This window comes from Triticum aestivum, chromosome 5D (genome assembly GCF_018294505.1).
Source record: "Triticum aestivum cultivar Chinese Spring chromosome 5D, IWGSC CS RefSeq v2.1, whole genome shotgun sequence".
Classification (NCBI taxonomy): domain Eukaryota; kingdom Viridiplantae; phylum Streptophyta; class Magnoliopsida; order Poales; family Poaceae; genus Triticum; species Triticum aestivum.
This window is the reverse complement of record NC_057808.1, coordinates 540,447,482-540,519,570: the sequence shown is the minus strand read 5'-3', so window position 1 is coordinate 540,519,570 and position 72,089 is coordinate 540,447,482. Positions and strand designations below refer to the sequence as shown.

Below are 72,089 nucleotides of genomic sequence, written 5' to 3'. Positions count from 1 at the left end.
CGCCTTCATCATATCAAGTTTCAATGCACAATGAGCATTCTTCTTACTTCTTGACCTCTTCATAAAATGCAGGCACTCATAAGCAGCAATGATGTTATCCGTGATCATCCTTCCAGGTACGAAAGCGGATTGTTCCTGAGAAATAATGTCCGGTAGAACTCGTTTCAGCCGGTTAGAATGCACCTTGAATATGATCTTGTAGATCACATTGCACAGACTAATAGGCCGAAATTGTGAAAGAGAGGTTGGATCCACTACCTTAGGAATCAAAACGATGAAAGTCCTGTTGATAACCTCCGGAGACTCTTCCCCATTCAAAACACACAACACCACCTTAGAAACATCCTCACCGCAAAGACCCCAGTTCCGCTGAAAAAAATGTGCAGGGAACCCATCCGGACCTGGAGACTTAGTTGGATACATCTGAAAGAGCGCCTCTTTAATTTCAGTTTCTGTATACACAGCATTAAGGATTCGGTTCATTTCATCATCAACTTTCCTCGGGATGTGAGAGAGCACTTCCTCCATTCCCATGGTTGGTTCTGAGTCATACAGATTTATGTAAAAATCCGTGGCCATTGTGCCAATCTCCTCTGCATCAGTACATAGTGTACCATCTTCTGTTAGCAGTTGCGAGATGCGGTTCTTCCTTCTCCTATTTGTGGCCTTCTGATGAAATTTTTTTGTGTTGCCATCACCTTCAGCAAGCCACTGGATTCGTGATCTTTGGCGCCACATGATTTCTGCTCTCAAATTAAGTTCCACTATTTGCTCCTCAATCCACCTCTCTTGATCAGATGGGCCAACCCGCCCCTGCACTGATCTCAATGCCTGAAGTTCTGCTTTTAAGCATCTTAGTTTTTTCCGTACATGTCCAAACTCACGCGTTCCCCAGTCAGCAAGCACACGTGACATATTACCGAGCTTGTCGTTGAGGCCTTCCACTGTTCCACATGCTCCACTTGCCTTCCATGCCTCCTCAAGCATTGGGAAAAATTTAGCATGTTGTTCCCACATTTTCTCATATCGGAATAACTTTCCCACACTGATCCTTCGATTCTCGGGTGCTTGCTCATTCATCAAAACGATTGGAGAGTGCTCAGACTTAGCAGCAACTAAGTGTCGAAGGGATGCAAAAGGGAATCTAGCGCTCCACTCTGCCGTGGCCAACGCCCTGCCCAAGCGCACTCTACAAAAATTTCCTCCAACAATCTCCTTTCAAAGGTCCAGTCCAAGCCAATATACCCCAGATCATTCAGACAGCATAGATCAACCGCCTCCCTGAACCCCGTCATTTGTGACACCTCTCTCTCATTGGGCCCCATCTGCTCCTCCCTCCTTAGGACTTCGTTAAAGTCACCAATGCATACCCATTGTAGCGTTGATTCGCTCCTTAGTCGAGTCATGGTGTCCCATGTGTTCTGCCTAAGACTTCGGTTGGCCTCCCCATAAAAACATGTGAGCCTCCAATCCTCCTTCCCTTCCTTCGCCACCCAAGCATCAATATGGTATCGTGAAAAATTCTTCACCTCTCAAATTCAGACCGTGCCTCCAGAACAAACCAATACCACCACTCCTTCCGCTACTTGCAACAGCAAAACCACCTTCAAAACCTAACGTCCCCATCAGGCCTTCCACCCTTTGTTTCGACAAGTGTGTCTCTGCAATACATACTGTTGGAAATATGCCCTAGAGGCAATAATAAATGGTTATTATTATATTTCTTTGTTCATGATAATTGTCTATTGTTCATGCTATAATTGTGCTATCCGGAAATCGTAATACATGTGTGAATACATAGACCACAACGTGTCCCTAGTAAGCCTCTAGTTGACTAGCTCGTTGATCAACAGATAGTCATGGTTTCCTGACTATGGACATTGGATGTCATTGATAACGGGATCACATCATTAGGAGAATGATGTGATGGACAAGACCCAATCCTAAGCATAGCATAAAAGATCGTGTAGTTTCGTTTGCTAGAGCTTTTCCAATGTCAAGTATCTTTTCCTTAGACCATGAGATCGTGCAACTCCCGGATACCGTAGGAGTGCTTTGGGTGCACCAAATGTCACAACGTAACTGGGTGACTATAAAGGTACACTACGGGTATATCTGAAAGTGTCTGTTGGGTTGGCACGGATCGAGACTGGGATTTGTCACTCCGTGTGACGGAGAGGTATCTCTGGGCCCACTCGGTAATGCATCATCATAATGAGCTCAATATGACTAAGGCGTTAGTCACGGGATCATGCATTGCGGTACGAGTAAAGAGACTTGCCGGTAACGAGATTGAACAAGGTATTGGGATACCGACGATCGAATCTCGGGCAAGTAACATACCGATTGACAAAGGGAATTGTATACGGGATTGATTGAATCCTCGACATCGTGGTTCATCCGATGAGATCATCGTGGAACATGTGGGAGCCAACATGGGTATCCAGATCCCGCTGTTGGTTATTGACCGGAGAGGCGTCTCGGTCATGTCTGCATGTCTCCCGAACCCGTAGGGTCTACACACTTAAGGTTCGGTGACGCTAGGGTTGTAGAGATATGAGTATGCGGAAAACCGAAAGTTGTTCGGAGTCCCGGATGAGATCGCGGACGTCACGAGGAGGTCCGGAATGGTCCGGAGGTGAAGAATTATATATAGGAAGTCAAGTTTCGGCCACCGGGAAAGTTTCGGGGGTTATCGGTATTGTACCGGGACCACCGGAAGGGTCCCGAGGGTCCACCGGGTGGGGCCACCTATCCCGGAGGGCCCCATGGGCTGAAGTGGGAGGGCAACCAGCCCTTAGTGGGCTGGGGCGCCCCCATGGGCCTCCCCCCTGCGCCTAGGGTTAGAAACCCTAGGGTGGGGGGGCGCCCCACTTGCCTTGGGGGGCAAGTATCCCCCTTGGCCGCCGCCCCCTCCCTTGATGGGATCTTGGCCGGCGCCCCCCCTCCCAGGGGGCCTATATAAAGGGGGGAGGGAGGGCAGTAGTACAACAAGCCTTGGGCGCCTCCCTCCTCCCCTGCTACACCTCTCTCTCTCGCAGAAGCTCGGCGAAGCCCTGCCGACATCCCGCTACATCCACCACCACGCCGTCGTGCTGCTGGATCTCCATCAACCTCTCCTTCCCCCTTGCTGGACCAAGAAGGAGGAGACGTCGCTGCACCGTACGTGTGTTGAACGCAGAGGTGCCGTCCGTTCGGCACTCGGTCATCGGTGATTTGAATCACGGCGAGTACGACTCCATCAACAACGTTCATTGGAACGCTTCCGCTCACGATCTACAAGGGTATGTAGATGCACTCCTTTCCCCTCGTTGCTATTATACTCCATAGATGGATCTTGGTGAGCGTAGGAAAATTTTAAAATTATGCTACGATTCCCAACAGTGGCATCATGAGCCAGGCCTATGCGTAGTTACTATGCACGAGTAGAACACAAAGCAGTTGTGGGCGTTGATGTTGCCAATTGTTCTTGCCGCTACTAGTCGTATCTTGTTTCGGCGGTATTGTGGGATGAAGTGGCCCGGACCAGCCTTACACGTACGCTTACGTGAGACAGGTTCCAACGACTGACATGCACTAGTTGCATAAGGTGGCTAGCGGGTGTCTGTCTCTCCTACTTTAGTCGGAACGGATTCGATGAAAAGGGTCCTTATGAAGGGTAAATAGAAATTGGCAAATCACGTTGTGGTCATACGTAGGTAAGAAACGTTCTTGCTAGAAACCTACAAGCCACGTAAAAACTTGCAACAACAATTAGAGGACGTCTAACTTGTTTTTGCAGCATGTGCTATGTGATGTGATATGGCCAGAAGATGTGATGAATGATATATGTGATGTATGAGATTGATCATATTCTTGTAATAGGAATCACGACTTGCATGTCGATGAGTATGACAACCGGCAGGAGCCATAGGAGTTGTCTTTATTATTTTGTATGACCTGCGTGTCATTGAATAACGCCATGTAAATTACTTTACTTTGGTGCTAAACGCGTTAGCCATAGAAGTAGAAGTAATCGTTGGTCTGACGACTTCATGAAGACACAATGATGGAGATCATGATGATGGAGATCATGGTGTCATGCCGGTGACGAAGATGATCATGGTGCCCCGAAGATGGAGATCAAAGGAGCAAAATGATACTGGCCATATCATGTCACTATTTGATTGCATGTGATGTTTATCATGTTTTGCATCTTATTTGCTTAGAACGACGGTAGTAAGTAAGATGATCCCTTATGATAATTTCAAGAAAAGTGTTCCCCCTAACTGTGCACCGTTGCGAAGGTTCGTTGTTTCGAAGCACCACGTGATGATCGGGTGTGATAGATTCTAACGTCCGAATACAACGGGTGTTGACGAGCCTAGCATGTACAGACATGGCCTCGGAACACACGCAATACACTTAGGTTGACTTGACGAGCCTAGCATGTACATACATGGCCTCGGAACACGGAGGACCGAAAGGTCGAGCATGAGTCGTATAGAAGATACGATCAACATGGAGATGTTCACCGATCTTGACTAGTCCGTCTCACGTGATGATCGGACACAGCCTAGTTAACTCGAATCATGTTTCACTTAGATGACTAGAGGGATGTCTATCTGAGTGGGAGTTCATTAAATAATTTGATTATATGAACTTAATTATCATGAACTTAGTCTAAAATCTTTACACTATGTCTTGTAGATCAAATGGCCCACGTTGTCCTCAATTTCAACGCGTTCCTAGAGAAAACCAAGCTGAAAGATGATGGCAGCAACTATACGGACTGGGTCCAGAACCTGAGGATCATCCTCATAGCAGCCAAGAAAGATTATGTCTTAGAAGCACCGCTAGGTGAAGCACCAATCCCAGAGAACCAAGATGTTATGAACGCTTGGCAGCAGTGTGCTGATGATTACTCCCTCGTTCAGTGCGGCATGCTTTACAGCCTAGAACCGGGTCTCCAAAAGCGTTTTGAGAAACATGGAGCATATGAGATGTTCGAGGAGCTGAAAATGGTTTTCCAAGCTCATGCCCGGGTCGAGAGATATGAAGTCTCCGACAAGTTCTTCAGCTGTAAAATGGAGGAGAATAGTTCTGTTAGTGAGCACATACTCAGAATGTCTGGGTTGCACAACCTCTTGTCTCAGCTGGGAGTTAATCTCCCGGATGACGCGGTCATTGACAGAATCCTTCAGTCGCTTCCACCAAGCTACAAGAGCTTTGTGATGAACTTCAATATGCAAGGGATGGAAAAGACCATTCCTGAGGTATATTCAATGCTGAAATCAGCGGAGGTGGAGATCAGAAAAGAACATCAAGTGTTGATGGTGAATAAAACCACTAAGTTCAAGAAGGGCAAGGGTAAGAAGAACTTCAAGAAGGACGGCAAGGGAGTTGCCGCGCCCGGTAAGCCAGTTGCCGGGAAGAAGTCGAAGAATGGACCCAAGCCTGAAACTGAGTGCTTTTATTGCAAGGGAAGTGGTCACTGGAAGCGGAACTGCCCCAAATACTTAGCGGACAAGAAGGCCGGCAACACCAAAGGTATATGTGATATACATGTAATTGATGTGTACCTTACCAGTACTCGTAGTAGCTCCTGGGTATTTGATACCGGTGCGGTTGCTCATATTTGTAACTCAAAATAGGAACTACGAAATAAACGGAGACTGGCGAAGGACGAGGTGACGATGCACGTCGGGAATGGTTCCAAGGTCGATGTGATCGCCGTCGGCATGCTACCTCTGCATCTACCAACGGGATTAGTTTTAAACCTCAATAATTGTTATTTAGTGCCAGCTTTGAGCATGGACATTGTATCTGGATCTCGTTTAATTCAAGATGGCTACTCATTTAAATCTGAGAATAATGGTTGTTCTATTTATATGAGAGATATGTTTTATGGTCATGCCCCGCTGGTTAATGGTTTATTCTTGATGAATCTCGAACGTGATGTTACACATATTCATAGTGTGAATACCAAAAGATGTAAAGTTGATAACGATAGTCCCACATACTTGTGGCACTGCCGCCTTGGTCACATTGGTGTCAAGCGCATGAAGAAGCTCCATGCAGATGGACTTTTGGAGTCTCTTGATTACGAATCATTTGACACGTGCGAACCATGCCTCATGGGTAAGATGACCAAGACTCCGTTCTCCGGAACAATGGAGTGAGCAACAACTTATTGGAAATCACACATACCGATGTGTGCGGTCCAATGAGTGTTGAGGCTCGCGGAGGATATCGTTATGTTCTCACTCTCACTGATGACTTAAGTAGATATGGGTATGTCTACCTAATGAAACACAAGTCTGAAACCTTTGAAAAGTTCAAGGAATTTCAGAGTGAGGTTGAGAATCAACGTGACAGGAAAATAAAATTCTTACGATCAGATCGTGGTGGAGAATATTGAAGTCACGAGTTTGGTACACACTTAAGGAAATGTGGAATAGTTTCACAACTCACGCCGCCTGGAACACCTCAGAGAAATGGTGTGTCCGAACGTCGTAATCGCACTCTATTGGATATGGTGCGATCTATGATGTCTCTTACCGATTTACCGCTCTCATTTTGGGGCTATGCTTTAGAAACTGCCGCATTCACTTTAAATAGGGATCCATCAAAATCCGTTGAGACGACACCGTATGAATTATGGTTTGGGAAGAAACCTAAGCTGTCGTTTCTAAAAGTTTGGGGATGCGATGCTTATGTCAAGAAACTTCAACCTGAAAAGCTCGAACCCAAGTCGGAGAAATGCGTCTTCATAGGATACCCTAAGGAAACTATTGGGTATACCTTCTACCTCAGATCCGAAGGCAAGATCTTCGTTGCCAAGAATGGGTCCTTTCTGGAGAAGGAGTTTCTCTCGAAAGAATTGAGTGGGAGGAAAGTGGAACTTGATGAGGTGATAGTCACCCCTTCCGTACTGGAAAGTAGCGCAGCGCGGGAAGATGTTCCTGTGGTGCCCACACCGACTGGGGAGGAAGTTAATGATGATGATCATGAAGCTTCGGATCAAGTTACTACTGAACTTCGTAGGTCCACAAGGACACGTTCCGCACCAAAGTGGTACGGCAACCCTGTCCTGGAAATCATGTTGTTAGACAACGGTGAACCTTCGAACTATGAGGAAGCGATGGCGGGCCCGGATTCCGACAAATGGCTAAAAGCCATGAAATCCGAGATAGGATCCATGTATGAAAACGAAGTATGGACTTTGACTGACTTGCCCGATGATCGGCGAGCCATAGAAAACAAATGGATCTTTAAGAAGAAGACAGACGCAGATGATAATGTGACCATCTATAAGGCTCGACTTGTCGCTAAGGGTTATCGACAAGTTCAAGGGGTTGACTACGATGAGACTTTCTCACCCGTAGCGAAGCTGAAGTCCGTCCGAATCATGTTAGCAATTGCCGCATACTATGATTATGAGATATGGCAGATGGACATCAAAACGGCATTCCTTAACGGCTTCCTTAAGGAAGAGTTGTATATGATGCAGCCGGAAGGTTTTGTCGATCTAAGAATGCTAACAAAGTATGCAAGCTCCAGCGCTCAATCTATGGGCTGGTGCAAGCATCTCGGAGTTGGAACATTCGCTTTGATGAGATGATCAAAGCGTTTGGGTTTACACAGACTTATGGAGAAGCCTGTGTTTACAAGAAAGTGAGTGGGAGCTCTGTAGCATTTCTCATATTATATGTGGATGACATACTATTGATGGGAAATGATATAGAATTCTTGGAAAGTATAAAGGCCTATTTGAATAAGTGTTTTTCAATGAAGGACCTTGGAGAAGCTGCTTATATATTAGGCATCAAGATCTATAGAGATAGATCAAGACGCCTCATTGGTCTTTCACAGAGTACATACCTTGACAAGATATTGAAGAAGTTCAATATGGATCAGTCCAAGAAGGGGTTCTTGCCTGTATTGCAAGGTGTGCAATTGAGCACGGCTCAATGCCCGACCACGGCAGAAGATAGAGAAAAGATGAGTGTCATCCCCTATGCCTCGGCCATAGGGTCTATTATGTATGCCATGCTGTGTACCAGACCTGATGTAAACCTTGCCGTGAGTTTGGTAGGAAGGTACCAAAGTAATCCCGGCATGGAACACTGGACAGCGGTCAAGAATATCCTGAAGTACCTGAAGAGGACTAAGGACATGTTTCTCCTTTATGGAGGTGACGAAGAGCTCGTCGTAAAGGGTTACGTCGACGCTAGCTTCGACACAGATCTGGATGACTCGAAGTCACAAACCGGATACGTGTATATTTTGAATGGAGGAGCAGTAAGCTGGTGCAGTTGCAAGCAAAGCGTCGTGGCGGGATCTACATGTGAAGCGGAGTACATGGCAGCCTCGGAGGTAGCACAGGAAGCAGTCTGGATGAAGGAGTTCATTACCGACCTAGGGGTGATTCCCAATGCGTCGGGCCCGATGACTCTCTTCTGTGACAACACTGGAGCTATTGCCCTTGCGAAGGAGCCCAGGTTTCACAGGAAGACCAGGCATATCAAGCGTCGCTTCAACTCCATTCGTGAAAGTGTTCAAAATGGAGACATAGATATTTGTAAAGTACATACGGACCTGAATGTAGCAGATCCGTTGACTAAACCTTTCCCTGGGGCAAAACATGATCAACACCAGGACGCAATGGGTGTTCGATTCATCACAATGTAACTAGATTATTGACTCTAGTGCAAGTGGGAGACTGTTGGAAATATTCCCTAGAGGCAATAATAAATAGTTATTATTATATTTCTTTGTTCATGATAATTGTCTATTGTTCATGCTATAATTGTGTTATCCGGAAATTGTAATACATGTGTGAATACATAGACCACAACGTGTCCCTAGTAAGCCTCTAGTTGACTAGCTCGTTGATCAACAGATAGTCATGGTTTCCTGACTATGGACATTGGATGTCATTGATAATGGGATCACATCATTAGGAGAATGATGTGATGGACAAGACCCAATCCTAAGCATAGCATAAAAGATCGTGTAGTTTCGTTTGCTAGAGCTTTTCCAATGTCAAGTATCTTTTCCTTAGACCATGAGATCGTGCAACTCCCGGATACCGTAGGAGTGCTTTGGGTGCACCAAACGTCACAACGTAACTGGGTGACTATAAAGGTACACTACGGGTATCTCTGAAAGTGTCTGTTGGGTTGGCACGGATCGAGACTGGGATTTGTCACTCCGTGTGACGGAGAGGTATCTCTAGGCCCACTCGGTAATGCATCATCATAATGATCTCAATATGACTAAGTCGTTAGTCACGGGATCATGCATTGCGGTACGAGTAAAGAGACTTGCCGGTAACGAGATTGAACAAGGTATTGGGATACCGACGATCGAATCTCGGACAAGTAACATACCGTTTGACAAAGGGAATTGTATACGGGATTGATTGAATCCTCGACATCGTGGTTCATCCGATGAGATCATCGTGGAACATGTGGGAGCCAACATGGGTATCCAGATCCCGCTGTTGGTTATTGACCGGAGAGGCGTCTCGGTCATGTCTGCATGTCTCCAGAACCCGTAGGGTCTACACACTTAAGGTTCGGTGACGCTAGGGTTGTAGAGATATGAGTATGCGGAAACCCGAAAGTTGTTCGGAGTCCCGGATGAGATCCCGGACGTCACGAGGAGTTCCGGAATGGTCCGGAGGTGAAGAATTATATATAGGAAGTAAAGTTTCGGCCACCGGGAAAGTTTCGGGGGTTATCGGTATTGTACCGGGACCACCGGAAGGGTCCCGGGGGTCCACCGGGTGGGGCCACCTATCTCGGAGGGCCCCATGGGCTGAAGTGGGAGGGCAACCAGCCCTTAGTGGGCTGGGGCGCCCCCCATGGGCCTCCCCCCTGCGCCTAGGGTTAGAAACCCTAGGGTGGGGGGCCGCCCCACTTGCCTTGGGGGGCAAGTATCCCCCTTGGCCGCCGCCCCCTCCCTTGATGGGATCTTGGCCGGCGCCCCCCCCCCCCAGGGGGCCTATATAAGGGGGGGAGGGAGGGCAGTAGTACAACAGCCTTGGGCGCCTCCCTCCTCCCCTGCTACACCTCTCTCTCTCGCAGAAGCTCGGCGAAGCCCTGCCGACATCCCGCTACATCCACCACCACGCCGTCGTGCTGCTGGATCTCCATCAACCTCTCCTTCCCCCTTGCTGGATCAAGAAGGAGGAGACGTTGCTGCACCGTACGTGTGTTGAACGCGGAGGTGCTGTCCGTTCGGCACTCGGTCATCGGTGATTTGAATCACGGCGAGTACGACTCCGTCAACAACGTTCATTGGAACGCTTCCGCTCGCGATCTACAAGGGTATGTAGATGCACTCCTTTCCCCTCGTTGCTAGTATACTCCATAGATGGATCTTGGTGAGCGTAGGAAAATTTTAAAATTATGCTACGATTCCCAACACATACCACCGCCAGCGCACATTCCAAGATGAGCTCTCGGAGCTCACGAACTGTCGCGGGATCGCCAATCCCCCGACAGTTCCAAAATAAGGTTCTCATTGGATATGGAGGTCCTCCCTGTGGGAGGCCGCCTCGTCTGAGTATTCCATGTCTACCAATTCCTCACCATCCCCTTGCCTTCTCCGCTTCACGATTGGGACTTTACCCGGCGTTCCTGCTGTTGCTCCCTCTTGAGAACTCGTTGTACCCCCATTCTCGATCATTAAAACTGTCCCGGCTACCTTCCCCGCGAGATCCGGAATAACCTGCCCCCTTACATTGATCTGGCCATGGGGGCTAACTAGCCTCTTCTGAGCCCTATTTTTGTCCCTGTCCTCACTGCCAGCACCGGGTTCTACACTTATCCCATCATCACGAGGCATCGACGTGCCCGTTCTTGAAACCTCTCCACTACGAAACCTACATCGTCTACTTCCTCGCCCCCAACCTCCTCTACCCCTATCTCCCCTACCTCCTGAGCTGCCTTTACCACCGTTCCCCATACCTCCTTGACTACCATAGGATTTACCCCCTACATCATAGCCCGCTGCTTCTGCACTCCAAAGTAGCCACTCTCCCCACTCGCACTCACTTGGGTTATGCATACCGTCTCCACATTCTTCCATGGCGTGGCCAAGTCAGCCACAGAAAAAGCATAAATCCGGTAGCTTTTCATAGTAGACTAGATACATTTTCCTCTCCTTTAGTGTTATTGGAACAAACCGAACTACGGGCTTATGCACATCAATATAAACTCTGGATCTCAAAGTGTTTGTTGGGTTAATCTTCCCCTCATTTACAATCACCTTAGATGGTGGCTCACCAACCTTTCCTGCAACTTTCCCCGCTAGCTCCTTCTTCCTTGTGAGCCCATCTAGGATACCCTTTACCTAGCCCATACCGGAATCATGTTGAGTGCATAGTCTGTGACATTAGTGAACCCATCATATTCTTGTATAACAATTGGAGCTCCCTTGAATACCCAAGGCCCACCCTCCATTACACGTTTCCAATCTCCCAGACAATGGCATTGAACCAAGAAAAGATTCGGCCCCTTGATATTAAATGTAACCCCTTGTGCTGACGACCAAGCATTTCTCATCTGGTTAAGCAACGCGGCATGACCGAAAGGCTTCGGAGTATGAACTCGAAACAATCCTAGCCATCTGACATCCTTGATCAAATCATCTACCTCCGCTGATAGGTCCAGATCTTCCTCTTCCTCCCCATGTAAATTCAGACCTTCAAAGTAATCTTCCAAACTCGGTTCTGTGCCAGCAAACTCCCACTCCGGTTCCTCCCTTCTGTCATGGTCGCCCCCTCTCCTTCCCCCCTTCTGTTGGAAATATGCCCTAGAGGCAATAATAAATTGGTTATTATTATATTTCCTTGTTCATGATAATCGTTTATTATCCATGCTAGAATTGTATTGATAGGAAACTCAGATACATGTGTGGATACATAGACAACACCATGTCCCTAGTAAGCCTCTAGTTGACTAGCTCGTTGATCAATATATGGTTACGGTTTCCTGACCATGGACATTGGATGACGTTGATAACGGGATCACATCATTAGGAGAATGATGTGATGGACAAGACCCAATCCTAAGCCTAGCAAAAGATCGTGTAGTTCGTTTGCTAAGAGCTTTTCTAATGTCAAGTATCATTTCCTTAGACCATGAGATTGTGCAACTCCCGGATACCGTAGGAATGCTTTGGGTGTACCAAACGTCACAACGTAACTGGGTGGCTATAAAGGTGCACTACAGGTATCTCCGAAAGTGTCTGTTGGGTTGGCACGAATCGAGACTGGGATTTGTCACTCCGTGTAAACGGAGAGGTATCTCTGGGCCCACTCGGTAGGACATCATCATAATGTGCACAATGTGACCAAGGAGTTGATCACGGGATGATGTGTTACGGAACGAGTAAAGAGACTTGCCGGTAACGAGATTGAACAAGGTATCGGGATACCGACGATCGAATCTCGGGCAAGTAACATACCGATAGACAAAGGGAATTGAATACGGGATTGATTGAATCCCCGACATCGTGGTTCATCCGATGAGATCATCGTGGAACATGTGGGAGCCAACATGGGTATCCAGATCCCGCTGTTGGTTATTGGCCGGAGAACGTCTCGGTCATGTCTGCATGGTTCCCGAACCCGTAGGGTCTACACACTTAAGGTTCGATGACGCTAGGGTTATAGGGAATAGATATACGTGGTTACCGAATGTTGTTCAGAGTCCCGGATGAGATCCCGGACGTCACGAGGAGTTCCGAATGGTCCGGAGGTAAAGATTTATATATGGGAAGTCCTGTTTTGGTCACCGAAAAGTTTCGGGTGCTATCGGTAATGTACCGGGACCACCGGGAGGGTCCCGGGGGTCCACCAGGTGGGGCCACCAGCCCCAGAGGGGTGCGTGGGCCAAGTGTGGGAGGGGACCAGCTCCAGGTGGGCTGGTGCGCCCCCCCACCAAGGCCCAAGGCGCAGGGAGAGTGGGAGGGGGCAAACCCTAGGTCCAGATGGGCCTTAAGGCCCACCCTAGTGGCGCCCCCCCTCTCTTTTCCCCTTGGCCGCACCCTAGATGGGTTTTGGGGGCTGCCGCCACCCCTGGGGAGGGAACCCTAGATGGGGGCGCAGCCCCTCCCCTTCCCCTATATATACTTGAGGTATTTGGGGCTGCAAACACACGAGAACGTCTCTCTCTTGGCGTAGCCCTACCTCTCTCCCTCTTCCTCTCCCGCGGTGCTTGGTGAAGCCCTGCAGGATTGCCACGCTCCTCCATCACCACTACGCCGTCGTGCTGCTGCTGGACGGAGTCTTCCCCAACCTCTCCCTCTCCCCTTGCTGGATCAAGGCGTGGGAGACGTCACCGGGCTGCACGTGTGTTGAACGCGGAGGCACCGTTCTTCGGTGCTTAGATCGGAATCAACCGCGATCTGAATCGCTACGAGTACGACTCCTTCATCCGCGTTCTTGCAACGCTTCCGCATCGCGATCTACAAGGGTATGTAGATGCACTCCCCTTCCCCTCGTTGCTAGATTACTCCATGGATTGATCTTGGTGATGCGTATAAATTTTTTGAATTTCTGCTACGTTCCCCAACAGTGGTATCAGAGCTAGGTCTATGCGTAGTTTCTATGCACGAGTAGAACACAAAGTAGTTGTGGGCGTTGATGTTGTCAATTTACTTGTCGTTACTAGTCTTATCTTGATTCGGCGGCATCGTGGGATGAAGCGGCCCGGACCGGCCTTACACGTACTCTTACGTGAGACAGGTTCCACCGACTGACATGCACTAGTTGCATAAGGTGGCTAGTGGGTGTCTGTCTCTCCCACTTTAGTCGGATCAGATTCGATGAAAAGGGTCCTTATGAAGGGTAAATAGAAATTGGCATATCACGTTGTGGCTTTTGCATAGGTAAGAAACGTTCTTGCTAGAATCCCATAGCAGCCACGTAAAACATGCAACAACCATTAGAGGACGTCTAACTTGTTTTTGCAGGGTATGCTATGTGATGTGATATGGCCAAAAGGATGTGATGAATGATATATGTGATGTATGAGATTGATCATGTTCTTGTAATAGGAATCACGACTTGCATGTCGATGAGTATGACAACCGGCAGGAGCCATAGGAGTTGTCTTAATTTATTGTATGACCTGCGTGTCAATGAATCATGCCATGTAATTACTTTACTTTACTGCTAACCGTTAGCCATAGTAGTAGAAGTAATAGTTGGCGAGACAACTTCATGAAGACACGATGATGGAGATCATGGTGTCATGCCGGTGACGAAGGTGATCATGCCGCGCCTCAAAGATGGAGATCAAAGGCGCAAGATGATATTGGCCATATCACGTCACTTTATGATTTGCATGTGATGTTTGTCATGTTTACATCTTATTTGCTTAGAACGACGGTAGCATAAATAAGATGATCCCTCACTAAAATTTCAAGAGACATGTTCCCCCTAACTGTGCACCGTTGCGAAGGTTCGTTGTTTCGAAGCACCACGTGATGATCGGGTGTGATATATTCTAACGTTCGAATACAACGGGTGTTGACGAGCCTAGCATGTACAGACATGGCCTCGGAACACATGCGAAACACTTAGGTTGACTTGACGAGCCTAGCATGTACAGACATGGCCTCGGAACACAAGAGACCGAAAGGTCGAACATGAGTCGTATAGTAGATACGATCAACATGGAGATGTTCACCGATGATGACTAGTCCGTCTCACGTGATGATCGGACACGGCCTAGTTTGACTCGGATCATGTATCACTTAGATGACTAGAGGGATGTCTATCTGAGTGGGAGTTCATTAATAATCAGATGAACTTCATTATCATGAACATAGTCAAAAGGTCTTTGCAAATTATGTCATACGCTTTAGTTCTACTGTTTAAGATATGTTCCTAGAGAAAATTTAGTTGAAAGTTGGTAGTAGCAATTATGCGGACTGGGTCCGTAAACTGAGGATTGTCCTCATTGCTGCACAGAAGGCTTATGTCCTTAATGCACCGCTCGGTGTGCTGAACCTCAGCGTCGTCTGTAGATGTTGCGAAACATCTGACATACACGTTTTGATGACTACGTGATAGTTCAGTGCGTAATGCTAACGGTTTAGAATTGTGGCACCAAAGACGTTTTTGAAACGTCGCAGAACATATGAGATGTTCCGAAGACTGAAATTGGGATTTCAGACTAGTGCCCACGTCAAGAGGTATGAGACCTCTGACAAGTTTCTTAAGCCTGCAGACTAAGGGAGAAAAGCTCAATCGTTGAGCATGTGCTCAGATTGTCTGAGTGCCACAATCGCTTGAATCGAGTGGGAGTTAATCTTCCAGATGAGATAGTGATGGTTCTCCATAGTCACTGCCACCAAGCTATTAGAGCTTCGTGATGAACTATAACATATCAAGGATAGATGATGATCCTTGAGCAACTCGTGACACCGTGAAAGTAGAAATCAAGAAGGAGCATCAATTGTTGATGGTTAGTAAAACCACTAGTTTCTAGAAGGGTAAGGGCAAAAGGGATACTTCATGAAACAGCAAATCATTTGCTGCTCTAGTGAAGAATCCCAAGGTTGAACCCAAACCCGAGACTAAGTGCTTCTGTAATGAGGGGAACGGTCACTGAAGCAGTACTACCCTAGATACTTGGTAGATGAGAAGGCAGGCAAGGTCGACAGAAGTATATTGGATATACGTTATATGAATGTGTACTTTACTAGTACTCCTAGCAGCACCAGGGTATTAGATACCGGTTCGGTTGCTAAGTGTTAGTAACACGAAATAAAAGCTGCGGAATAAATGGAGACTAGCTAAAGGTGAGATGACGATGTGTGTTGAAAGTGTTTCCAAGGTTGATGTGATCAAGCATCGCATGCTCCCTCTACCATCGAGATTTGGTGTTTGCGTTGAGCATGATTGGATTATGTTTATCACAATACGGTTATTCATTTAAGGAGAATAATGGTTACTCTGTTTATTTGAATAATACCTTCAATGGTCTTGCACCTAAAATGAATCTCGATCGCAGTGATACACATGTTCGTGCCAAAAGATATAAAATAGTAATGACAGTACCACATACTTGTGGCACTGCCATTTGAGTCATATTGGTATAGAACGCATGAAGAAGCTCCATGTAGATGGATCTTTGGACTCACTCGTTTTTGAAAAGATTGAGACATGCGAACCATGTCTATTGGTATATATGCATGAAGAAACTCCATGCAGATGGATCGTTTGGACTCACTTGATTTTGAATCACTTGAGACATGCAAATCATACCACATGGGCAAGATGACTGAAAGGCCTCGTTTTCAGTAAGATGGAACAAGAGAGCAACTTGTTGGAAGTAATACATTTGATGTGTGCAGTCCAATGAGTGCTGAGGCACGCAGTGGATATCGAAATGTTCTTACTTCACAGATGATTTGAGTAGATGCTGAGAATATTTACTTGATGAAACACAAGTCTGAATTATTGAAAGGTTCAAGTAATTTCAGAGTGAAGTTGAAGATCGTCGTGACAAGAGGATAAAATGTCTATGATATGATCATAGAGATATCTGAGTTACGAGTTTGGCACACAATTAAGACATTGTGGAAAGTGTTTCACAATTAATACCGCCTGGAACACCACAGTGGGATGGTGTGTCCGAACATCATAACTGCACCCTATTGGATATGGTGCATACCATGATGTCTCTTATCGAATTACCACTATCATTTACGGGTTAGGCATTAGAGACAACCGTATTTACTTTAAAAGGGGCAGCACGCAATTCCGTTGAGACGACACCGTTTAGAGAAACCTAAGTTGTCGTTTCTTAAAAGTTTGGGGCTGCGATGCTTATGTGAAAAAGTTTCAGGCTGATAAGCTCGAACCCAAAGCGGATAAATGCATCTTCATAGAATACCCAAAACAGTTGGGTATACCTCCTATTTCAGATCTGGAAGCAAAAGTAATTGCTTCTAGAAATGGGTCCTTTCTCGAGGAAAAGTTTCTCTCGAAAGAATTGAGTGGGAGGATGGTGGAGACTTGATGAGGTTATTGAACCACAACTTCAACTAGTGTGAAGCAGGGCATAGGAAGTTGTTCCTGTGGCACCTACACCAATTGAAGTGGAAGCTTATGATAGTGATCATGAAACTTCGGATCAAGTCACTACCAAACCTCGTAGGTCGACAAGGATATGTACTACTCCTGAGTGGTACGGTAATCCTGTCTTAGATATCATGTTGTTAGACAATACTGAACCTACGAGCTATGGAGAAGCGATGGTGGGCCCATATTCCGACAAATGGTTAGAAGCCAGGAAATCCGAGATAGGATCCATGTGTCAGAACAAAGCATGGGCTTTGGTGAACTTGCCCGATGATCGGCAAGCCATTGAGATAAATGGATCTTTAAGAAGAAGACGGACGTGGACGGTGAGGTTACCGTCTATGAAGCTCGACTTGTGGCAAAGAGTGTTTTCACAAGTTCATGGAGTTGACTACGATGAGATTTTCTCATCCGTAGCGATGCTTAAGTCCGTCGGAATCATGTTAGCATTAGCTGCATTTATGAAATCTGGCAGATGGATGTCAAAACAAGTTTCCTTACCAGTTTTCGTAAGGAAAGGTTGTATGTGATACAATCAGAAAGGTTTTGTCGATCCTAAGGATGCTAAAAGGTATGCTAGCTCCAGCGATCCTTCCATGGATTAGAGCAAGCATCTCGGAGTCAGAATATACGCTTTGATGGAGTGATCAAAGTTTTTGGGTTTATACAAAGTTTGTTAGAAACTTGTATTTACAATAAAGTGAGTGGGAGCGCTACAACATTTCTGATAAGTATATGTGAATGACATATTGTTGATCCGAAATGATGTAAAATTTCTGGAAAGCATAAAGGGTTGTTTGAAAGGAGTTTTTCAAAGGAAGACCTGGATAAAGCTGCTTACATATTGGGCATCAAGATCTATAGAGATAGATCAAGACGCCTGATGATACTTTCAAAGAACGCACACCTTGACATGATTTTGAAAGAGTTCAAAATAGATCAGCAAAGAAGGAGTTCTTGGCTGTGTTACAAGGTGTGAGTATTGAGTAAGACTCAAGACCTGACCACAGCAGAAGAGAGAGAAACGACGAAGGTCGTCCCCTATGCTTTAGACGTAGGCTCTACAGTATGCTAGGCTGTATAGCGCACATGAAGTGTGCCTTGCCATGAGTTGTTCAAGGGGTACAATAGTGATCCGGGAATGGATCACATGACAGCGGTCGAACTTGTCCTTAGTATCTAGTGGACTAAGGAATTTTCTCGATTATGGAGGTGAAAAGGAGTTCGTCGTAAAGGGTTACGTCGATGCGAACTTTGACACTAATCTGGATGACTCTGAGTAGTAAACCGGATTCGTATAGTAGAGCAGTTATTTGAAATGGCTCCAAGTAGCGTGGTAGCATCCACAAGATGACATAGATATTCGTAAAGCACACACGGATCTGAAAGGTTCAGACCCGTTGACTAATAACCTCTCTCACAAGCATAACATGATCAAACCAGAACTCATTGAGTGTTAATCACATAGTGATGTGAACTAGATTGTTGACTCTAGTAAACTCTTTGGATATTGGTCACATGGTGATGTGACCTGTGAGTGTTAATCACATGGTGATGTGAATTAGCTTATTGACTCTAGTGCAAGTGGGAGACTGTTGGAAATATGCCCTAGAGGCAATAATAAATTGGTTATTATTATATTTCCTTGTTCATGATAATCGTTTATTATCCATGCTAGAATTGTATTGATAGGAAACTCAGATACATGTGTGGATACATAGACAACACCATGTCCCTAGTAAGCCTCTAGTTGACTAGCTTGTTGATCAATATATGGTTACGGTTTCCTGACCATGGACATTGGATGTCGTTGATAACGGGATCACATCATTAGGAGAATGATGTGATGGACAAGACCCAATCCTAAGCCTAGCACAAGATCGTGTAGTTCGTTTGCTAAGAGCTTTTCTAATGTCTAGTATCATTTCCTTATACCATGAGATTGTGCAACTCCCGGATACCGTAGGAATGCTTTGGGTGTACCAAACGTCACAACGTAACTGGGTGGCTATAAAGGTGCTCTACAGGTATCTCCGAAAGTGTCTGTTGGGTTGGCACGAATCGAGACTGGGATTTGTCACTCCGTGTAAACGGAGAGGTATCTCTGGGCCCACTCGGTAGGACATCATCATAATGTGCACAATGTGACCAAGGAGTTGATCACGGGATGATGTGTTACGGAACGAGTAAAGAGACTTGCCGGTAACGAGATTGAACAAGGTATCTGGATACCGACGATCGAATCTCGGGCAAGTAACATACCGATAGACAAAGGGAATTGAATACGGGATTGATTGAATCCCCGACATCGTGGTTCATCCGATGAGATCATCGTGGAACATGTGGGAGCCAACATGGGTATCCAGATCCCGCTGTTGGTTATTGGCCGGAGAACGTCTCGGTCATGTCTTCATGGTTCCCGAACCCGTAGGGTCTACACACTTAAGGTTCGATGACGCTAGGGTTGTAGGGAATAGATATACGTGGTTACCGAATGTTGTTCGGAGTCCCGGATGAGATCCCGGACATCACGAGGAGTTCCGGAATGGTCCGGAGGTAAAGATTTATATATGGGAAGTCCTGTTTTGGTCACCGGAAAAGTTTCGGGTGCTATCGGTAATGTACCGGGACCACCGGGAGGGTCCCGGGGGTCCACCAGGTGGGGCCACCAGCCCCAGAGGGGTGCGTGGGCCAAGTGTGGGAGGGGACCAGCTCCAGGTGGGCTGGTGCGGCCCCCACCAAGGCCCAAGGCGCAGGGAGAGTGGGAGGGGGCAAACCCTAGGTCCAGATGGGCCTTAAGGCCCACCCTAGTGGCGCCCCCCTCTCTTTTCCCCTTGGCCGCACCCTAGATGGGTTTTGGGGGCTGCCGCCACCCCTGGGGAGGGAACCCTAGATGGGGGCGCAGCCCCTCCCCTTCCCCTATATATACTTGAGGTATTTGGGGCTGCAAACACACGAGAACGTCTCTCTCTTGGCGCAGCCCTACCTCTCTCCCTCTTCCTCTCCCGCGGTGCTTGGCGAAGCCCTGCAGGATTGCCACGCTCCTCCATCACCACTACGCCGTCGTGCTGCTGCTGGACGGAGTCTTCCCCAACCTTTCCCTCTCCCCTTGTTGGATCAAGGCGTGGGAGACGTCACCGGGCTGCACGTGTGTTGAACGCGGAGGCAACGTTCTTCGGTGCTTAGATCGGAATCAACCGCGATCTGAATCGCTATGAGTACGACTCCTTCATCCGCTTGCAACGCGTCCGCATCGCGATCTACAAGGGTATGTAGATGCACTCCCCTTCCCCTCGTTGCTAGATTACTCCATGGATTGATCTTGGTGATGCGTAGAAATTTTTTGAATTTCTGCTACGTTCCCCAACACCTTCCCCCCCCCTCCCTGCTGTCATCCAGGTCGGGCGGGTCACCCATGTCAGCACTTTTTCCTTCCACCCCCGCAGGGCTCTGTAACGCCGATGGGATTGCCTCAGAAAAACTTCCATCCTGCCCCTCTCCCCCCTTCCCTAACCCTAGAGCTCCCTTCTTTCCCCCTCCCCCATCAGCTGGCTTCAGATCCTCCATGCGTCATTGCTAACTACTGGAATCTCGGTAGGACTACCGTTGGCAAGGAAAGGATCCCTGCCAGCGGTAGGATTTAGTGGACTCCGGCGGCGAATCGCCGGAGGAAAGGTGGACTCTGGAGACGCGGCGGCGGCGTACCAGAGGAAAACTCGTTGTGGAGCTAGCTAGGTGGATTAGTGTGAGAAATGAGTAAGGGAGATGGGCCGGTTGTGGCCGGGTAGACTACTGTATACATGTAACTGTGTGTAACACTACTTGTGGAGGGTTTCTTTTACCCCTTCCCCTTCTTTAATAGATGATACGCACACTCGTGCGTATTTTAGAAAAAAATCCGTGGCAGGTGCGGTGCCTGGGGCGTGCCAAGGCTACGTGTCGCTCATACCGAGATATAGTACGTCTCGTCTACAGTGGCAAGGCTACTCGACCAGCACAAGCACTGTAGATGCACGCAACTTTCTTTCTGTGATTTTCCTATTAGGTTTTAACTATTTTGCATCGGTTTTTATTGTTTTTGTTTTTTTCTTTTCTGCGTTTTTCTTCAGGTTTTCATTTCATTTTTTATTTTTCTTTCTTTGGTTTTATTTTGTTTCTTGATTTTCATTTTTTTGCTGTTTATTTTCATTTTCTTTTGTGTTTTTTAAACATCTTTAATATTTTTATACACATTGTACATTTTTAATATATCAAGAACATTTCTTGTAGATGTTCATAATTTCTAATACATCATTAAACTTTTTTCAAATATATTTTTGATGCATGTTGTTTTTAATACACATTGTACATTTATGGTATACACATAAAACAGTTTTTATACACATTTATCATTTTCTGATACAGGTTTTTAAATATTTATTAGTACCTGTTAAAAATTCAAATACACGTTCAAACATTATTTGACTATATATTTTCGAAAAACAATTTGAACAATTTTTTAAATTGTATAAAAAATTAAAATCATATTTTTGAAGTGTGTGAACATTTTTTTAAATGTAGCATACATTTGTGTGACTGGCCCGAAACATTTTTATGAATCACATGAAGATTATTTTACATTGTATAACATTTTTCAAAAATTCTCATGTACAATTTTTTAACCGCGTGAACAATTTTTAACACCATCAATATATTTTCAAAATTAGACTAATCCTAGTTTTGCAAATTAATTGGTCATTGATGTAGTTCAACTTTTATACTAAACTAGCTTAATGCACGTGTGTCTCTATGGTGTCAAAAAAAAGAAGTTAGGCCAAAGACTTAAAAGATGATCTAAATACGTCAGTGCTCTGCCGTGCACGCACAATTCATGACTAAAACGAGAGCAAAGTTATGATTAGATGGCTTGTCGGGGGATGGCCTCCGGGCATGCAACGGAATCCGGTTCCTTTTTAATAACATCGGGGCTGGCGACGCCCCTCAATCCGGCTTGCCCTGGCCGGCTCCCTAGCTCAATCCGCCCAGGTACCGCGACCCGGCCAGCCGGTTGGCACATGCCAGCCGGTCCCAAGAAGTCAACCTCCAGCGACAAGTAAGCGTGGCTATAGTGCGCCCTCCCTTTGCGCCGGCCCCGGTGGGCGCGGCAGTCGTGCCGACCAAGCCACTTCCTGGGGCAGGCGGCGTCCCGGAGGCGCGACTCTGTAGCAAGGCGGCGCTACCCATCCCATGATGCCTGGCGAGGTGTGCCACAGTGCCCAACAGTCGTCTGTACCCGCGTCCGGCGGCCCCGGTACGGCCCGCACCCGGCGGACCCGGCAAGACCCGCACCCGATGGACCCGGCGGACCCGGCGGCCCCCACTGCCGGCTCCTAGGCACTGACATCAAGACCCCGCGCCCATGTAACATTACCTTTGTAACCCCGGGGGGCCAGCCTATAAGACCCCCCGGTGCTCCTCCATGCAAAAGGTCAACCATTAGTAGAACACACCCACACCCACGGAGAAGGAGCAGTCTACGCACTGGCCTGTCTTCCTTCCTCCCTAGAACAGCTCAAGGAGCAAGCCTATATCCACCTCATATAAACTACACTTGATAGGATTAGGGGTATTATCTCCCCCGAGAGCCCCGAACCTGGGTACGTCTTGTGTCTCACGCTCGCTCGTACCGACCTCGCCTCTGGAGCCCACCGGTGCCCTCGTGCCTGTTCCTCTCTTTAGCCATCCCACTGCATCTGCCGTGAGCTCACCACGACACGGCTGTGGCAGGTGTAAGGAAATTTTAATTGACCGTAGTCAGTCCTCTGCAAGACTTAAAGTGAGATAACATTACGAATTTAAAACATTGGGAAGGGGGTAAGGTCTATCACCATGTTAGATTTACAATTTTGTTTGCTCTCTTATGATAGAGTATATAACTTGAAGGATTGATTTAGAAGAGAAAATTAAACTATTATCGCAATTTTGAGTTGAGTCGCATTTTTTCATTTATTATTTGTCTTCTACAAAAATGTTGGTCTTGCGTTAAAGTAGTATAGTGTATTTGTCTGGTTATATTAGGTCTCACATGTGAATAAAATACCATTCTTTATGTGTCTCCTGGAAGGTTGTAGGGAGGAGTGAATTTATTTAGTTTGAAGGTTCTAGGTCTACATGTGAATTCACCATCAACTCCAACCTTTGTAAGTGGAAAAGATCAGCTACAATTAATATGGATCGAGGGGATACCAAGTTGTACACTATGTTAACATTTTTTAAATTTGAGTTTAATTTTTCTTTTAAGTGAACATAAGTTTTGGATTTGGCATGCTTTCTTTGACATGTCTGGGTCTCACAATGACATCAATGTGCTGCAACGATCGCCGTTGTTTGCGAGGCTGACTGAAGGAAAAGCTCCTCCTTGCCACTATACTGTCAATGGATATGAGTACAACATGGGCTACTATCTGGTTGACGGATCTATCCTCCATGAACTAACTTTGTCGGCACCATCTCAAACCCAGTTGGACAGAAAAAGGCTCACTTTGCCCAAAGACAAGAAGCAGCTAGAAAGGATGCCAAGAGGGCATTTGCAATTCTGCAGGCCCGTTTGAAGTTGTTCGTGGACCTGCTAAACAATGGGATCCGAAAATCTTGTGGGAGATGATGACATGTTGTGTGAATGCACAACATGATCGTCGATGATGAGGGTGACGATGCTACCGCTACTCTGGAGTTCAAGAACATGGGTGATCCTATCCAACTTTCGGACCAGAATCCGACCACATTCTGACGCCCCCGATTCAATCGTACACTAATAATGCACGCAAACGTGTACGATCAAGATCAGGGACTCACGGGAAGATATCACAACACAACTCTAAAACATAAATAAGTCATAGAAGCATCATAATACAAGCCAGGGGCCTCGAGGGCTCGAATACAAGTGCTCGATCATAGACGAGTCAGCGGAAGCAACAAAATCTGAGTACAGACATAAGTTAAACAAGTTTGCCTTAAGAAGGCTAGCACAAACTGGGATACAGATCGAAAGAGGCACATGCCTCCTGCCTGGGATCCTCCTAACTACTCCTGGTCGTCGTCAGCAGGCTGCACGTAGTAGTAGGCACCTCCGGTGTAGTAGGATTCGTCGTCGACGGTGGTGTCTGGCTCCTGGGCTCCGGCATCTGGTTGCGACAACCAGGTAGAAGGGAAAGGGGGAAAAGAGGGAGAAAAGCAACCGTGAGTACTCATCCAAAGTACTCGCAAGCAAGGAGCTACGCTACATATGCATGGGTATATGTGTAAAGGGCCATATCGGTGGACTGAACTGCAGAATGCCAGAATAAGAGGGGGATAGCTAATCCTGTCGAAGACTACGCTTCTGGCCACCTCCATCTTGCAGCATGTAGGAGAGAGTAGATGGTAAGTTCACCAAGTAGCATCGTATAGCATAATCCTACCCGGCGATCCCCTCCTCGTCGCCCTGTTAGAGAGCGATCACCGGGTTATATCTGGCAGTTGGAAGGGTGTGTTTTATTAAGTATCCAGTTCTAGTTGTCATAAGGTCAAGGTACAACTCCGGGTCGTCCTTTTACCGAGGGACACGGCTATTCGAATAGATAAACTTCCCTGCAGGGGTGCACCACCTAACCCAACACGCTCGATCCCCTTTGGCCGGACAAACTTTCCTGGGTCATGCCCGGCCTCGGAAGATTAACACGTCGCAGCCCCACCTAGGCTCAATAAAGAGGTCAGCACGCCGGTCTAAATCCTATGCGCGCAGGGGTCTGGGCCCATCGCCCATTGCACACCTGCACGTTGCGTACGCGGCCGGAAGAATACCTAGCCTAGCAGGCGTTCCAGTCCAATCCGGCGCGCGCCGCTCCGTCGCTGACGTCACGAAGGCTTTGGCTGATACCACGACGTCGAGTGCCCATAACTGTTCCCGCGTAGTTGGTTAGTGCGTATAGACCAAATGGCCAGACTCAGATCAAATACCAAGATCTCGTTAAGCGTGTTAAGTATCCGCGAATGCCGACCAGGGCCAGGCCCACCTCTCTCCTAGGTGGTCTCAACCTGCCCTGTCGCTCCGCCACAAAGTAACAGTCGGGGGCCGTCAGGAACCCAGGCCCACCTCTACCGGGATGGAGCCACCTGTCCTTTCAGCCCCCTCATCAGAATCACTTGCGGGTACTCGAAGAGCCGACCCGACTTCAGTCACCACATGTGTCATGTATATAAAGTATATAGTATATACCCGTGATCACCTCACGAAGTGATCACGGCCCAGTAGTATAGCATGGCAGACGGACAAGAGTGTAGGGCCACTGATGGAACACTAGCATCCTATACTAAGCAGTAGGATAGCAGGTAAGGGTAACAACTGTAGCAACAATGACAGGCTATGCAACAGAATAGGATTAACCGAAATCAGTAACATGCTACACTACTCTAACGCAAGCAGCATAGAGAAGAATAGGCGATATCTGGTGATCAAGGGGGGGGGGGCTTGCCTGGAAGCTCTGTTGTACATGAAGAAGGGTCGTCGGTGACATAGTCGTATTCGGTGGCATCAACACCGGTCTCGGGGTCTACCGGAGAAGAAGAGGGGGAAGAAACAGTAAATTTGGAGCAAACAAAGCATCACAAAACATAACGAGGCAATACACGGTGCTAGGTATGCCCTAACGCGGTAGTAGGTGATACCGGCGAAGGGGGAAAACATCCGGGAAAGTATTCCCGGTGTTTGACGTTTTCGGACAGACGGACCGGAGGGGAATAGTTCCATGTTCGCTATGCTAGGGACATGTGGCTGACAAACGGACTACGTATTCAGATTTGTCTCGTCGTTCTGAGCAACTTTCATGTACAAAGTATTTTCATCCGAGCTACGGATTATTTTATATTAATTTTTAAATATTTAATTCATTTTTAGAATTAACAGAATTAATTTAATTAGAAAATGCAATTATGACGTCAGCATGATGTCAGGGTGATGTCAGCAGTCAACTAGTCAGTTGACCTAGTCAAACTGACATGTGGGTCCCACTGTCATTGTCTAAGACTAACTAAGCAGGTTTAATTAGTTTAGTTAATTGATTTGGTTAATTAAACTCAATTAATTAAGTTATTTAATTTAGTTAATTAATTAATTAATTAATATTTTTATTTTTTTGTTTTTTATATCTTATTTTAAAACGTTTTGGGGGTGGGACCCCTTTGTCATAGGGCCATTGGTCCTTAGCGGGTGCGGGCGCTACGGGTGCGTGGGCGCTGCGGGCGCCCGTTAACGGGCGGAGGCCACGACCCAGCGCAGCAGGGCGCCGGCGGCCACGGCGCTGGTCAGGGGAGACCTAGGCCGCAGCGTCCGGAGCGGCCGGAGACGGGGCGTCGACAGAGGGGGGTGGCCGCGGGCTCGGCTGGGCGAAGCGGCGGGGGGGGGGGGGGGGGAAGCGGGCGACGAGTGGACAACGGCGAACGGGAGGGAGAGTAGGCGGGCGCGGTCGCCACGGGCGCGGGGCACTAGCGAGGCGCCGGTGCGGGCGCAGTCTCGAGCGGCGCAGCGAGTGCGGGCCGGGCGCGGGCGTGCGCACAGGGCAGGGACAGGGACAGCAGGGGCGGCGGGCGCAGGCAGGCAAGGTGAGGCGCGCGGCTGGTCGGGATCGGACGCAGGCTTTGCCGCACGTCGACTGGTGGCGGTGGCTTGGCCGGGGACGGCCAGAGTCGACGGCGGGGATGGGCGACGCGGTGGCCGAAGCTCGGACACGGACGGTCCTGGCCACGACGCGGTGAGCGCGGGCGGGGGACGGCGAGCAGGAACAGGGGAAGGAGAGGAGGGGCGCGGCTCACGGCGGGGAGTAGGGACGGGGCAGTGGGGGTCGGGGTGGTCGATGGGGACGACGCGACGGGGCGGGAGGCAGGCCGGCGGGGTAGACGACGAGGTGAAGGCGGCGGCGTCGGCGACCTCCTCCTCTCGATCCCGATCCAATCGGGAGAGAGAGGGGGGAAGATATTTCGGGGGGGGGGGGTGTGGGGGTGTCGGTGGGTGAGTGGGGGAGGTTATGGGGTGCGGGGTAGGCCGGCCAGGTGGGTTGGCCCAATGGCCTGCTTGGCCGGAGCCCGGGGGGGTTTCTTTTCCCTTTTTTGTTTGTTTTCTCTTTTTTATTATTATTCTATTTTGTTTCTGTTTTCTTTTATTTTTGTTTTATAATATTTAAAAGAGACAACTAATTTGGTGTTACTAAATAGGTCACAGCCCCAAATACTTTGGCACTTTAAATAAAGTATTTTGCATTTGCTTATTAATTTAAAAGCACTTTAGAAAATTGTTTTATCATTGTTTTAGTTTATTTAGTGCATTTAAGTATTTTATTAAAAGATGATTTCTTCACCAACATTTATTATGGATTATTTGACACATTAGGATCAATTTAGTTTTGACTTTTGAAAACTTTAATTGTTTTGACTTTGATTCAAACTCGAATTTGGATCGGTTCTAAACTAACGCGAGATTATCAACAGTAATCGAGGTGACATGGCATCATTACCAGAGGGTTACTGTAGCTTGATTACCCGGGTGTCACAATTCTCCTCCACTACAAGAAATCTTGTCCCGAGATTTAAGAGGTGGAGTAAGGGGAAGGAATTGATTACGAAATTCTAACGGATCCATTACGTTGTGATCTTCATTTCTCCGCTTTAGGTCATCATGATGAAGTCGTCATCATTCCTTCGGGATTTCCATCGTACTTACGAAAGAATAAAGGGTGGGTATTCCGGGAGAACAGACCTCTGCAAGGTCGACTATCTGGTCCATAACATCGGGAAAGGTGGCGGAAAGTAACTCTCGAATTGAACTTAAGAAGATATCGAGAGCCAGTAAGAAGGTACCATGAGAAGGTTAAGCTGGTAGACAATCGTTCGATGCCTGAACAAAGTGTGAAAGGGGTTCAAAGCATCAAGTTTAAGTATTGCATCTGATACCGGAACAGATCACTAGGAAGGTGGCCCATGAATTAAATACGAAGCCAAGCGTGGGGAATAACCATTAGAAACAGGGTTGTATAGGAGAGTCAGGTTTCGATCCTGTGGAACCGTGGGTTATGGGCCCACCATGTGGGTTAAGAGTAGGAAGGGCGGAGACGTCTTTCGTGATCATGCAAGCAAGGCATGCCAGAGGGTAGCCTGTCGATTATGTCGGCAACAACGTCGATACCAAGGGCAAGGGACGAAGAGAACCATTTTCCTGCTCGTTGAACGAGCGGACCAATAGGCAAAGTTCTCGTCCATCGGTGGCTACCGGAATGTCATCAACGGTAGAAACAGGGTCTCACTGACAGAGTTGTACACCTAGGTGTTTACATAAGCAGAAGAATATTACTGCTTAGATCATATAGAACACCAGAAAGGTTAAACAAAACAATGGAAAGGAAAAGGTGATCATCAGATTAAACAGAACAATGGAAAGGAAAATGTGTTTAAACACATATTTCAGGGTATATCCTTCCCAAGGACAAGCGGAGCATGATATCCATGACAGGATAGAAAGTAGAAAACAATTTAGGTAAGGGGGGAGGAATCTCATGATATTACCCATACAACGGTGTTAGGATAAATGATAAAGAAAATTTAGCATTGTGCTTCAAATGCTCTTATTGAAAATCGGATTACGACAGACATGCTTCGAGATAGCATTGACATGGCCTTCAAGCAAAGGTCAGACTTTGGATACAGGAAGGATCCATCAGGAATAACTTGTAGAATAAGTCTTACAATTTCCTCATGGACGAATTGATAACCTTGCTAATAAGGAAACTATAACAATAGGTCCTCCGGCCAGGTGTGCTAGGCACGACATCACCTTACCGGGTCACATAAAGACCAATGTTACGACTTTTGGAAAATGCCCCAACCATCATATCTGACCGAGATTCAGTTCTGATTGGGGTCAGGATACCTCATACTCATGATGCGTGAGAAGGAAAGGCGCAACACCAATTGACGAGATGACATTGTAAGATTCTCGGGAAACGAACTATGGAAGCAAGTTCTGAGACAAGGGTTCGTCATTAAATCAAGGAGAGGTGAGGAGGTGACTGATTGACTCAGCGACAATCCATTGAGATTTCCAAAAGATGGATTTCCACAACTATGTGAACAGGGAGATAACATTAGCTAGATCGAATGACTTAATGATGTATGCTCGAGGAAAACATACACAGTTAAACATTGGTTGAAATGTGCACCCGAAATATGGGCTAGGTAGCACGATCAATGTTCGAATGATGATTCATTAAGCCATAGACGTTGAATGAAACTATAGACCAATAACTTCAAAGCAATAGGGTTGCTAGGAGTTTAGAATTTACACATCACAGACCATTTGTCGGTATTTCGGTTAGAAACAACACGGGGACCAAGAAAGAATGGTGATGGTGAGAAGTATCACTGTACCAAGAATTCTTAAGAGGTGGAGTAATGCTCACGACATTCTTGACATCAAAGATGGTAATACTCCACGGTAGAACATAACTTAAGTTGGATAGCAGGGAAATCAAGATACAACACAAAATGTGAACAAGTTTGTGTTGGGGGGGGGAGGCAAGAATGTTGTCGATGATAACACAATTCATCGAGGGGCAAGGATGGTATTTCTCATCCTGAATTTCGACACACAACTTGGAAGAAGTCAAATTGTTGACAATGATCACGACAAATTTGTCGAGAGGTTTTCAAGAAGATTTAATTGATCGACGATGACATCAAGTCAAAGGAATGATGAAAGCGAAAGGTTATTGGAACCATGGGTAGGACACAAACTCAAAATCAAGTTTGCTGTTCAAGGAGAAGTGATATGACGAGGAAGATCGACGCATGATTAGCTCACTGTCGAAATTTGTGTGCTGGGAAGGTCCAGGTAGCATAGTTAAAATCGGCACGATAATGACATAGCCGAGCAGGCTAGGAATGACTTGAAGGATTATTAAACTCGTAAGCAACAAAAATTACTTAGAGTTATTGAATCGGAGTGCGGAATTGATTCACTTATCGGTGTCCTTGAGGGGTTCTAACAACTCAGAACCCGTTGGAAAAATGGAATCGGCAAGAATATTAGTTGATGAAGAACTCATAAGAAGTTAAGTAGTTCCTTGGCATTCTCGAGATACCAGTGGGGTAATATTCGACGACAGACCAAAGTAGAGGTTGGACGGGGGTATTGCTCTGCAAAGGACAAGTGCTTAAACTTGCACGAGAAATGGTATTTAAAGGAGAACATGGTCAGAACCACGATTGAAAAAGGCCAGATCCCAGATATAAGATGAACTTATACCCAGGGAATAATTAATTTAAGAGAAGCTTTAATGATAAGATCTACATCGTGTCCATGGGCATGAACACAAAGTTCAAGGTCGACTCCCACTTCTCCAATGCATAACCTCTCATTCACTTCTCGCATTCGATGAAGTTGTATGGTAGGAAATTATCTGGTAAAATACCAGAAGGGTATGGCTTGTGAAAACCTTCGGGTTCATACGGTTTTTAGGGAAGGTATAGGTTCAATCCATCGGGGCATCTTAGAAACATATACCTCAAACTTCAAGAGTAAAATCACCAGCTCAAAAGTAGAGTATGGTTATCAAGCAGAGGATACCAATTATCAAAGGCATTATATATCCATGGAAATGATCACAAGGTTATTGAATATGAAGGACACTGTCGGATAATAACCCAACAAGGTGTCTTGTGGTCTACAACGGAGCTGATGCGAGTATCGGTACTCTATCAGAGGAAGAAGGAACGAAAGGGCATCGGACTATAAAAACAACTGAGTAATTCAAAGCTCAAATGCAAAGGAATTATCATTTCCAAATCAAGGGATCAGAAGCAATGCTCTGATTAGCGATGGATAAGTTGAATAGCCTTAGGGGTACAATCGACGACAATTTGACTAGTTGAGAACCAGCTCCTGTTCAAAATGACATCTGAGTCGGAAGGGTGAATTCTAGGATTCGACTGAGGAATGCGAGCATCCTCAACATATTGAATCAACGGACTTAAAATGATAAAGACAAGGGATGCCAATAAAATTACGAGACTTATGGGATTAACCATAATGCAAGCAAGCAAGAATTTCAAGAGCAACAGGCTGTTCAGGATTTTCGAAAGATCGAATGGTATTTTGAACACTTTTGTGAAATACTTGAATCAACTGGGGGTGAGCGGATACTCGGTAAGTGCGAGAATTATCCGTAGGGGTATTCAGGTGACAAAGAACAGCAAGGCAGTAAGCTCAAAGGATTCTCGGAACAACAGAGAGAATTTCGGGGTATCTTGTAATAACAAGATCAACTGGGAAACATTGTATGAATGGCGAGTATACGTGGTTATCCATAAGAGTTTATCGATGGAAAGGAATTGCAAAAGCGATGAACACAAGTTCTCGGGTTAACAGCGGAGAGTGTCTTCAGGGTCCTCACGTGGAGCAGACGGTCATCAGTAATAAGGGGCTCTCCGGGTGAAAGTGATAACGAGATCCTAATGTTAGAATTAGCAAAATTCGTTTAACCCGAATAAAAGAGAGATCAGAGTCCCAGAGTATAGACAAGGAGTAAAAGATCCTAATACCACCCAATGGCGACGTGGGCCCATAAGCCACACAGCCATGTTAGTAAAAGTTTTTCAATGACTAGACTCGACTTCGGCCAAGGAGTTGGAAAGGGGGATTCCTACAGGCAGTCGGCTCTGATACCAACTTGTGACGCCCCCGATTCAATCGTACACTAATCATGCACGCAAACGTGTACGATCAAGATCAGGGACTCACGGGAAGATATCACAACACAATTCTAAAACATAAGTAAGTCATACAAGCATCATAATACAAGCCAGGGACCTCGAGGGCTCGAATACAAGTGCTCGATCATAGACGAGTCAGTGGAAGCAACAAAATCTGAGTACAGACATAAGTTAAACAAGTTTGCCTTAAGAAGGCTAGCACAAACTGGGATACAGATCGAAAGAGGCGCATGCCTCCTGCCTGGGATCCTCCTAACTACTCCTGGTCGTCGTCAGCGGGCTGCACGTAGTAGTAGGCACCTCCGGTGTAGTAGGAGTCGTCGTCGATGGTGGTGTCTGGCTCCTGGGCTCCGGCATCTGGTTGCGACAACCAGGTAGAAGGGAAAGGGGGAAAAGAGGGAGAAAAGCAACCGTGAGTACTCATCCAAAGTACTCGCAAGCAAGGAGCTACGCTACATATGCATGGGTATATGTGTAAAGGGCCATATCGGTGGACTGAACTACAGAATGCCAGAATAAGAGGGGGATAGCTAATCCTGTCGAAGACTACGCTTCTGTCCACCTCCATCTTGCAGCATGTAGGAGAGAGTAGATGGTAAGTTCACCAAGTAGCATCGTATAGCATAATCCTACCTGGCGATCCCCTCCTCGTCGCCCTGTTAGAGAGCGATCACCGGGTTATATCTGGCACTTGGAAGGGTGTGTTTTATTAAGTATCCAGTTCTAACAACTCCGGGTCATCCTTTTACCGAGGGACACGACTATTCGAATAGATAAACTTCCCTGCACGGGTGCACCACATAACCCAACATGCTCGATCCCCTTTGGCCGGACACACTTTCCTGGGTCATGCCCGGCCTCGGAAGATCAACACGTCGCAGCCCCACCTAGGCTCAACAGAGAGGTCAGCACGCCGGTCTAAATCCTATGCACGCAGGGGTCTGGGCCCATCGCCCATTGCACACCTGCACGTTGCGTACGCGGCCGGAAGCAGACCTAGCCTAGCAGGCGTTCCAGTCCAATCCGGCGCGCGCCGCTCCGTCGCTGACGTCACGAAGGCTTCGGCTGATACCACGACGTCGAGTGCCCATAACTGTTCCCGCGTAGTTGGTTCGTGCGTATAGACCAAATGGCCAGACTCAGATCAAATACCAAGATCTCGTTAAGCGTGTTAAGTATCCGCGAACGCCGACCAGGGCCAGGCCCACCTCTCTCCTAGGTGGTCTCAACCTGCCCTGTCGCTCCGCCACAAAGTAACAGTCGGGGGCCGTCAGGAACCCAGGCCCACCTCTACCGGGATGGAGCCACCTGTCCTTTCAGCCCCCTCATCAGAATCACTTGCGGGTACTCGAAGAGCCGACCCGACTTTAGTCACCACATGTGTCATGTATATAAAGTATATAGTATATACCCGTGATCACCTCCCGAAGTGATCACGGCCCAGTAGTATAGCATGGCAGACGGACAAGAGTGTAGGGCCATTGATGGAACACTAGCATCCTATACTAAGCAGTAGGATAGCAGGTAAGGGTAACAACTGTAGCAACAATGACAGGCTATGCAACAGAATAGGATTAACCGAAATCAGTAACATGCTACACTACTCTAATGCAAGCAGTATAGAGAAGAATAGGCGATATCTGGTGATCAGGGGGGGCTTGCCTGGAAGCTCTGTTGTACAGGAAGAAGGGTCGTCGGTGACGTAGTCGTACTCGGTGGCATCAGCACTAGTCTCGGGGTCTACCGGAGAAGAAGAGGGGGAAGAAACAGTAAATACGGAGCAAACAAAGCATCACAAAACATAACGTGGCAATACACGGTGCTAGGTATGCCCTAACGCGGTAGTAGGTGATACCGGCGAAGGGGGAAAACATCCGGGAAAGTATTCCCGGTGTTTGACGTTTTCGGACAGACGGACCGGAGGGGAAAATTTCCATGTTCGCTATGCTAGGGATGTGTGACTGACAAACGGACTATGTATTCGGATTCGTCTCGTCGTTCTGAGCAACTTTCATGTACAAAGTATTTTCATCCGAGCTACGGATTATTTTATATTAATTTTTAAATATTTAATTCATTTTTAGAATTAACAGAATTAATTTAATTAAAAATGCAATTATGACGTCAGCATGATGTTAGGGTGATGTCAGTAGTCAACTAGTCAGTTGACCTAGTCAAACTGACATGTGGGTCCCACTGTCATTGTCTAAGACTAACTAAGCAGGTTTAATTAGTTTAGTTAATTGATTAGGTTAATTAAACTCAATTAATTAAATTATTTAATTTAGTTGATTAATTAATTAATTAATATTTCTATTTTTTTAATTTTTTATATCTTTTTTAAACGTTTTGGGGGTGGGACCACTTTGTCATAGGGCCATTGGTCCTTAGCGGGTGCGGGCGCTACGGGTGCGTGGGCGCTGCGGGCGCCCGTTATCGGGCGGAGGCCACGACCCAGCGCAGCAGGGAGCCGGCGGCCACGACGCTGGTCAGGGGATACCCAGGTCGCAGTGGCCGGAGCGGCCGGAGACGGGGCGTCGACGGAGGGGGGTGGCCGCGGGCTCGGTTGGGCGAAGCGGGCGACGAGCGGACAACGGCGAACGGGAAGGAGAGTAGGCGGGCGCGTGCAGAGAAGGGCGCGGTCGCCACGGGCGCTGGGCACTAGCGAGGCGCCGGTGCGGGGCAGTCTCGAGCGGCGCAGCGAGTGCGGGCCGGGCGCGGGCGTGCGCACAGGGCAGGGACAGGGACAGCAGGGGCGGCGGGCGCAGGCAGGCAAGGTGAGGCGCGCGGCTGGTCGGGATCGGACGCATGCGTTGCCGCACGTTGACTGGTGGCGGTGGCTTCGCCGGGGACGGCCAGAGTCGACGGCGGGGATGGGCGACGCGGTGGCCGAAGCTCGGACACGGACGGTCATGGCCACAACGCGGTGAGCGCGGGCGGGGGACGGCGAGCAGGAACAGGGGAAGGAGAGGAGGGGCGCGGCTCACGGCGGGGAGTAGGGACGGGGCAGTGGGGGTCGGGGTGGTCGACGGGGACGACGCGGCGGAGCGGGAGGCAGGCCGGCGGGGTAGACGGCGAGGTGAAGGCGGCTGCGTCGCGACGAGGCGGCACCGGGTGGCGTCCGCGGCCTCCTCCTCTCGATCCCGATCCAATCGGGAGAGAGAGGGGGGAAGATATTTCGGGAGGGTGTGGGGGTGTCGGTGGGTGAGTGGGGGAGTGGGGGAGGTTATGGGGTGCGGGGTGGGCCGGCCAGGTGGGTTGGCCCAATGGCCTGCTTGGCCGGAGGCGGGGGGGGGGGGGGTTCTTTTTCTTTTTTTGTTTGTTTTCTTTTTTTTAATTATTCTATTTCGTTCCTGTTTTTTTTGTTTTATAATATTTAAAAGCGACAACTAATTTGGTGTTACTAAATAGGTCACAGCCCCAAATACTTTGGCACTTTAAATAAAGTATTTTGCATTTGCTTATTACTTTAAAAGCACTTTAGATAATTGTTTTATCGTTGTTTTAGTTTATTTAGTGCATTTAAGTATTTTACTAAAATATGATTTCTTCACCAACATTTATTATGAATTATTTGACACATTAGGAACAATTTAGTTTTGACTTTTGAAAACTTTAATTGTTTTGACTTTGATTCAAACTCGAATTTGGATCGGTTCTAAACTAACGGGAGATTATCAACAGTACTCGAGGTGACATGGCATCATTACCAGAGGGTTACTGTAGCTTGATTACCCGGGCGTCACACACATTTGAGGAGTTTATTCAAATGCATCAACGAATTCGGAATCGACCAACTCACGAGCAGTTGAAGGAAGATCGGATTGAACATCAGTGGGCGGTGAAAGGGGACAATAATGTTGCAATGTAATATTTGATTTTTTTTAAAAAAAATTGAACTAATGTTGTATAGAACGTCTGTACCCTTTGCATGCGGCTACTTGATCGTGTGGACTTGAAAAAAAAAGATCGGATATATGATGTTACGCTTGAATGGCGTCCTCCTGCATCCATGTTCGCGAATTGATCCCCTTGTCCATGGACAAATACGGGAGGACTTTAGCGGGTTGCCATTGAAGATGCCCTAAGCCCATCCAAAGAGAGACGAAGAAAGGCAAAATGAAGATCTATGGGTGGGATCTCTAATTAAAGTTACCCATCTCAGAGTGCAATTACAGTTTGAGCTTTCTCTTTCGTTGACTTGAGGTTCTTTAATTTGGCTACGAAGAGATGCATCAGCTTAGGCTAGTCATAGTGAAAGTAACTTAGTTAGTGACATAGCGCATTTCAAATTTTTTTTGCTTATGTGGTACTTTCTCCGTTCCAAATTACTTGTCGCAAGTATGGATGTATCTAGATGTATTTTAGTTTTAGATACATCCATTTCTGCGACGAGTAATTTGGAAACGGAGGGAGTATGTAGTTAATGAGAAGAAAGAGGTGTTTAGAATAACATAATATGTTACTATATAACATAGTGTTTCCTGAGAAATTATGAGTCTATAAGTTAATAAATGAAGCCATCCATAACACTACTGTTATGTTACTTTATATTATAAAGATAGTAATTTAAATTAATGTTATATGCATGACATTAGTATAAGTTACTCTCACTATGACAAGCCTTAGGCTCATCATTCACCGAGTGTGGAGCAAGTGGTAGCTCACTCTCTAAGCTTTGACCGTTGCACACATTGGCAGCTGCAAGTTGATTGATTTATCTATATATTATGGACATATACATGAGCCAGCCCTGCAGGTTGGGTAGCCGGCAAACATATTGCTTTGAGTACTTGCACGTGGATCTATCGCGTACGTATCATAAAACAAATCAGAATCTTTGAGTTGACTAACGTAGACAGCCTGCATGCAGCTGCCTCACTAGCACGCACGAGTTGTGAAGGAATATATGGCGGCCTACTAGGCCGTGGACGGCTGCACGGCGGCGGCGCGTGCCTGGTCCTCGTTGTCCTGGGCCTCGCCGGACATCTCCTCCAGCGACTTCCCGTTGGCCTCCGGCACCAGGAAGGTGAACATGAACCCCAGCAGGTTGACCCCGGCGAGCACGAAGAGGGAGTTGCGGACGCCGATGCCTGGCCTGTACCCGGCGTCGGGCTTGTGCGGGTCCTGCGCCGCGTAGAGGAACCCGAACGCGCCGATCATGGCGCCGGCCTTCCCTGCGGCGGCCGAGATCCCGTGGCACGTGGAGCGCAGCCTCGCCGGGAAGATCTCGGCGGGCACGACGAAGGTGGTGGCGTTGGGGCCGAAGTTGGCGAAGAAGAAGGTGAAGGCGTACATGACGACGAAGCCGATCTGGTTGCCGGGCGTGGTCCAGTGGTGGTAGGGCACGGCGAGGCCGAGCATGAAGACGGTCATCATGAAGAAGCCCATGAGCTGGATGGCGAAGCGGCCGACGACGTCGATGAGGAAGACGGTGAACCAGTATCCGGGCACGGTGCCGCAGAGGGCGATGAGCGTCTGCGCGCGGGAGATGCGGAAGACCTCGTCGAGGGCGCTCATGGTGCGCGCCTTGGGGATCCAGTTGATGCTCGTGAAGATGTCCTTCTGGAACAGGTTCTGGCTGTAGAAGGCGATGTCCAGCAGGAACCACGTGGTGGCCGTGCCCACCAGGTGGAGGCCGTGCCGCCGCGCGAACTGCGGCGAGAAGAGGCCGAAGTCGTTGGCCCCGCGGCTCACCATCTCGTCCATCTTCTCCGTCTCGTCCTCGAGCTCCACCTGCAGCACCTTGGACATGTCGGCGGCGGCGAGCTTGGCGTTCTTGGCGACGAGGGCGGTGTAGCGCGCCGTCTCGGGCATCTTCATCCGCCAGTAGTAGGTGAGCAGCGCCGGAACGGCCCCGAGCATGAGGATGATGCGCCACACGAAGTCGGCCTCGGTGCCGGTGGAGGCGACGCGGTCGTCCTGGTAGGCCGGCTCGTGGAACCCAGCGCGGAAGGCGGAGGAGATGATGAGGGTGACGATGCCACCGGCGAGGATGCCGAAGCCCTGCATGGCGAAGACGGCGGCGATGAAGGCGCCGCGGGTCTTCTTGTTGGCGTACTCGGACATGATGGTGGCGGAGAGCGGGTAGTCGCCGCCGATGCCGAAGCCGAGCCAGAAGCGGAAGAAGCAGAGCGTGGCCATGACGCTCTTGGGGGTGTGCGCGAAGGAGAGGCCGGAGCCGATGGAGCAGATGACCATGAGAATCAGCGTCATGCCGTAGACGCTCTTGCGGCCCATCTTATCGCCGAGCCAGCCGAAGAAGAGCTGGCCGGCGAGCGTGCCGCAGAAGGCGACGCCGTTGACGGCGGCGGCGACGCCGGGGGGCAGCGTGCCGGGGTCGGGCTTGGAGAGGTCGGTGTAGTAGATGCGGCCGAGGAGCTTGGTGACGAGGGAGATGCAGAAGAGGTCGTAGGCGTCGGTGAAGAAGCCCATGCCGGCGACGACGATGGCCGTGAAGTGGTACCACTGCGTCTTGGCCGCGTCCAGCGCGCTGAGCACCTGCAGCCCTTGCTGCTCCGACCGCGCCATGCTGCTGCTGCTGCTCAGGGGAGGGACGTTTGGCCGCGGCAATGTGTGACTGTGAGTGTCAGAGCTAGACGACGTCGCCGGCCGGCCGGAAGACTTTGTTGTGTTGCAGAAATTATGGGCCGGCTGCTGCTGGTATAAGTAGGCGAGGAGGAGACCGGCCGCAGCTGGTAATCACATCACCGATATAATATCTCTTATATTATGAGAAGTGAGCATAGCTTAGTTGGCAAGGCGCGCGGAAGTTCGCGGCCAGCTGGCTCAAGCACTTGGTGTTCACGGAGTTTTTTTCTATAAAAAAATGCCAACACGCTAGTCTAGCTCAGTTGGTCTCGTTTTTATTTTAGTATCTCCCGTACTATTATATGCGCTCTTGTCTAAGCTCTCGCGAGCATGATGTTTCATTGCATGCTGTTAGCATCCTGGGGAGTTTCCATGCTCGGTCGTTAACAAGGATATCATTAGAAATAATATGATCTGAATGCAACATGTCAATATCTGAGCAAAAATGTTTGACTTACGTGTGATATTTATAGTTAACGGACTGATCTTTCTCCCCCTCACTGATCTCCCCTGAATTTCAGGATGGGCCCTGCTTCCTCCAAATTACCAATCAAAATATACCACATCAGCTGAGCCCGCAAAACTCCGGTAAGTCCTCCGTTGTTGTAGCATTATTCATATCCGAGTGCAGAGAATACCACTATGTCGAGGAGCCCTCTTCACGGTGCTCACACAAGACCCTGCATGGTCTATTGACCACACTTTCTACGGTCGCTACTCCGACATGACACCACCTACTCTGGGGCGCGTCGATCAAACCGACACCCTCAACCCCTCGCCGCCCCTGCTGGCACAATGTACACACCGAAGCAATGTTGAGGCAGTGCCCCTCGCATCATAACTCATAAGTACAACCCCCTTCCACCGAGCGCATTGTTTCTCGAGACCAGGACCTCGGCCACACAAAGAGTAACCATATGGTTTCGCTGCCTCGACGTCCACTGCCTCTGAAGGCGAAGAGATCCATACAGCTGCTATGCGCTTACTATCCACCACCTCCAAGGAGGAAGTGACACAACCACTGTCATTGCGCGCTATAGCGACCTTGAGCTGCTGATTTATCCCGATGAGCCCACAACCCCACGGGGGTGGAACGAAGCTCCACAAAAAAGCCTCCAAGGAAAGGTCCGGCGGCATCATGCCGCCATTGTTGGCAGCAACCAAGGTTGGAATTGGACTTTCGCGAGGAGCTCCTCCACACACCATCGAGAAAGGGGTGACATCAAGATACATTGGATGCACCGCACATCGCATGACACTCTCCATCGGCGTCATGATAGATATCATGTGAACCTAGATATCAGAACCATTATTAAATGGTTTAGCTTCGATAACTCATGACTCCGCCACAACTAACAAGCAAATTTGTTGAGTTCCAAAAGGAAAAGAAGAAGCAAATTTAAGGATAATGGCATATTTCATACTCCTAAAGTCTTAAGCTGGTCATAGTGGGTACTAACTTATACTAGTGTCATACTAGTGTCATGCATATGACACTAGTCTAAGTTACTACCTTCATAATGCAAAGTAACACAGTAGTAATATCATAGATGGCTTCATTTATTAGCTTGTAGACTCATCCTTTCTCGGGAAGCGTTATGTTACAGTAACATATTATGTTACTCTAAACACCTCTCTCCTTATTAAATTTCTTGGAATGCGCTATGTTACTATCTAAGTTACTCCCACTATGACTAGCCTTAGCTAGCTGCTTTAACAATTATTGTGATCAATTTATCTATCAAATTGCGTCTTTCACACGAACACACAGTCCGATGTGCTTAGTTTTTGATCGTTAAGTCCAACAACTGCATTTTTTTGCGGAAGAAACAACTGCATCAAGCGTACTTAATTCGAAGCAACGTACCCACCGGTGTGGAGAGAGCCATTAATTGATATCCATGAGTTGAAACAATTATTTATTACTCCATTTATTTCATACAATTGTTGTTGTGGTTTTAGTTTAAGTTTGAACTAAAAACCACGACAATAATTATGGAATGGAGGGAGTATTATATTGAAAAAACAATGCAACATAAGTATGGGCAAGTTTAGCGAGCGACCGGCTGCTCGGTAGTCGTATCGAGCGGCCGGCCTAAATTCTAAATTGTGTGCACGTACTATTCCTGTCTATGCTACAGATTTGGTTTAGTAGTCCCTTTTTCTACTACGTATTAAATGCCAGTATATGCATCTCCTCTTGTGCATGCATATGCATGCATGTGTTTGTTCGTATTTATTTTGTGATTTTAAAATTTTAAAATGGCATAACTTTCAATCCGCGTGTTGAAATTCAGATCCGTTTTCATCGTTCAAACCCTCGCGACGTGCTCTTCAAAAGTAGATCCCACATGGGGATGTTTCGACGAACTAGTCTTCCTGCCAACTAAACGTCAATGTGTGTGCAACTAGACTACATTGCCGCGCCAACTGAGCATATATGTGTGTAACTAGTCCTGCCAACTAAATATCAATGTGTGTGCAACTAGACTACATTGCCGACTCGATTGCGCATGTGTGTGCAACTAGTGTCCTGCCAACTAAACATCAATGTGTGTGCAACTAGACTACATTACAAGCCAATTGAGCATATGTGTGTGCAACTAGTCTTCCTGCCAACTAAACATCAATATGTGTGCAACTAGACTACATTACAAGCCAACTAAACATCAATGTGTGTGCGATTAGACTATATTACAAGCCAACTAAACATCAATGTGTATGCAACTAGACTACATTACAATTAGGGAGGATGGTTGCACATCTACGACTAGGTAGTTGGCCACGGCAGTAGACTAGTTGCAAATCAGGTTGTCATGGTTGCTACGTTGCAACCTCATAGGAAGTTGGATTATGCAGCTCTAAAATTTTGTTTTGAAAAAAGTTGCACCATGTAGTATTAAAGTTGCACAACAGTACTAAAGTTGCACCATATAGCTCCAAAGTTGGCATAAAAAAAATTCATCAAAACATATACCCATGCGGGATCTAATTTTAAAGATCTCGATGTGAGGAGTCCAAAGGTGAAAACGGATCTGAATTCCGATGCAAGGTTTGAAAAATATGACTTTTTTAATTTTTGTGAAGGTAGTTAAATCAGTCACATGTAGAGAGAGAATGAACATCACGTACTACTTTTCCTTCTAATTATATTCCCTGGCCCACTATTTTAAAGAGCAACAGTCCAAAACCAGTTCAAATGATTCAACACAGATGGTACTGGTCTATGTCCGCGCGGAATCGAGCGGCCAGGAGCCGGCCGCTCGGTTCGCCCAAACAGTGCGTATGCACTTTTAGATTTTAGGCATAAGTATTCCCTATTAATTCACTGAACCAACGATCATGCATGCAAGCGGTGAACGATGTCATGTGTTGGGTGGAAGATGCATTTTATAGTCCGTCCGGGAACGCGCTTTCGTGTCCTCTTGCCGTTTGCTTGCTATCCAGATTCTTAAACTAAACCAAACTTCGTGGGAACTCTTGGGATCAACAGTTTGATGGCATATCCTGGAATCTGTAGACCCTAAAGTCTCCAGCTATAGCGTGTCCCAGGAGGACGAGGTGACACACGTAAATGTAAACAGTCTGCGTACGTATGTCAGTACACAAATTTGACAACCTTTGTTTTGGCTCCGTGTAGAACACACTTGGCATTTGGCGGCCGTGTGGTACCCATGATTATGTTTTTCCATGAGAGTTGAGACGACAAGCACAAGACGCTTGGTAGAATTGTTGTAGAAAAATATTGTGAATCCCGACAAAAATAAGAGGTCTGCTAAGGCAACATCAGGAGACATGCCCAAACGAAAACAGAAGAAAATACATGTTTCCCTGTCGCATGCGTGCGTGCGTGTGTGTGTGTGAGAGAAAAACAAAAACTTAAACACCAAGTTAGAAGTATGCCCCGCTCGATATCTGTAGCCTCCCTAGTCGTTGATGGCGACATCATGAGAAATATCATCTGCCCAGCTATCAAAACTCACACTCCTAAATATGTCAGCTTTGATAACTCATGACTCCGCCATAATTATAATAAGCAAATTTGATGAGTTTCGAAAAGAAAAGAAGAAGCAAATTCAACGGACATTGCATATTTTATATGCCTCAGTAGTCTTAGCCGCTTTAACAATTCCTGTGATAATTTAATTACCAAAATTGCGTCTTTCACACGAACCTACAGTAGACCGTGTTTAGTTTTTGAACGTCAAGTCAACCACGGCGCCAACTGTGACAAGTGTGCCATAATATTTTTTTTAGGGTAAGTGTGCCATAATTTGAAGCAACGTGCCTACCTACCAGTCCGACAGGAGGGAAATTGGTATCTCGATAGGTTGCAATATTTATTTCTTATTATTCAAGAAATAATGCAAGATATTTCCCACTCCCTCCTACAGTATTATTTAGATGTATTGCAAAAGGACTCTATAGATATTTCAATATAAACTACATACGCATAAACATACTAAAACATGTCTATATGCATCCGATTTAGAAATGTTTTGGAACTTCTTTGTGAACAGAGGGAGTATTTACTAAACCAATGAAGCAAGGGGCGGTGAACAAAAGTTATTGGGGGACGGAAGCTGCATTTTGTAATCCTGTTGGGAACACGTACGCTTTCAAGTGTTCTTTCATTTTGGTTGCTATCCAGATATCACTAAACTAAACATGAGACGCAACTACGTGGGAACTCTTGGGATCAACAACTTGATGGTCCTATGCTTGTCTTACTCTCGTGGGAGCATACCGTGAATCCGGACGATCATGCATGCAAGGGGATTCATGGCATATGCTCGTGGATATCCGGTTAAGCCGTTGACGATGACCGCCCAATTTAGATAGAATATAACGGCCAGCTACGGCTACCAGTTTGATGAGTTGACGTTGAAGGAGACAGAATGGATATCATATAATGCAATCATATCCGTCGTCTTAGCAACCGTTAGCTGCAGAGTTTGTTATTGATAGCTAGTATTAGGGCATAATTTTGCTAGTTGATTGATGGGCTAACACCAAATCTGCATTTATCTACTAGCATGCACATGTGCTGTTCGTGAGTTAATGCAGCATGATTGGTTCTCATGTGTTCTGCGTTAGTTCTGTTCTTGAGAACACCAGACTTACCCAAAAAAGTTGTAACGGTGTATTTGTTCAGAGAATTTTATTGCAGCCTTCTTGTTGTTTTCATCATGAGTATAACTTTACATAAAATCTTGTTGATCTTGAAAGTTTTGAAGTAATAATTATGTTACATGCATGGTTAGTCTTGGTGGTGTAATGTTCCATCTTTACCTCATCTGGTCTAACATAGGTGAACACTGTGTTGGTGTGACACCTTGCTGCCCGTTTCCCTGACCTTCCTGCATGTTTGTTAATGACAGTAGTTAATGAAATTAAGATGGTAAAGTCAACTAGCTTTGCCTGGCTGGCTAGCAACCCACAAATTTCCTACCGCGTCCATCCGCGGACGGGGGGACCAGTCCACGGACACGGATACGGGAGGACGCCATCCAACCCTAACCGCACACATCCGGCCTTTCTCATTTATTTTTCAAGTCCGCGCGATCAAATAGCCTCATGCAACGGGTACAGACGTTCAAATAGCCGCATGTAAAAAGTTCAAATATTACATCCCAACATTGTTGTCCCCTTTGACCGTCCACTGATGCTCAATTAGATCTTTCTTCAGCTGCTCATGAGTTGGTCGATGCCAAATTTGTTGATGCATTTGAATAAACTCTTCAAATGTGGTCGGATTTTGGTCCGAAAGTTGGATAGGATCACCCATGTTCTCAAATTCCAGAGTTGTGGCAGCATCGACATCCTCATCCTCGACGATCATGTTGTGCATGATCACACAACATGTCATAACTTCCCACAAGAGGTTTCCGGATCCCATTGTTTACCAGGTCCACGAACAACTGCAAAACGGCTCTGTAGAACTCTAAATGCCCTCTCGACATCCTTTTAGCTGCTTCTTGTCTTTGGGCAAAGTGAGTCTTTTTCCGGCCAATTGGGTTTGAGATGGTGCTGACAAAGGTATAGCCCATGGAGGATAGATGACGTCAACAAGATAGTAGCCCATGTTGTACTCATGCCCATTGACAATATAGTGGCAAGGAGGAGCTTTTTCTTCAGCCAGCCTCGGAAACAACGGTGACATAGGAGAAGCGGGGTGGAGCCCAGCTGGAGCATTTGAGGTGCCAGAGACCTAGAGTCCTGGTAGAGGTGTGGCATGGTAGCCGGGGTGGTTGTTGACACCAGATTTTGGCACGACCAAGAACTTAATTAAGATGGCTTCAAATTGAGAAGTGCTCAAAGTAAGAAAGTTCCGTATCGTCAAAAGGAGAAACTTTGATGTTTGGGCCATCGCCATCCGATCTCATCTCGAAGGCCGAAGTTGTGTTCGAAATACCAAGATTTTGTATTCAGAACACTATTCGGCTGATTCCGCCCAAGACTGCCTCGTATGGAAAAATGATCTACATGGATTGTCTTCGCCTCGTCGAAACGATCAATTATGATATAAAAATCGTCCCAATCCGAGTTCATATGTAAAAGTTAGAGCTATCGGAGTGCAGCCCTGTCATGAGGCGTGATGTGGCGCACCCCACCAGACCTATGTTTGATGGGTAGCGTGAGCGAACAGGTGTTTTGCGTGACCGTTTTGGCCCAAAAGATGGCCTCAGATCAAAAAACGTTTAACATGAAAGTTGTTCATCTGGTCGAAACGGTCAAGAATGCTTTTGGACTCGTTTCCATCCGAGGTCGTTTACCACCAGAAAAAAGACCCACAAGGTGCAGCCAGTTTAAACCGAACAGTTTTGGAAAGTTCGGACAAAACCAATCCAAATTGGACTAGGGTTTTGGACGTGAATTGAAGCATTTTCCTTGCACGGGAAGTCCAGCTACCTCTTATATACCTAAGGGGTGACGGCCGATTGAACAACACACAATCGAACAATCATCTATCACTTTTTTATCTTTTATCTTCTCCCTTATTCTTCTTCTTCTTCGTTCTTCGTTCGTTCTTCTTTTGCAGGGCGGCGAACCTTGAGGCCCTAGGGGCGGTCAGGCCGACCTAGGGCAGCCCATAGCCGCAGCGCGCCCTGACGGGGTCCCTCCTGGGCGTGTGGGGTTTCGGGTCCTGAAAAGCACCCGCCAGATTGCCTGCATACCGCTCTTCCGGACGGGTCTCCTTCGACGTGAGCTGCGGTGCATCACCCCCGGCGTCGAGGGTACACGGTGACGTGTTCGTGTGCGAACACACTTTTTGGCGACTCCGCTGGGGACGAAGCTTTGAACGGTCTCCAGCCCATTCTTGCTACGAAGAGAGCGTCATCTAGGGTTTGCAATCTACAAAGGTAATATGAATACCCAATTCACTTATGTAGATGCAAATAATGCATATGTTGTTGCTAGATCGTTTAATCAGCATAATGTGTCGGCTAGCCCTAGTTTTATCAATCAAGCATCTAGTTATGCGCAACAGCCGATTCAGAATAATCTTCATGCTTCAACTTCATATAATTTTAGCAACATGCAACATATGTATTCCAACTCCCATGCATCGGCAACCCCAGAAATTTATATGCCAATGAACAACATGATGAGTTCGGTTAATCAAGTTGAAACACCTCATGTAGGAACTTTCAATAGCATGCAACAAAGTGTTTCACCTTTTTATTCATCGGCAACTAATTTGCAACATGTTAATCTGAACATGCCGGTGGATAGGGGAATTGGCCATGCTACTACTAGTTATTCAGCCAATTGCCATCAACAATCATATGCTACACCTCATGCTTCTAATTTTTTGGCACCATATGCAACTGTAGGTATTCATAATTCGGCTTCGCACCTTCTTGCTAATAGCCAAATAACTGAAAATTCTATAGGATCACATGTGTGTTCACCTACTAGTGTAGCATGTCATGTTCCCCCTACACAATTACAGAATTCCGGCAACATCTCATTGCCGAAAGAGTCTGAGAGCATCAGGGGGCAACCATATCCAGACTGGGTAGTTGAGAACAAGCTTACATTCTCTTGGTATTTGTGCAACTCCATTCGAAAGGAACTAATAGAAGGCGGTAAGCCTCATGATTTTGCTGCAGTAAAAGCTAGAGTTGTGCAAATGATGCAGTCGCCCAGTGTTGTACCATCCAGTGCAACCCCTAAACAATTGCAAAGTTTCGGCACCTCATTGCCAGAAAAGTCTGAAAGTATTTGGGGGACAATCTCATGAGGAGTGGATGGAAATTGAGATGAAAAAGTTTAAAGCTCGCCAAGCTGAGATGTTGGCTAAAATTAGACAAGAGCGAGAAGCCTTGCAAATTAAAAAAAGATAAAATTGATTCAGGTAACAAAGAAAATTCGGTTATTGGAAAAGCCGAATCAAGTAGTATATATTCTGAGTCCATCAAATTCAAAGAGGCAAGTATTATTGAGAAAGGGCATGGAAAGCATAGCGAAACAACCATGCTTGATTTTTCTGAAATTAATGGAACCTACTTCCTGCCCTATGAGTTTCGTGCCATAGAAATTGACGAGCTTCAAGGATAAGAACAAGTAGCCGAACAAAGTTCGGTTGAAAAAGATCTTCAAACTAATGATGCACGAAATCAGGAGAAAGATGATGACAAGGCGTTGGGAAGCTATCCAAAAGCAAAGCACGATATTATTCATGCCATGCAATCATCATGCTCTCCCAAGGTATTTGAAGAGGTATGTTTAGCAAGTAATTTACCTATTTTCAGATTTGGTCAAACTTTATTGTTGATGCATCTATTAGAAAAATCTTCTTAAGTAATTTTGAAAGACCAATGAAGAAGGCTTGACAGAGTAATTGACCACGGGTACCCCGAAGACGGCGAGACAACATTTCAAGACATCGGGGCTAGCAAAGCCCCTCAATCCGACTACCCGGCCGCTCCGGCCGGCTCCCCGTCCGACTGCTCCGCGCGGCCAGCTGCCGGCTGCCGACTGCGCCACCCGGCCGGCTGCTGGCAGCGCCAACCAGCCGGCTGCCGACTGCAGCCTGACCCGACACCAACAAGACAACGACGAGACGGCCGTACCCAAGCACTATTCACGTGTCACCCCAGCCATCATGTATAGTGTCACTTGTCCCCTGACACTATTTATGAAGTGACCCAGGGGACAAGCATGACACCCCACCATGCCTTGCCCATACCTACCTAGCTTACATCCTAAGTACCCCTCAAGGCTATATATATGAGCATCCATCCATCCATCCAGGATGGACTCACACTCACGCATGCATGCTCATGCACTTGCGGCCTTGCACACACTTGTGCTCATATGCATATACAAAGCCAGATGCTTATGGCACTGAGCTCAGATACAGCTCCAGGAGCAACTCTGTATCAGAGATACTACAGATACTCAGACATGCATGAGTAGGGGTATTATCTCTTCGGAGAGCCCCGAATCTGGGTAAACTAGCGCGTGCTACTCGCATACCCGCTCCCGGTCCTATCAGCAGCAGTCTTACCCTCACACTAAGCCCTTGTGGCATCTGTCGCCTCGCACCTCCGCCGTGAGAATACCACGACAGTTGGCGCCCACCGTGGGGCGGTACTACTACCATGCTATCACGCTGCTACTGGTTTCGCAGTCCGGGCGGGACCATTTTCATCATCGTCACTACGGCCTCGCGCCGTCCCTCCGGTAGCGCTCGGGGGCTCGACATCGACCCGCCCCCCGAGCAACCGCACGAGACGGCGCATCCTCCTCGTCGGCGTCGCCCTCTTCTTCACCATCGCGACGTTGCCGCCGTCCCTCGCGCCCCCGCGCCGCGCCTCGCTCCGGCCCGGTTGTCCGCGCGTCCTCACGACCGTTTCGGCCATGCGCCCGTGGCGCCCCGTCGCCCGCGTCTGCGCGGGGCGGCCGCTGCTTCGCCCGCGTCCACGCGACGCGCCCCGTCGCTCCGCTCGTGTCCGGGCACTGCCATACGCTGTTGCGTGAATCCCACGCACGGCCGCTTCGCGCAGGCACTCCCACGACTTTTCGCCCGCCTCCGCCGCTAGCTCGCCCCCATGCTTCGCTATAGCCACAGCTGCTGCCATGCAGCCCTTCGCTGTAGCAACAGTAGCTGCCACGCCTCGCTCTCTGTGCGTACAACTGCTCGTGCCTGGCTAGCTAGCAAAGCCCGATGGATTCGTGCATGGTATGCTAGCTTAGCTAGCTAGTCCAGTTCATGTGCACGCATGGCCGCGCCGGCCGGCCGCCTCGAGCTCGCCTCGGCCTCGGCCGTCTCGGCGCTCGTCCCGCTCCGGCCCTTCCTGAGCACCCGGCTGCTCCGTCCCCGCGCCGTCTGGTCGCGCAGGTCCCGCTCCGCCTCGCGCGTGCGCCCACAGTCGGCCTCGCCGAGCTCACCTGCGTCCGCGCGCCTGAGCCGGCTGGCCGCTGCCGCGCTCGGACTCCTCCCCTCTTGCTGGCTCCCGGCCAGCCGGCTTCGCCCACCACCCGGCCAGCCTGGCCGGCTGCCGGCCCCGCGCCCGCCCGCTGGCCTCCCGCGCGCCGGTTTCCCCCGCGCCGGCTACTCCTCCGCCCGTCGCCGGCTCCCCCGCACCCGTGGCCGCCTGCTCCACTCCCGCTACACCGGCTGCGGTGCCCCGACGCCTCCCCACGCCGACTCGGCCGCGCGCGGCCGCCTCCCACGCCGCCCCGCCGGGTGCTGCCGTCGCCGCCTGCTCCACAACCGGCCACCGGGTCACGGCTCCCTCACCCCCGCCTGCTCGCCTCGGCCCCGGCCTCCCGCGTTGGCCGGTCGTTCGCCCCTCGCCGGTTACCGCCCGCCGACTCCCGCTATCCGACTGCTTGTGAAGGAGAGAGATGGGGCCGGCTGGAGAAAAGTCGGAGGTGACTACTGCAAAGAAGAAAAAGAAGAGAAAGGAAGTGTGAAGTGATAAGTGCACGCGTGCAGCATGTGCATGCATGTAGCACGCTGCATATCCGATGGGTGCACTGCGTACATGCATGCCGACTGCAGTATGTATGTGCATGTCTGGCCGGCTGCCCAGCTTCCGCCGGCTCCCCTGTCTCGCTCCGGGTTGCCGGCTGCTGGCGCGCAGCAGCCGGCTCAGCTCCGCCTCCAACTGTTGCGCCGTGTGCCAAAAAAGGGAGGATTCGACTGCGCAGACTGCTGCCCAGCCGACTGCTCTGGTTGACTGCCCGCGTCGCCGCTCGGCCGGCTGGTTCGTCTGCCCGCTTTGCTGTCTGGCCGACCGACGAGCCGGTTCGGCTGCGCACAGCCCGCTGAAGAAGGAAAAGAAGAAGACAAAGTAGTTGACGGGAGATCCGGCCCGACTGCTCAGCAGTCGGCCCGAATCTCGGGGGCTACACCCAGTGGGTGCGCTAACACGCTCCCGCGAAGAAGAAGACAAAGTAGTTGCCGGGAGATCCGGCCCGACTGCTCAGCAGTCGGCCCGAATCTCGGGGGCTACACCCAGCGGGTGCGCTGGCGCGCCCCCGCGAAGATCGTAGACAAGAGAAGAGTTTTGTCCGGCTGCCAGCAGCCAGCAGAAGAGAAAAAGAAGAAAAAGGGCGTTGCAAGACGCCTCGCCGCCTGACCGGTCGAGCCTGACCGGCCGGGACCCCCACTTCGAGCACCCGGAGGCTCGACGGCTACACCCAGCGGGTGCGCCGGCTGTCTGCGGCAAACTTCGCCTCGACTACGCCAAAAACAATGTGAGCTCCTCACCCGCTTATTTTTGCACCACGCAAACACGGATAACCTCGAGCGACGCTCTGGGACCACCTCCGTTTTTATTACAGTTGCACCATTGTTCGCCCCGGCACCAGCCAGAGTTGGCCCGGAGGCTGGCCGCTTGGCCTGAGACGTTAGTTCCCGCAGACGGCTTAGTAGCGTGCGCGGTACCAAAGGCCCACTCTTAGTCACAGACCGCAGAGCGGCTGTCCGGCTAGCAAGAGTGAGCGCTGGAGGCCACCCACGCGAAAAACGTCCGGGAAGAAAAAATGGTTCGGGCGACCCGGTCGTTTCTTTTACGAGTATCTGCTTGGTCAAATCTGCTCCCAGAGTCTGAGTACTGTACACTCCACTCCGCGGCCCACTCAGCCGCAGACCGCAGAGCGGCTGTCCGGCAAGCGAGAGCACAAGCCAAAGAGCGGAGGGGACATGAAAAAGATTGAAGGGGGCTCGGACGAAACCGAGTCGGCACCCTCCACATAAAACTTGCAGTGCTAAAAGCAAACATTTGATATATCTGCGCGGACTAACTTTGTCTTTTGCATGATCATTTTCGTGGGGAACCCCCCTCCTCGCTCGGAGGCTCGGAGGCTACACCCAGTGGGTGAGATGGCGCGCCCCCACTGGAAGCAAGACGCGCCGGCTGTCAGCAACAGCATCAGTCGGCGGACCCCCGCATCCGCGCCCGACAGCACCAGCCGGCGGACTTCGTGTCTGCGCTCGGCACCGTCGACGCCATCGTCTGCACCAACAAACGCGAAAAGCCTCCGCCCAACTTTTCCAAGTTGCCCGGAGGCTCGGAGGCTACACCCAGCGGGTGCGCTGGCGCCCCCTGCCCGAAGCAAGCTATGCCGGCTGCGGCCTGCGGCCGGCCATCATCAACATTTTCTACATCAACACCCGCCAAAAAACCTCCGCCCAACTTTGCCAAGTGCCCGGAGGCTTGGAGGCTACTGACGGAGTAATTGACCACGGGTACCCCAAAGACGGCGAGACAACATTTCAAGACATCGGGGCTAGCAAAGCCCCTCAATCCGACTGCCCGGCCGCTCCGGCCGGCTCCCCGTCCGACTGCTCCGCGCGGCCAGCTGCCGGCTGCCATCTGCGCCACCCGGCCGGCTGCCGGCTGCTGACTGCGCCAACCAGCCAGCTGCCGACTGCAGCCCGACCCGACACCGACAAGACAATGACGAGACGGCCATACCCGAGCACTATTCACGTGTCACCCCAGCCATCATGTATAGTGTCACTTGTCCCCTGGCATTATTTATGAAGTGACCCAGGGGACAAGCATGACACCCCACCATGCCTTTCCCATACCTACCTAGCTTACATCCTAAGCTACCCCTCAAGCCTATATATATGAGCATCCATCCATCCATCCAGGATGGACTCACACTCACGCATGCATGCTCATGCACTTGCGGCCACGCACACACTTGTGCTCATATGCATATACAAAGCCAAATGCTTATGGCACTGAGCTCAGATACAGCTCCAGGAGCAACTCTGTACTAGATATACTACAGATACTCAGACATGCAGGAGTAGGGGTATTATCTCTCCGGAGAGCCCCGAACCTGGGTAAACTAGCGCGTGCTACTCGCATACCCGCTCCCGGTCCTATCAGCAGCAGTCTTACCCTCAAAGCCCTTGTGGCATCTGTCGCCTTGCACATCCCCCGTGAGAATACCACGACAAGGCTAATTTACTTGTTAGCAATAAAACTGTTACTAAGCATATCAGTCAATATATTGTACCATTCAAAGAGACCGATAGTGACTTATTACTGCAGCCAAAGCTTTTCCCATTGCTTTGTTTAAAATTCATATCTAATTGGGTAGCTTTGCTTGCTTCATACTTGGCTTACACATGGTCTCAATTAAGACATGTATATTCTAACTACTTTGATTTCAGAAATTTAAAGTCAAAGTTAAAATCTTTTGAGAAAACCGATGCTAGTATAGTTTCTTATTTGAAGGCATCGGAAAAAGAATGCGAAAGAGAATTCATAGCCGAATGGGAAGATGCCAAATCTGAACCATTCGTTTGCTTAACTCCAAAGCCGTTCTCACAACAAGATTGGCTAGAAAACAAAAGGTATACTTTCGATTCAAACATGTGTGACCAAATCTTCGATTTGTTATTGAAAAACAATTACATAAGAATTCTTGATCACCATGTTGAGACATCTGTCGAGGGACGAATGTATTGTAAGTTGCATGATTCGTCCAAGCATAATTTTGAGGACTGCCACATGTTTCGTCAAATAGTTCAATCGGCCATTGATAAAGGACGATTGAAATTTGTTGAGACACCAAGAGATGACCAGTCTATTCCGATTGGTCCCGATGGCAGAAAGTTTTTGCATCGGCTGCTTCAAGCCGATCCATTTAAAGAGAAGGTAAAAACTGTAGGTGATGGTATCAAGATTTCAAGTAAAGAAGTTGTTGAAGAGTATAATGAACATAATCTTGAGGGCGAAAATTCCATCGAAGCTACAATGGGGACGCCAAGGACTGGGGGGCAGCAAGCAAATCCAATGATCAATGAAAGCAAACCAAAAGAAAACAAAGGCCGAAATAAGCGCAAGTGTAAGAGATCAAAAATTACCTTCGCTGAACTATTAGATAAATATCAAAAGAAGAGTGAAGAGAAGAATGCTTATCGGCCAAATCATGCAAAGAAACCAAGATCACCCCCAAGGCGCAAATATGAGGATCGGTATTGGCAAAGTGAGAATCTTCATGCAACATATTCATATCCTTATTTTGGGCCGCCAATGCCAATGCCGTGGATGCCTCCCTATGCTCATATAGATCCATATCCATCATGGGACAGGTATGATACAAGGGCACATTCTCCATCTTATTTTAGACCATCTCACCAATATTATGCAGCTCCAAGAAGATCAACATTTGAACAATCACATGTTAAAGACCGTTTCAATCATAAGGAATCGGTCCAGAGCTCAAGGAAGAAGAAAGAGGTGGTCAAGCAAGTTTACCGTGTTGAAAGAGATGGTCGTAAGAGTGCAACTTCAGATTTGATCTCAAAGGAAAAAGGGCCAATTAAAGTGTTGACATTGGCTACTAAAGGCAATGAGACGAAGCAACCAATTATTGAGAGTCAAAGTGCCAAATCTGAAGAAAAGAAGTTGAGAGTGCACAAGGCCAAAAAAGAATTGCCATTGGTCAAAACAGAATCACAGCCGAGATGCACACTCGGCTTATCGTATTGGCAAAAGAAGGAATTACAAAATCTTAGTGCACAAGAGCTGAGACAGAAGAACATGGCATGGGTTCCCAAGAGGATCAATCATAAGAAAAATGATGTGCATGCTTCTACTACAACAAGTACAATAAAAGTGAAGAAAGAGAAGAATGGAAGCAACAAACAATTAAGCCGAAGGTGTGCATCACAACATAAAAATCTTCGGTTAGCACATCATCCATTTTCTTCAATCATGCCATTGATGCCTTTGCCATGGAATTCATCCATAGGTATGATCAATTACCCTCCATGGATTTATTTTGATCCATGGATGCAACATAATTTTCTATATCATGACAGGGTATTACCAAATCACTATACATTTGGTTAGTTACATCTTTGTTGCTAATACAAAGGGGCCGAAATATTTTATTGCTATTTCATTTGTTTATTTCGCCTATACATACTTTGGTGGGTGAATTCTACATGGACCTCATAGTAATGGCCGACATTTATCTATTGCCCTAAGAATATATCTAACAATGGCCGGTGTGGTATTCTAACATTGTCCTTAGTTTGAGTAGAGATTGAGATAAGTTCTTGCAAAGGAATTTGTCAAATTGATGCCATTGAAGATATTATGCATAGACCAATTCACCAAAATTGCAAAGTGAACTTATGTTTTGATTGGGTGTGCTTTGGCTTATTAGTTTTCAGAATTTACGTAAGGCCAAATCATGGTTGATTTTATTATTGAGCATCATATTGACATCATGCATAATATTGATTTTAGCTTGATCTCTCTAGTACCATGGAGATTATATATTGATGGTTAAATTTGTAGCAATGGCCAAGGTGTTGGTGTTGTTCTATATATCTCCTTATGGTGCTATTTTGTGAAGCCTCATGCCGCTTAAAATATTTTTGCACAATGATCAAAGCCGAATATGCATTGTCATTCGGATTGGAGCTTTGCCTTGCTATGTTTTGACGAATCACTTATAGTTTATCTTTTGGTATGTCTAGATACAAGATTTACCTTGGGTTGCTTTAAAATTGTTCATATATCTAGACATGACAAATCAGAAGAGTTGGCACAACAAGCATCCGGCTACCATGTCCGTCATGGTGTATTGCACATCTATCAATAGCCGATGCTTATTCTTGCCAACATAGGTAAGGCCGAATTGGAGCTCACCACCTCGGCCACTAATGAAACTTTTATGCAGGCAAAGCAAGGATTGGAGGAAGTTCATTCTTGATTATCTTCAAAATCCTAGCGAAAGGGTGAATAATATGGTTCGGAGGATGGCTTTGAGATACATATCTATGGAACCTTATCATCGGATTGTTATATAAATTGAGAAGTTTTCACCCAAGTTGCATCAAGAGGTTCAAATAAGCAACGACCGATATATGACTATCGTCCTAAGCAAAGACATGGCCGATAAATAACTATCGCCCTTAGCATAAACATGGCCGATACATAATTATTGCCCTGAGAAATATAAATGGCCGATGGAGTGTTGACATCGTCCTTAGAACAAATACATTGCAAATTATTTTTCGGCACGCAAGTTTTGCCGAAAAACAGGGGGGCATGTGTTGACACCAGATTTTGGCACGACCAAGAACTTAATTAAGATGGCTTCAAATAGAGAAGTGCTCAAAGTAAGAAAGTTCCGTATCGTCAAAAGGAGAAACTTTGATGTTTGGGCCATCGCCATCCGATCTCATCTCGAAGGCCGAAGTTGTGTTCGAAATACCGAGATTTTGTATTCAGAACACTATTCGGCTGATTACGCCCCCAAGACTGCCTCGTATGGAAAAATGCTCTACACGGATTGTCTTCGTCTCGTCGAAACGATTGATTCTGATATAAAAATCGTTTCAATCCGAATTTGTATGCAAAAGTTAAAGCTATCGGAGTGCATCCCTGTCATGAGGCGTGATGTGGCGCGCCCCACCAGACCTATGTCTGATGGGTAGCGCGAGCGAACAGGTGTTTTGCGTGACCGTTTTGGCCCAAAAGATGGCCTCAGATCTAAAAACGTTCAACATGAAAGTTGTTCGACTCGTCGAAACGGTCAAGATTGCTTTTGGACTCGTTTCCATCCGAGGTCATTTACCACCACAAAAAAGACCCGCAAGGTACAGCCAGTTTAAAACGAACAGTTTTGGAAAGTTCGGACAAAACCAATCCGAATTGGACTAGGGTTTTGGACGTGAATTGAAGCCTTTTCCTTGCACGGGAAGTCCAGCCGCCTCTTATATACCTAAGGGGTGACGGCCGATTGAACAACACACAATCGAACAATCATCTACCACTTCTTTATCTTTATCTTCTCCCTTGTTCTTCTTCTTCCTCGTTCTTCGTTCGTTCTTCTTTTGCAGGGCGGCGAACCTCGAGGCCCTAGGGGCGGCCAGGCCGACCTAGGGCAGCCCATAGCCGCCGCGCGCCCTGACGGGGTCCCTCCTGGGCGTTTGGGGTTTCGGGTCCTCAAAAGCACCCGCCGGATTGCCTGCGTACCGCTCTTCCGGACGGGTCTCCTTCGACGTGAGCTGCGGTGCATCACCCCCGGCGTCGAGGGTACACGGTGACGCGTTCGTGTGCGAACAGTGGTGGAGAACCGGCGAAGGCAAGAGATAAAGAAGGAAGGAGAGAAAATGAGGAGATGGAGTCGCGGGGTCCGGGAGGGTTTTGGGTGGGCCGGGGGTGTCGGATTCGTACATTTCACGTGTCCGGACTCCCGCAAAGATCCCGCAAATCCCCGCGACCGATACACGCCCGTGTTGGATGGCTTCCGCGGTTTGGACGGATGCGGTCGGTTTGCGGGCCCGTCTTGAAGATTCCCTTAGTATTAGACCTGGATTTGGTCATAACCATCAGAGACATTTATTTTGGGAGGATGGAGTACTTAGACAACTGCAGATGGTGTTCTCATAAGTAGCTAGGGAAGTATATCATACTAACTTGAATTATATTCCTGTGCTTGTCAGTCACTACCTGTGAAAGATCATGGATGTCACGTAGAGGGGGGGGGGGTGAATAGGCGCTTTAAAATAATTACGGTTTAGGCTTGAACAAATGCGGAATAAACCTAGCGGTTAATTTGTCAAGCACAAAACCTAAACAACTAGGCTCACCTATGTGCACCAACAACTTATGCTAAGCAGGATAAACAACTAAGTGATAGCAAGATATATATCATGAAACATTATGGCTATCACAAAGTAAAGTGCATAAGTAAAAGGCTTGGGTAAGAGATAACCGAGGCACGTGGAGACGACGATGTATCCCGAAGTTCACACCCTTGCGGATGCTAATCTCCGTTTGGAGCGGTGTGGAGGCACAATGCTCCCCAAGAAGCCACTAGGGCCACCGTAATCTCCTCATGCCCTTGCACAATGCAAGATGCCGTGATTCCACTATGGGACCCTTGAGGGCGGTCACCGAACTCGTACAAATGGCAACCCTCGGGGGCGGTCACCAAACCCTTACACTTTGGCAACACTTGGGGGCGGTCACCGGTATCCGTCAAATTGCTCGGGGCGATCTCCATAACCTAATTGGAGACCCCGACGCTTGCCCGGAGCTTTACACCACAATGATTGAGCTCTGAACACCACCAACCGTCTAGGGCACCCAAGCACCCAAGAAGAACAAGCTCTAGGGTACCAAGCACCCAAGAGTAATAAGCTTCTCAACTTTGTAACTTCCACGTATCACCGTGGAGAACTCAAACCAATGCAACTAATGCAATGGTAAGGGCACACGGAGTGCCCAAGTCCCTCACTCTCAAATCCCACCAAAGGAACAAAAGCTATGGAGGAAAAAGAGAGAAAGAACAAGAAGGAGAATACCAAGAACTCCAAGATCTAGATCCAAGGGGTTCCCCTGACATAGAGGAGAAAGTGATTGGTGGAACTGTGGATCTAGATCTCCTCTCTCTTTTCCCCCCAAAACTAGCAAGAATCGATGGAGGGATTGAGACATAGCAAGCTCGAAGAAGGTCAACAATGGGGGAAGAATACGAGCTCTAGAGATGGGGTCCAATGGGGAAGAAGATCCCCTTTTAAAGGTCCTCACAAATCTGCCCGTTATGTGGAGAAAACAGTAGGACCGGTACAACCGGTGAAAGTACCGGTACAACCGGTCAAAGCAGAGACAAAAACCTACCTGTAGGAAAAGCACTAAGCGGTACAACCGCCCGTGGCACCGGTAGTACCGGTTAAACACGAACTAACCGGTAAAACCAGCCAAGTACCGCTCAAGAACCGCTCCAAAACAGAAACTAGTCCGGTGATAGAGCGGTATATGACCAGTACAACCATCGGACCAACTCTGGAGCAGTGCAACAGCCCCAAAGACCGGTAGTACCGGTCAACCGGTACAACCAGTGTAAGAAGCGGTACAACCGGTCTATGAAAAACAAGTAAGAACAAAACAACCATAACTTTCGCATACGAGCTCCGAATTGAGCAAACTCAAGCTTGTTGGATAGATGACGAAAAGAGCTATCCAAAAGCAATGGGCTAAAATAAGAACAAGAAATGGAGAATAAATGCCATTGATATAGAGATGTGAAACCTCTATGAATGAAAAACCGGCAAAAACTCCAACATCGAAAACATCATAGAAGATGCACATGAACTCCGTTTTCGTTGAACTTGAGTTTGTCATGAAGATGACCATAAGCTCTAAAAATCACAAAGAGAAACACCGAACAAGAACCAAGAAATATGATGCAAGGATGAAATGGTTTGAGCTCTCTACGAACGATATGATCAAGCTACTAACTTGAGAGCCCCCCTTGATAGTACAACAATCGATCCTATAACCCGGTCTCCCAACTACCACCATGAGACCGGTAAAATAGAAAACCTATCAAGGGCAAACCTTTGCCTAGAACATAGTCCACTTGAGCTAGATGATGACGATCTTGGCTTCCTCAAGTTGGACCACCTTTCTTGATTGCATTGGCTTGATGAAGACTAAATGATTGCTCCCCCATACTCCACTATGGGTGAGCCACTCTTTGGCACATCTTCACAAGTCCATTGCCACCACAATGGACGGCAAGCTTCAAGCATGATTGCTCCCCATACTCCATTATGGGTGAGCCGATCTTCGTGTTGCTCCACTTGAACTTGCACACCACAACCTTGATGACGATCACCACGTGATGTCATCCTCCATGCGTTGTATGAGATCTTACTATTGATGCACACCCATGGAAGCAAACCTAACCCCACAACAAACTCTCACATAGACCATGGGTTAGTACACAAAACGTAATGGACAAGCTTACCCTACCACAAGACCACTTGATCCCACTCGGTACATCTTCTACGCTTTGTGTGTTGATCAACTTGAATCACTCTTCGTACTTAGTCTTGATCAACCTGGAAGCAAACCACGAGACCACTTGATCCCACTCGGTATATCTTCTACGCTTTGTGTGTTGATCAACTTGAACCACTCTTTGTACTTAGTCTTGATCAACCTTGAATCTTTCCAACTCTCTTCATTAGGATGATGTCTTCAAGGTAAACATGAATGTTCACACAGTCTTCTTCTTCAAGACATGCTCGCAATAAGCTCAAATCTCACATGACCAATCTTTGGATAATTCCATGAATAGCACCTTGGTCACCACATAAACTCCTTGAAACCAACATATGGACTTCAACAAATGCCCATGGATAAATCCTACGAATATAACTCAAGGTGACCATTAGTCCATAGAGAATGTCATCAATTACCAAAACCAAACATGGGGGCACCATATGTTCTTTCAATCTCCCCCATTTTGGTAATTGATGACAACCACTTTCAAGAGAGTTTATATAAGGAATTATGCACAACCATGCAAAGCAACAACAAATATGCATGAGCATGCGATGCAAAAGCTTAGGAACAAAACTAAAGCAAGAAGAAAGAACTCTCCAAACTTCTTCACTAAACTCTCTAAACTTCTCCCCCATTGGCATCGATTGCCGAAATGGGTGAAAAACTTAGAAGGCCAATATAATATGTGTTCCTCCATAAAGTGTGTATTTATCAAAACATAAGTGCAACGAAATACACATATCCAATGGTAGCTAGTTGGAGGAAGACAAACTATATTGAGGAATCAAAGATTGCAAATGGATGATATGCCACAAAGACATGTGAGCAAACAAGCAATCAATCAAAAGATACCAATTGAAACAAGCAATCAAAAGATACCAATTGAACCAACTAGACCAAGGATCCTATGAGCCACATGAATAATGGATATTATGATATGAGCAAAGGAGCGTTCTAAAGAAGCTAGAGAAGCTCCCCATGATTTGTGCACAAATAAGAATATTTGTATTTGAATACAACGGGCACAAAATAGGATCATCACTCCCCCAAAATCAATAGAAACTCACAACATGTGCAAGTGAGCATGGATAAGACACAAGGCATAGCACTTGCAGCAAGCACAAGGTTGAGCAACATGTAAAAGATGCAACTTAAGAGTAGGCTCAACCAAAATGATATGTGTGAGTCATGGCAAAGCACTTGAGAAGACTAATATAAGGATGAGCATTAAGCATCAACATAGTCTTGAATAGTTGAGATACAAGGTGCATGACATGTCCTTCCCACACACACACAACAGGCAAATGGGTTCACAAGCTTATTAATTTGCAAATTGAGAACCAATGCTTGTGACAACCAATGGTGAAGATAGAGAATGATAGCTTTGTCAAGAGAAGGGATACCATCAAAATGGCAAAAGCCTCATCAAGACAAGCATGAGGAAAACAATTGTCACCACACAAGAGTGCATCAAGATGCAATGAGATAAGACCTGCACTCAAGGAAAAAGCTTTCACGGAGCCACCAAATAAATAACATGAGAAAGAAACGGTGGACGTGAAAGAAAGGGATATCAACTAGATATGCAACTTCTCTCAAGTGCAAAAGATTTTAGGTAGATGAAGATCATGATATCAATCCACAAAGAAGGATGTACACACAAAATAGTTACAAAAAGGAAGGAACAAGATATCCACAAGGAAGTCATAAATATACCAATAAGATATTTGCTTGAAAGCATAACACATGGCTAGATACGGTCTTATTGTATATAAATGAACCCCTACCACACATCCATCAAATACATCACAACTAGCAACATGAAATCATCGTTGGGATGCTTTGAGAGAGGAAACAAGTATCACAAGGACAAAATAAGAAATTCCTGCCATGGTCCAACCTACACAGGGTTGAATGCAAGAAAATAGATACTTGTTACCGAGATAGCATTGGATGGATGTGGTAGATACCAATTGAAGGTAGATAGTAGTTCATTGATCATCCTAGCTTGACTCCAATAAGCACATGGTGACACCACCTTCCTTGTGAGCGAGTCGAGCATCCAATGCATCTCCAATTGTTCCTAGAACAACAACACAAAAAATGGTACCCAAACTCATTGGGACCAAAGAGTTAGACAACCAACAATACATAGGACAAACTCCACATACATATGTGCATATAGATATGAAAATGAATTTCATGCACATCTCATCCAATTTGAGACTTGGTGGAGTTTCCCCTATATATTGGGTCAAAGAAAGAAAGCATCCTAAATCAAATACATGAAGTAAATAAGCATGCTGAAGACTTTGAAGAACCGATACCAAATGAAAAATAAAAAACCAAGAGAAAATAGGATACCAAATGAAGAGATCATCACTTGGAAGATATCAATAAAAATATACATCAAGGAATGGGATATCCTTGATACACGCAAAAAGAAAGATATCAAACTCCCAAAAGATGGGATGGTTCCAAACAAACCAAGCCCTCTACAGAGTTTCATGATGGCACAAAGTACCAAAAAGAAGCGGCTTGCCTTCCACCAACACACACTTGATAAGGCCGATGTTTATGATCTGCCACTTGTTCGTATAATATTATCAATCATGTGGATCAGATCGAATATTGTCATTTCCTGCACACAAGCAAATAGCATGTGCCCTGGCGGTTTAAGCCAGGGCGGGTCACAAATATCTTGGAAAACCCTGATAAAATAGTCTTTGATAGAAAGACTAAAGGATTATCTAAGCCAAAAATATGTTGGCGACTTAAAGTCGAAAACCAGGGCGGTTTACCAAACCCTGAATATTCATATCCTTATGGAAAAACATACCTGTAGATTCATATCAAGGGAAATCCTTTAATAATACCAAGCCGCAGACATGAAATATCATGATATTTGGTTTGCTCGAGGCAAATAACTTGGCGGCTTACAATCCGGTATCAAGGCAGGTTAGCAACCCAACACATTCAATTATGAAACATATAATCAAGGCTACATGGCCTGAACTGCACCAAGTATACTTGAGAAGAAGAATTCATTGATGGACTCAAATCCAAAATGCCAAAAGAAATGCAGAAAAAATCAAGTGCTTTTATAGGCCGCGCAACCTTAAAATTCAAATGCTTTCATGGGCCGCACAACCACTAAGATTCAAGTGCTTTCATAGGCCGCACAGCCTTAGAGTCATCCTAGCTCACTGTAAGCCGGCCCTCACATGACAAACCGCCATTTTAATCTTAACAAGTTCAGGGTCTTAGTTGAAAGATTGACTGTTAAGAGTTCGGCGGTCATTCAGGATTACCTGGTGGAGTAGCATCGTGCAGACAGGCAGGTTATAACTTAGTTATGGCATGTAAGCTGATCAAGAGGGTAAGCATAGCTATGCTCATTGAGCAGGAAGACCCCAAGTGACCTATAATAAGGCATGGAAGCCTGATCAAGAGGGTGAGCATAGCTATGCTCATTGAGCAGGAGGCCCCCAAATGACCTTATGAACAAACAATAAAGACTCAGATACTTAGAAATGAAATGACAGAGGCCCTGAATTATCAGGGATGCCGGCTTTATTATATTGATCATAATATGTACATTGATAAAAGTATGTACAGCACAAGAGTCGGTGGCTCAAGTGTAGTAAGGCCGAAGATGAGCGATGTTCCAAGGCCGGCGGGTCTCCTCCTCTGATGTGCGTGAGTCCTTGTGTTCTCGCATATCAATAAGGTAGTATGACCCATTGTTTAGGTTCTTGCTAACCACAAACGGTCCCTCCCAAGGTGGGGATAACTTATGCATATATGTTTGATCCTGGATCAACCGGAGCACCAAATCGCCTTCTTGAAAGGTCCGGGTTTTAACCCAGCCACTATGATAACGACGCAGATCCTGCTGGTATATTGCCGAACGAGCTGCCGCAAGGTCACACTCTTCATCCAAAGCATCAACACTGGTGCAGAAACCTGCTATACAAACGGTTTTTAACCCCTTTCCGCGACAGCGTTTGGAACCGTCGCCAAGTGAGTGTGGGCGATAGGGGGGGGGGGTCCTTCCCACACGACCCAGAAACCATCGGGGATAGGCCCTACTAGCACACATGCTATGGCAAAATGAGCTCGTGTGCGATTTGGCGAGGCACCAAAACCTAATCGTTTCCGTTCGTATGTACATCCCACACGGCGAATCCCAGAAAAACATTTCCATCTGTATGTATATCACACACAGTTTTTGTGTGGAAACGTTTGTGCAAGGTGGCCTAACACAAACAATCCTCTGTCGGAAGCCATGTGTGATTGTTAGTTGATCGAGAATGCCGACTTTATAGAAACTGTGTGGGTTGTTTGAGTTCATCGCCCACGGTGTTGTCTGAGTAACCGTCTGCAATAGAAAACCAAAATAAGTAGGGTAATTAGCCTATTATTGATAATCCATGTACTAATCAAATTGATATTTCTTATAAAACAGACTAGATATTTCATATTCATAAAACGGCAACCAGGATTTTTTAATCGAATTACATCAGATAGTTTCGGCACTCAGCTACGCCATTACACAACAACACCAAGTTTCACATGCAACATCGAAAACCTTTGGAAAGTAGCATCATACACGGTAAATAGACAGATGAATCTCATTTGGGAAACTGCAGAAGCGGAAGGCAAATATTGAGCCTTCAGTGATGTTGAATGTCCTTGCAACTTTAGGCCAGTGGCTATGGATAATTGCCCGCCCAACTTTCGTCCTCTTCAGGAAGACTTCAATATTGTACCGTGGGTGTTGAACGAATACCTTCCTCACCTCTTAACCATGCAGGTGGTTTAAGAGGTAATCATCGGTGAACTGCTTTGAAAAGTACTTAAAACAAAGATATGCATAAATCGCTGTTATAAATTTTGAAATGGCGCAAGGGGTAAAAACAAGGTAAAAGAGTTAGTACCATCCTATAGTTGACTGATGTCTTCTTCATTGTGCAAACAAAGATCTTGTTGTTATTCGTCGCAAGTTTCTGCATCCTAACAATCTTTCTGAGTTTCTTGACTTGACTGATATTCATGGACATCTCATTTCCCCATATGCAAAATGGGTCGAACAGTTGGTCTAAGCCTCTAACAGTAGGACCTACATGTGCAAGACCAAATTGTAATAAACCTAAATATTAGAATGATTCCTGCAACTGCACAATAATGTGCTATTAGCGAAAGGACCATGCATGAGCAAACCTCAATGGTAAACCGCAGTGTGTCCCATTGTTTCCCTACAACACACATAAGGAAGATCTTGATCAGTTTAACTGAGAGTTGCCATAGTATCAGTAGATTATGTATTGAGTATAGCCAAATTCGATTTATTTCATATGCATAAAAATACAAAATTGTACCCACAACATATGAAAATCCCAAACAGTTAAATGGACAGCAGACCGAATGAACCAAAACAGTTAACTGAGCACAACATTACAGAATAGAAACATGTACTAGAAGATAAGACAGTTAACAAAACAAAGAATGCTTGAGAACAGTACTACGAAATGTAGCAATTGTTGGATCAAATTGTTAACTGAACATTACATTTCAGAGGACCAAACTGTTAACTGAACATTACATTTCAGAGGACCAAACTGTTAACTGAACATCAGATTGCATATTAACATTACAGAGGATAATCACTAGAACGCACTGGCGGTGGCCTCGAGAAAACAGCATGACCTGTATTTTAAAGTAGACAACCACGTGGCGGTGTTGACTGTGGCCTCGAAGACGAGGTGCTCCTCCAAGATCTGGCGGTCGGCACGCATGGCAGCCATAGCGACCTCATGCGCGCGTGCGGCTGCGATTTGTTTCCCCGCTGCCAGATGCTACTGAGCTCCATGTTATACTGCGTGCAAAATGGCTGTGGGCGGCGCTTAATTGGAGGAGGGGGGCAGTGATTTCGGCGGAAGGTGTCATGCCGTCGGTCGGGGCATGTCGGACGGGGAAGGAGGAGGATGGTGTGTGTGGGGTGTGGATTACCTGACCATATCAACGAAGCCGCGCAGCAAGAAGAAGGGTCGGCGGCGAGGAGGCCGTGCAGCAAGAAGAAGGGTCGCCGGCGAGGAGGTGGCGCTGCAAGAAGAAAGGTCGCCGGCGAGGAGGCGGCGCTACAAGAAGAAGGGTAGCCGGCGAGGAGGCAGCGCTGCAAGAAGAAGGGTCACCAGCGAGGAGGCTGAGCTACCAGTAAGCAGCAATGAAGGTTTGAACTTGGAAAGCAAGGAGGAATAGTGGAAATGTGGCTTTTGGTGGGAGGGAGGGGGCGGGGAGATAGATATTTCCGCGGTGGCAGAAAAATTCCGCTCGGTGCCGCGAGAAACTGGCGCGCAAGTGTGGTTCAAGAGGGGGCGGCAGACTGTAGACGATGAAGCTTCCTGCGTAAGCCAGACAAGACGGTGCGCCCAGATATTTTATATCGCATCCCACATGATTCTTTCTAGTAAACTGTTTGTGGTATACCTGATTTTTTCATTAAGTTTTGAAAGACAAAATGGTGTTACGGAGGGAAAGGATGGTGTTTGAATTGCTAGAACATTTATGTATAGTGAACTGATACGTCTCCAACGTATCTATAATTTTTGATTGTTCCATGCTGTTATATTATCAATCTTGGATGTTTTATAATCATTATGTAGTCATTTTATATCATTTTTCATACTAACCTATTGACATAGTGCCAAGTGCCAGTTGCTGTTTTCTGCATGTTTTTACATCGCAGGAAATCAATACCAAACGGAGTCCAAACGCCACGAAACTTTACGGAGATTTTTTATGGACCAGAAGACACCCAATATTCCTGGGGGGTGCTCCGATGGGAGCACAACCCACCAGGGCGCGCCAGGAGGCCCAGGCGCGCCCTGGTGGGTTGTGCCCACCTCGGGTGCCCCCGGACCGCCTCTTTGCTCTATAAATACCCCAATATTCCAGAAACCCTAGGGGAGTCGATGAAAATCAATTCCAGCCGCCATAGAGTCTAGAACCACCAGATCCAATCTAGACACCAGCACGGATGGGGTTCACCACCTCCATTGGTGCCTCTCCGATGATGCGTGAGTAGTTCTTTGTAGACCTTTGGGTTCGTAGTTAGTAGCTAGATGGCTTCCTCTCTCTCACTGAATTCTCAATACAATGGTCTCTTGGAGATCCATATGATGTAACTCTTGTTGTGGTGTGTTTGTTGGCATCAGATGAACTTTGAGTTTATGATCAGATCTATCTTTTTATATCCATGAAATTATTTGAGTTTCTTTGATCTCTTTTATGCGTGATTGCTTATAGCCTCGTATTTCTTCTCCGATATTTGGGTTTTGTTTGGCCAACTTGATCTATTTATCCTTCAATGGGAAGAGGTGCTTTGTAGTGGGTTCGATCTTACGGTGCTTGATCCCAGTGACAGAAGGGGAACCGACACATATGTATCGCTACTACTAAGGATAAAACGATGGGGTCTATCTCTACATAGATAGATCTTGTCTACATCATGTCATCATTCTTGTTGCATTACTCCGTTTTCCCATGAACTTAATACACTAGATGCATGTTGGATAGCGGTCGATGTGTGGAGTAATAGCAGTAGATGCAGGCAGGAGCCGGTCTACTAATCTTGGACGTGATGCCTATATAATGATCATTGCCTGGATATCGTCATGACTATTTGAAGTTCTATCTATTGCCCAACAGTAATTTGTTTACCCACCGTTTGCTATTTTTCTCGAGAGAAGCCACTAGTGAAACCTACGGCCCCCGGGTCTCTTTCTCATATTATTTGCCTTCGCGATCTATTTCATTTGCCTTTTATTTTCAGATCTATTAAACTAAAAATACAAAAATACCTTGCTGCACTTTATTTTATTTGGCGTTTGATCTATCAATATTTACAACTTTCTCCCGTCTGTTAGCCAATTTCTGGCGCCGTTACCCGAAAGGGATTGACAACCCCTTTAACACGTCGGGTTGCGAGTGGTTGTTATTTGTGTGCAGGGGCTGTTTACGTTGTGTTGCTTGATTCAACTACTGGTTCGATAACCTTGGTTTCATATCTGAGGGAAATACCTACCGCCGATGTGCTACATCATCCCTTCCTCTTTGGGGAAATACCGACGTAGCTTCAAGCGACATCATGAACATGCAACTACATGACTGTCGTGTTTAAATATGGAATTATTCCGGGTTCGTTTGGCATTTTTAAGCATTAATTGAGTTTCTAGGCATTTAATGTGCATAATCCAAATTTGAACTACAAGCACATGCTCTAGTGCACCAAAGTTTGTTGAAAAATCACATGTGTGTCTTTGGGTGAATTTATAGGTCCCATGCAAGAAATGGGAATGAAATTCAAACACCTAGGTGTCGTGGCTCGGCCGGGAACATTGAGAGACTTGGTTTTTAAATTCCTGGAAATTCAAAACTCGCCTGAAAATCATGAAACTTGGCATGGTGTCATTTCATGGCACCAACATGCTGTGGTACAAAAATTGGCCACATTTGGACAAGTTTTTGGTATAAGCTTCTTGCAAACCGGAGCTTCTCTCGAGAAGACTCGTGGTTCCCGAGGGGGGACGTGTCACCTTTGTGCGCGAAACGATATACGCTGCCTCCCCCCTTGAATTTTTACAGAGGCAACATAGAACTATATGAGTGCCGTGTTAAAATTTGGAATTATTCCGGGTTCGTTTGGACTTTCTTATACATTAATTGAATTTCTGGTCATTTAATGTGCATAATTCAAATTTGAACCACATGCACATGCTCCAGTGCACCAAATTTGGTTGAAAAATCACATGTGTGTCCTTGGGTGAATTTCTAGGTCCCATGCAAGAAATGGAATGAAATTCAAACATCTGGGCGTCGTGGCTCGGCTGTAAAGATTGAGAAACTTGGTTTTTTAATTCATGTAAATCCAAAACACGCCTAAAAATCATGAAACTTGGCATGGTGTCATGACATGGCACCAACATGTTGTGGTAATTTTTTTGGCCGAATTGGGACAAGCTTTGGTCCAAGCTTTTCTTGCAAACCGGAGCTTGTCTCAAGAAGGCTCGTGGTTTCGAGAGGGAACGTGTCACCTCCGTGTGCGAAACGACATACGTACACTGCCTTCTCCCACCTTAATTGTTTTACATAGGCATATTAGACCAAATAGAATTATTGTGCTTAATTTTACAATTATTTCGGGTTTATTTGGCCTTTTTATAAATTAATTGAATTTCTATGCATTTAATGTGTATAATTCAAATTTGAACTACAAGCACATGCTCAAGTGCACCAAAGTTGGTTGAAAAATCACATGTGTGTCCTTGGGTGAATTTCTAGGTCCCATACAAGAAATGGGAATGAAATTCAAACATCTGGGCGTCGTGGCTCGAACGGAAAGATTGAGAAACTTGGTTTTTTAATTCCTGTAAATCCAAAACATGTCTGAAAATCATGAAACTTGGCATGGTGTCATGACATGACACCAACATGCTGTGGTAAATTTTTTGGCCAAATTGGGACAAGCTTTGGTATAAGATTCTTGCAAACCGAAGCTTCTCTCAAGAGGGCTCATGGTTCCAAGAGGGGACGTGTCACCTGCGTGTGCGAAATGACATACACCGCCTTCTCCCGCCTTAATTTTTTTACACAGGTAGATTAGACCCAATAGAAGTATCATGCTAAATTTTGGAATTATTCCGGGTTCGTTTGGCCTTTTTTATACATTGATTGAATTTCTGGGCATTTAATGTGCATAATTCAAATTTGAACTACAAGCACATGCTCGAGTGCACCAAAGTTGGTTGAAAAATCACATGTGTGTCCTTGGGTGAATTTGTAGGTCCCATGCAAGAAATGGGAATGGAATTCAAATATCCGGGCGTCGTGTCTCAGCTGGAAATATTGAGAAACTTGGTTTTTTAATTCCTGTAAATCCAAAACACGCCTGAAAATCATGAAACTTAGCATGGCATCATGACATGGCACCAACATGTTGTGGTAAATTTTTTGGTCGAATTGGGACAAGCTTTGGTATAAGCTACTTGCAAACCGGAGCTTCTCTCAAGAAGGCTCATGGTTCCGAGAGGGAACGTGTCACCTCCGTGTGCGAAACGAAAGACACTGCCTTCTCCCGCCTTGATTTTTTTTACACAGATAGCTTAGACCAAATAGGAGTTTCGTGCTAAATTTTGGAATTATTCCGGGTTTTGTTTGACCTTTTTATACATTAATTCATTTTCCAGGCATTTAATGCACATAATTCAAATTCGAAGTGCAAGTGCATGCTCCAGTGCGCAAAAGTTAGTTGGAAAATCATTTATGTGTACTTGGGCGAACTTCTAGGTCCCATGGAAGAAGTGGGAATGGAATTCAAACGTCTGGGCGTCTTGGATCGGCCGGAAACATCGAGAAACTTGGTTTTAAAACTCCCGTAAATCCAAAACTCGCCTAAAAATCATGAAACCTGGCATGGTGTCATGACATGGTACCAACATGTTGTGGTAATTTTTCTGTCTGATTGGCGAAGGCACACACATTGACAATCAACAAAGTCATATTGGAACAAGTGCTGTCACGTTACAAATCAGAAACACAAGTATTATTAAAACCATGGGTGTTCTACTTACCAATTACATGCCGCCATGCGTCCCCTTTTTTATTGGCTAGGAGGTGTCGTGCGAGGTAGCTATTTGAGTACGGGAGGCATGCGATCAGACCCCTGTGTGTGCTTATCGGGGGGAGAGCCCTTTGACCTCTACCGCGGCGCACCTCCCTCCCAACATCTCCATTAATGGCGCCCGAGCCCCTGTTTCACGGCGTGGCTATGTCTCACTAGACTGAGATTTAAGAGAGAGAAAAGAAAATCTGAAAAGAAAGTTTTGCATGGATCTTGATGTAAGATCCGACGGACCTATATAGCATCGACTGCAACTTATAGCAAGACTGATGAATATAAGGACGATGATAGTGGATAATAATTGTCTTACATATTTACGAACATCATTAGAAAATCCACATGCGGCAACGCCCGAAATAGACAAGGGCAAAAGAAGAAGGAAGACAACGATCTGGCTCACTGATCTCTACTTTCTTGATGCATTGCTGCAGGCTGTGGGAACTAGTCTCCACGGCGAGCTGCGATGAGCTCTTTCGTGTCCTCAAGACGCTGCTTGAGAGCATCCACGAATTCCTCCACCAGCCTTTGGCGCTCGATGCAGAGCATGTCATTCTCGTACATAAGTTTCTTAACGATGTCGCCGGTCCTCTTCAACAGGCAGTGGTCTCCTCCTGCTGCTCCGCACTTCCGATGATCTTCGACCTCAGCAGGTCGCGCTCGGCCCGGAGCTTCTCTTTGCCCTCCCTTAGTTGCCAGATGATGCCGGTAGCCTGTTAGAACGAGGCTTTCATGTCGTCCTGCAACCTCACCCAGCCGGAGATCTGATCCATCTGGCTATGGATGATCGCATGCATGCTCCTGTAAGAGTCCTCGTCTGCCCGCGAGACATTTTCCCAGGCCGTTGCGGCGCGGGACCACCTCTCTGCTGCATTCCCGGCACGGCGCGACATCTCTGCTGCTTCCGCGGCGTGGCTGGACCAGTCTGCTACATCGACGGCGCGGCGGGACCTACTTGCTACTTCGGCGGTGCGGCGGGACCTCTGTACTGCTACGGCCGCGTGGCGGGACATGTCGGCTGCTTTCGCGGCGAGGCGGGACATCTCTCGTGCTTCGCTTCCATGCTCGCCTCTCCTTGGTGGAAATCTCTCGACCTAGAACTCACACCGGCCATGGCAGACGCAAGGGAACGATGATGAATGACTTGTTTGTTTTTGTGGATGAGGAGTTGAGGAGGAATGTGCAGTCATCTTGGAGTAGTAGTATTTATAACCGAGTACTAATACGCTCTTAAGTGGGAAACCGTTTAGGTTTTGATTGGTGTGAACAGGTCTGCAATTAAATATAGCATGGTAGTAATTTGGAATGGGACGGGACGCAGGCTCAAAATTTATTGACGGTTCTATAATTTCTAAGTGCAGCACTACTCCCGGACGGGGTAACATGGGCACGCTTTCTCGGCTGCATACGTGGCGTCTGCACCATAGGGTGCACAGCAATAGGCAATGTCAGTACACGTCTTGTTCCAACAACCGTTCACGCTCGCTATTACCATCGCGCACGCTTCTTTTAATTAGAATGTCTGCCCGTCTAGCGCACACATGTTGATCTGTCTAACTGTTACTGTTTGTTGTGGCTAATCGGAAACAGTTCATTCATGTGAAGTGTATGCCATCAATCGCAGACACTTTGATCTGGCTAACCATTTCTGTTCGGTTGCCTAATCGCAGATAACTAATCCTTCTGAAGCGTATGCCCTCAATCGCACATACCTTTATCTAGTTGCTCGTTTCTGTTTTTCCTCCTCATCACAAACAGTTAATCCGAGTGAACTGTATGCCGTATATCGCACACGCCTTCATCTGGCTGCCCGTTTCTGTTCTTCTTCCTCATCTCAAACAGTTCATTGAACTAAACCATATGCCCTGCATCGCACAAGCAACTAAAATCGGAACCGTGTTTGATGCATCTTTCATCGCAAATGTTTTGCACCTTTTTTGCCGGGTTTTTACATCACCGTTTGCGATTAATGCATCGCACACAGTTTCGTCAAAGGGTCCCCGATCATAGTGTCGCATTAGCACCATCCTACAGTAGTGCAAGTGCATCCTGGCATGCTTCCTCATTGACAGTTTCAACGTAAGCGCCGCCACACGGGGCGATTCATGAGGGATATCACTTGGAAGAACCGCCTCTGCCCCGTAAACCATGAAGAAGGGTGTATAGCCTGTTGACCTGTTAGGAGTAGTATTGATGCTCCTAATTACTGAGGGTAACTCCTCAACCCAACAACCCGACGTTCGCTGCAATGGAACCATAAGCCAGGGCTTTATACCTTTCAAGATTTCCTGATTGGCCCTCTCAGCTTGACCATTAGACTGTGGATGAGATACTGATGAGACGTCAAGACAAATATGCTCGCATTGACAGAACTCTTTCATAGCAACCTTAGACAGATTAGTGCATTATCAGTTATGATACTGTGAGGGTAGCCAAAACGGAAGATCACCTTCTTAATGAATTGAACCGCCGTTGCCGCATCATATTTACTGACCGGCTCTGCCTCAACCCACTTGGTAAATTTGTCAACCGCCACCAAAAGGTGGGTCTTTTTGTCCTTAGACTTCTTGAAAGGTCCAACCATATCTAGCCCCCAGACTGCAAATGGCCAAGTAATTGGAATCATCCTCAATTCTTGAGCCGGCACATGAGCTCG

General features: G+C 47.0%; 1 protein-coding gene across 1 annotated transcript; it reads right to left on the bottom strand.

The window, feature by feature from the left end:
* Nucleotides 1–36,570: 36,570 nt before the first annotated feature.
* LOC123123629 (probable inorganic phosphate transporter 1-8) lies at nt 36,571–38,482 on the bottom strand. The gene has a single exon (XM_044544169.1). It carries the CDS (start codon nt 38,393–38,395, stop codon nt 36,785–36,787), a length of 1,611 nt encoding a protein of 536 aa, XP_044400104.1. The 5' UTR covers nt 38,396–38,482; the 3' UTR covers nt 36,571–36,784.
* Between the last annotated feature and the right edge of the window lie 33,607 nt (nt 38,483–72,089).

Coding starts and splice junctions, on each gene's coding strand:
- LOC123123629 (XM_044544169.1), bottom strand. CDS start 38,395: ATGGCGCGGTCGGAGCAGCAAGGGCTGCAGGTGCTCAGCGCGCTGGAC.